General features: G+C 44.7%; 1 protein-coding gene across 1 annotated transcript; it reads left to right on the top strand.

Moving 5' to 3' along the window:
* The first annotated feature begins 4,059 nt into the window (after positions 1-4,059).
* LOC121272524 (elongation factor 1-gamma-A-like) lies at positions 4,060-44,673 on the top strand. The gene is made up of 10 exons (XM_041179139.1): positions 4,060-4,071; positions 4,734-4,892; positions 6,983-7,046; positions 18,389-18,531; positions 25,685-25,828; positions 30,856-30,985; positions 36,110-37,406; positions 41,358-41,527; positions 42,609-42,720; positions 44,320-44,673. Exons 1-10 carry the CDS (start codon positions 4,060-4,062, stop codon positions 44,489-44,491), a joined length of 2,403 nt encoding a protein of 800 aa, XP_041035073.1. The 3' UTR covers positions 44,492-44,673.
* The last annotated feature ends 5,857 nt before the right edge of the window (positions 44,674-50,530 follow it).

Below are 50,530 nucleotides of genomic sequence, written 5' to 3'. Positions count from 1 at the left end.
ATGGTCCATGGACTCCACAAGACCGCAAAAAGGGCACGTGTCCTGAGAGTCCGTGAACCTATGCATCCTCTTATTATAGGGGACTGCTGCATGCAACACCCTCCAACCCAGGTCCCCGATAGAAAGGGGGAGGACACCTCCGTAGAGGGCCTCCCATCGGGGGCCTCCGCCGCCGGACGGCAACAAGGCACGCCAGGGCGTGTCCGGTCGATGGACAAGGGCGAGAAAATGGAAAGTGTGCAGCTGCAGTCCATACAAAAAGCCCCTCTTTGCCGTGCCAAAAGGCATGGAGGGCATGTCCCCGAGGCGGCTCATATTGCGGGGCACCAGCACCCGAGGGAGGGTTCGGGGCTTGGGGCCAATGTGGAATTCCGTCCGAACAGGGGAACGTTCAGACGGAAGACCACCGCGCACCTGGGCCACCTCAAGACCCAAAATAACGTCGGGTCCGAGCAAGACCGTTCTCAGGTCTTGGATGGCATCGGCTGCGACCTGGACACTCACAGACGCGCGTCGCACCAACTCCTGCGGGAGCATCCAGCCCAGTCCTCCGCCACCCAGCACGTCCCCGATCCTGGTCACCCCTGCGGCCACAGCCCTCCTCTCCGCCAACCACTGAAAAGGGCGGAGGGGCAGATTCCTGAGCAGCGGCTCTCTGACGATAGCCGCTACTCCTGACAGGGGAGAGCTGCGTCGCGAGGCGACCACTTTCCAGACTTTGATCAGGTCCTGGTAAAAGACGGGCAACGCCTGCAAGGAGCCACCGAGGCCCAGCTGTTCTATAAACAGGAGCTGCACGTCATAATTCAGGCCGTGCACCTGACGGAAGAAATACGTCGTCAGGGCACACCATCTAGGAGGAGGCTCGACGTAGAGGTATCGCTGCAGGGTCTGAAGGCGGAAAGTCGCCACCTGTGTGCGTAGGCGCACTAGCGCCTGACCACCCTCCCTAAGCGGGAGACTCAGAACCTCGGCAGCGACCCAGTGCAATCTTTTGTCCCAGAAGAAGTCGACTAACAATCTCTGGATTCTTGTGACAAAGTCCGGGGGAGGGGTCAAAGTGACCAGCCGATACCACAACATGGCGGCGATCAGCTGGTTTATGACCAGAACCCGACCTCGGTAAGATAGCACTCGGAGCAGTCCTGTCCAGCGCCGCAGGCGAGCGGTGACTTTCGTCTCCAGTTCCTGCCAGTTTGCCGGCCAGGATTCCTCAGCAGGGCAGAGATGGACCCCCAGGTAGAGGAGGCTGGTCCTGCTCCAGCTGAAAGGCCTGAGCTCCTCGGGTAGGGGATCCATCTGCCACTGACCGATCAGGAGTCCAGAACATTTACCCCAGTTGATCCTGGCAGAAGAAGCGGCAGAGTAGACCTCCTGGCACTCGCGCATCCTCCGCAGGTCAGCCGGGTCACTAAACATAAGGAGCACGTCATTGGCGTAAGCCGAAAAAAATATGTTTCCATCTGTTCCTATTCAGATGAAGTTACATTGTTTGCCATTGAGAGATTTGAACTCTTGATAATCTTTTAAATGAAAACCAAATCAACAAAATTGGGATAAATCAGGCACAGCCCCTAATTCAGGTCAGCTGTAAAACCAAGAACAAAGTTTAAAGGAAACTTACAAACTTTAAATCAAAATGTGATTAAAGGGGTCAACAAAACACCCCAGTCCCCGCGGTGCCCACCGAGTACGGAAGACCTCGAGAATGCCAGCAGACACCGCGTGCTCCTTCTCCAGGGACATCCGGCAGCGAACGTAGCCACGGAAGAGGGACAAACAATCGGGCGGGACTCCCCCATCGATCGCCCGCTACCTGGACCTGTTAATGGCCAACTTGGCCAGGCCTAGGAGCAGGTTCACGAGGAGGTCCTCCTCCTTCCCGAACCCCTTCCGCACCGGGTGCCCATAGATCAGGAGCGTGGGGCTGAAGTGCAAACAAAACATCAATAAAAGGTTTTTCAAATAACTAAAAAGGGAGTGCAGCCTACAACACCCTATGTATACATGGTCCACGGACTCCACAAGACCGCAAAAAGGGCACGTGTCCTGAGAGTCCGTGAACCTATGCATCCTCTTATTATAAGGGACTGCTGCATGCAACACCCTCCAACCCAGGTCCCCGATAGAAAAGGGAGGACACCTCCGTAGAGGGCCTCCCATTGGGGGCCTCCGCCGCCGGACGGCAACAAGGCACGCCAGGGCGTGTCCGGTCGACGGACAAGGGCGAGAAAATGGAAGGTGTGCAGCAGCAGTCCGTACAAAAAGCCCCTCTTTGCCGTGCCAAAAGGCACAGAGGGCATGTCCCCGAGGCGGCTCATATTGCGGGGCACCAGCACCCGAGGGAGGGTTCGGGGCTTGGGGCCAATGTGGAATTCCGTCCGAACAGGGGAACGTTCAGACGGAAGACCACCGCGCACCTGGGCCACCTCAAGACCCAAAATAACGTCGGGTCCGAGCACGACCGTTCTCAGGTCTTGGATGGCATCGGCTGCGACCTGGACACTCACAGACGCGCGTCGCGCCAACTCTTGCGGGAGCATCCAGCCCAGTCCTCTGCCACCCAGCACGTCCCCGATCCTGGTCACCCCTGCGGCCACAGCCCTCCTCTCCGCCAACCACTGAAAAGGACGGAGGGGCAGGATTCCTGAGCAGCGGCTCTCTGACGATAGCCGCTACTCCTGACGGGGGAGAGCTGCGTCGCGAGGCGACCACTTTCCAGACTTTGATCAGGTCCTGGTAAAAGACGGGCAACGCCTGCAAGGAGCCACCGAGGCCCAGCTGTTCTATAAACAGGAGCTGCACGTCATAATTCAGGCCGTGCACCTGACGGAAGAAATACGTCGTCAGGGCACACCATCTAGGAGGAGGCTCGACGTAGAGGTATCGCTGCAGGGTCTGAAGGCGGAAAGTCGCCACCTGTGTGCGTAGGCGCACTAGCGCCTGACCACCCTCCCTAAGCGGGAGACTCAGAACCTCGGCAGCGACCCAGTGCAATCTTTTGTCCCAGAAGAAGTCGACTAACAATCTCTGGATTCTTGTGACAAAGTCTGGGGGAGGGGTCAAAGTGACCAGCCGATACCACAACATGGCGGCGATCAGCTGGTTTATGACCAGAACCCGACCTCGGTAAGATAGCACTCGGAGCAGTCCTGTCCAGCGCCGCAGGCGAGCGGTGACTTTCGTCTCCAGTTCCTGCCAGTTTGCCGGCCAGGATTCCTCAGCAGGGCAGAGATGGACCCCCAGGTAGAGGAGGCTGGTCCTGCTCCAGCTGAAAGGCCTGAGCTCCTCGGGTAGGGGGATCCATCTGCCACTGACCGATCAGGAGTCCAGAACATTTACCCCAGTTGATCCTGGCAGAAGAAGCGGCAGAGTAGACCTCCTGGCACTCGCGCATCCTCCGCAGGTCAGCCGGGTCACTAAACATAAGGAGCACGTCATTGGCGTAAGCCGAAAAAAATATGTTTCCATCTGTTCCTATTCGGATGAAGTTACATTGTTTGCCATTGAGAGATTTGAACTCTTGATTTTGGGGTTACAAACCCAGTACTATGACCACTTGGCTATTTGGGCCAAGCCCTCAGGTGGAGTAGTAGAGTTCCTCTGGCATCTTGGCGAATTAATGTTTGTCACTCAACCAATATGAGTGAACAGAATAACTGGTCATTTATTTCATTGCTGTTTTTGGGTCCTGCTTGTGTGCACACTTCCAAAATGACAACAATAACTATATTTACAAAGTACTTTACAGCACCTAGGTCAAGAAAGCTGTTATTTAAATGCAAATCAGACCAAACAGATTGGAGCTTATGTTGATACTGGGCCCAGTGTGTCTCCCTTGTTGGCTTCCCTGGTAACTTGAGGCACTGTCCCTTTAAATTCTAATAACACTAACTGGGGATATTTAAGTTGCAGTGTGACCCTCACCTGCAGCAAATGATGAGCTTGAGGAAAAGTCAGCTTATTTCTACACACGCACATACCAGAGATCCCAGTTCTGAGGGATTAGTGACTGGCTTCAGTCTGCTCCGATCCGCCCTGCGGGAGCGTGTTTACGCGATGGCGGGAATGGTGAGTGAGGGTCTTGCGCAATCCGGTTAAAATCTCCGCCATCCGCGCGGGCAGGTCTCCGGGAGCTGGCCGGCCCTGTTCGCCGCCGTCCCGGCTGCAAGCCGCTGCCGATATTTGTTGACTTCGAGGTGTCTTTCTACCTGTATTTGCTCCATGCGGGCGGGCGGGCGGGCGGGTGGGTGGGTGTCGGCCTTTTGGTGGTTGCCATGGTTTCTGAGGCCTGCTTCCCTCCTCGGAGCCTGAGCATCCGGTTCTGGGTCTGGCTGGAGTAACAGAAATTGTGTGTGTGTTTGTTAATTAAAGGTCACTTTGCTGGGTGGCACAGGAAAAAAATCATAGTGGGCCATTGAGGATAAAATGTGTGTTTTCACTTTTGAGCAGTTTCATTTATCAATTGTAAAAATGCTAGAGATGGATTTTTCCAGGTGTCTTTGTTCTAGAGATGGGACAATTGTCTATTTGACTGAGGTTGTGAATGGTCAATTCTGTTGACTGTACATGTGTGTACTTCATCGGATAGACATGTTGGGTCACTGGGAGTGTGGGAGCAGTTGGCGGTGAAACTTGCACAATCAGAGTTGGCAGCTTGATTTTTTTTTTTCTTTCTATTTTAAATTTTTTGATTCCTTTGCTCTTGTGTATAAGGACGACTTGTCTTTCAGGTTCTGTACACACCCCGTGATTCCTGGAGGTCCTATCCAGCTCTGATTGCGGCTGAGTACAGCAATGTGTCACTCAGAGTCGTATCCAGGGGTCAAGATTTCTACTCAGAGACTGGCTGTACAAATCCGTACTTCTTGAACAGATTCCGCCAGGGAAAGGTAAGTCAGCTATGTGTAGTTTTGTGTGCTGAAAATTTCTATAAAATGAGTTTAATGGCAGAGATGACTTTTTTTTAAACTACTAAATTAGCAGATATTTAGGAGCGAGGATGGCCATTTTGACCAATTTCAATTGATTTCATTTGGAAATAGTTATCCCTGACTTGTGGCTTCATTTTCTTAAATGACTGCAGGATTTATGCTTCTAGTGCCCTTGTACCACAGAGTTGTTGGGACAACAAACTGATCCTTATGATCTAACCATGTAGAACTGCAGTTCTCCCTTCTGATAACTTTTACAATGTAAGTCATGGCTCAGTTTTAGCACACTCACATCTTGAGTCTTTAGGTTGTGGGTTCAAAGTCCCACTCCAGGATCTTGACCACGCTCTAGATTCACACACCCAGTTCTTTATGAAGGAGTGCTGGAAGGTGCCATCTTTAAGATGAAACATTAAACCACAGCTTCGTCTGTAATCTCAGATGCCCGTAGCAGAGCCCAAGGCACACTTTGAAGAAGTGCATGAGAATTCACTGTGTTCTGTGAATATATATCCATGGCATTAATCTGAAAGGGCTGTTTCTGTGACATAACCAAACTGTGTTGTCAGTGTGAAGAAACTCCCTATTGTCAATGCTAAGTTTGCTTTCCATTGGCTTACCATGTATCCACCCAATGATAGTTTGGAAATAGATTTTATAGTGATCATTTCTCATGGGATGGGGGCAGCCTGGTGGTCTGGTGAAGTAGGAGGGTGACAGGAGTATGACGTTGAGATAGAGGATCAGCTATGAATATATTGAATGGAGGGGCAGGCTTGAAGGGCCGAATGACCACCTCCTTCTAGTTAACAAATGTAATATGGATCCCTTTAGTGAGATGGTGGTGTAGTGCTGATGTCACTGGATTAGTAATACAGAGGCCCAGGCTAATGCTCTGGGGACACTGGTTCAAATTTCAATTTAATAAAAAATTAATTCTGGAATTGAAAACTAGTCTGTTAATTGTCTCTTTTGAGTTATTATAAAAACCCATCTGGTTCACTAATTCCCTTTTAGAGAAGGATATCTGTCTTTACCTGGTCTGGCCTACTTGTGACTCCAGACCCACCACAAAGTGGGTGACTCTTAACTGCCCGCTGAAATGGCTGAGCAAGTGACTCAGTAATGCATGGGCAACAAATGCTGGCCTTGCTAGTGCCCATATTCTATGAAAGAATTAAAAATGTATTGTAACAAGGAAGTGGTATGAATTGAATATCTTTATCCTGCTGTTTATCCTTTTCCAGTAACTGAATACAAGACTGGGCAAAATAAGACTTAGCTAAGATCCCCATGCACTTGGTTAGGTATCTGGTAGGGAGGAAAATGGGTGGTGTTCCAAAAGCCTGACCACTGGTGTTTAACCTCCAGTGGGGTTACCTGGCACTCATGGAGCTTTATCAAACACTGGCAGGAGTTAGGAGGGGTGTTACAGTAATTCATGTAGTTTGTTTTATTTTAACTCTTTTTGGGACTGAGGTGCACTGGTTCTCTTAAGAAACTGTCAATACTGACGTGGTTTAGATGTACCAGTGTGACTCTGCTCCAGGCCTTGGCTGAGGTGCATGCTGGCCGTAAGCCCAGGTGGGTTTTGGGGATATCCCCTATCACTCTACGTGTGCCCAGGTGTGGTCTTGAGGGTGTGAACAAGTAACCATCTGGGTATCTCAATTTATCAAGTGGAAAAGAATAACAGTATTTTTATCATTACAACCTTTATGGAGCTGCTGAACTTAACCCAGTTATAGTGACTAGGGAGAACTACACATGCATTTGGAGTGGTTTGGGATTGGGTGCTACCTTCAATGCCACTACATGCCCACATTTGTTCTGCTGAAGGTACTGTGACCTGTGAGGGTGACTGTCAGCCTCAAGCTAATAGCACTGATGTTAGGTGCTGACAGAAAGTGAGCAGACCAAGAAGGCATTGCTAATTCACTGCCAGCCAGTCAAGGGACCTCTTCCAGTGCTCTTAACAAGTAACAGTTGCATAATATAAGATGTTTAATGTGACTATACGATGCCTAAATGTCCCTGTACCCCTTTAGGTACCAGTGTTGGTGGCTGACAATGGCTTCTCTGTGCAAGAAAGTAATGCAGTTGCTTATTATGGTGAGTAAGTTTCCTTATGTCTCCTTCTCTTTCTCCTCTTTCCTTCTGACGTCCCACTGCTCTATAAAGCTGTAAAGAGCGAGACTTCACTGAGCAGAGCTTAGATTTAAGGAAATAATTTCTTTGCTTTTAACTAAAAGACTATGGCAAGGGAGCTCGGTCCCATGTGTTGTACAGCCTGCAGCGCATGGGAATTCTCAGACACTCCTTGCAGTCTGGATGACCACATGCAGGAAATACCACCGGCTTGACCAACTGGTTTCGGTGCATTTGCGAGGCTGAGGGTTACGTGGATAGCACATTTTTAGATGTGGTCACTCTGCAGCTTAAGTGCAGTCAGAAGAAGGTAGTCAGGAAAGCCCCAGATTGCAACTCACTCAAGAACTGTTCTTCTGTGTTGGAAAACAGTGAGGGTGACGGTTTCTCTGGAGAGTGCAACCAGAGCCAGGTTCACTGTGGGTGGCTCAGCTGCACAAGGGGGTGGAGTAAGAGTGCAAGAGCAATAGTGGTAGGAGGCTCAATAGTGAGGGGTGCAGACAGGTGCTTCTGTGGCCGTAGACGTGATGGTATGTTGCCTCCCTGATGCCAGGGTCAAGGATGTCACAGAACGGCTGCAGGGCATTCTGAAGGGGAGGTGGCGAACAGTCAGAGGTCATGGTTTACATTGGTACCAGTGACATAGATAGAGGGATGAGGTCCTGCAAGAGGAATTTGGGGAGCTAGGTAGCAGTTTAAAAAGCAGGACCTCAAAAGTTGTAATCTCTGGATTACTCCATGTGCCAGGGAGTATAGGAATAGGAGGATAGAGGATGAATGTGTGGCTGAAGAATTAGTGCAGGAGGGAGGGCTTTAGTTTCCTGGATCACTGGGTCTGTTTCTGGCAAAGGTGGCTCCTGTACAAGTCGGACGGGTTGCACCTGAATTGGAACTGGATCAACATCCTTAGGGGGAAGGTTTGCTACTGCTGTTGGGGGTGTGTAAACTAATTTGGCAGGGAGATGGGATACAGAGTGGAGGTACAGTAGGGTGTGATACACAGCCAAATGTAGAAGAGAAACTAAGTCAGTCTGGAAGGCAGTGCAAATATAGACCTGTTAGGGCACAAGGGAATAATGCAAGGCTAGATTGCACCTATTTTAATGCAAGGAGTCTTACAAGTGAGGCAGATGAATTGAGGGGTTGGTTAACACATGGGAATATGATATTGTTGCTATTACAGAGACATGGTTGAGGAAAGGGCAGCTCCATATTCAGGGTATAGAATCTTCAGGTGTGACAGGGTAGGGGGTGGGTGTAAAAGAGAAGATGGCATTGCACTGTTGGTCAAGGAGTCAGTTACTGCAGGATGGTATCTCAGAAGGTTCCTCAAATAAGGCCATATGGGTAGAACTTGAAAACAAAAAGGGGGTAATCACTTTGCTGGGAGTGTACTATAGGCCTCCAAACAGTTGGAGATAGAGGAGCAGCTATGTAGGCAAATCTTAGGTGTAAAAATAATAGGGAATTTCAACTTCCTCAATATTTAACTGGGATAGTCTTAGTGTGAAAGGCTTAGAAGGGGTGGAATTCTTAAAGTGCACCCAGGAGACCTTTCTTGAGGCAGCACATAGAAAGTCAAGAGATGGGGCAGTATTGGGGAATGAAGCCAGGCAAGTGGTAGAAGTGTCAGTGAGGGAGCATTTTGGAGATAGTAACCATAACTCTGTAAGATTTAAGGTAGTTTTGGAAAAGGACAAAGATGGACCAGAAATAAAGGTCCTGAATTGAGGGAAGGCCAATTTCAGTATAAGACTGGATCTGGCCAAAGTGGACTAGGAGCATCTACTTGTAAGGAAGTCTACATCAGACCAGTGGGAGTCCTTCAAAAAGGAAATAGAGTTCAGGGCCAACACTTCCTGTAGAGGTGAAGGGTAGGTTCAACAAGTTCAGGGAACTCTGGACTTGTCAAGGGATATTAAGGACTGGATAAGAAAAAAAGGCTTATGGCAGAAAACAGAAGCCCTAGAGGAGTATAGAAAATGTGTGGGGGTGGGGGGGGGGGTGTTCTTTATTTAAAGAGTAATTTGGAGACCAAAGAGGAGGCATGAAAAAACATTGGTGGGCAAGATAAAGACAAATCCCAAGGCATTTTATAAATATATTAAGAGCAAGAGGATAACCAGGTAAAGAGTTGGGTCCATTAGGGACCAAAGTGGCAACCTGTGTGTGGAGCTGGACGGCGTAGGTAAGGTAATTTCATCTGTCTTCACTATGGAGAAGGATGATGTAGGTGTAGAAATCAGGGAGGGGGACTGTGATATACTTGAACAAATTAGCATTGAAAAGGAGGAGGTTTTAGAGGGTTTAAGTGGATAATTCCCCAGGTCCAGATGAGATGTATCCCAGGCTGCTATGTGAGGCAAGGGAGGAGATTGCAGGGGCTCTGACACTAATTTTCAAATCCTTCCTGGCCACAGGAGAGGTGCCAGAGGACTAGAGGACAGCAAATGTGGTACCATTATTCAAGAAGGGTAGTAGGGATAAACCAGGTAATTACAGGCCAGTAAGTCTAAAATGAGCGGTAGGGAACTATTGGAAAAATTGATGGACGGGATTAATCTCCTCTTGGGAGGCAGGGAATTAATTGTGGATAGTCAGTGTGGCTTTGTCAGGGGGAGATCATGCCTAACAAATTTGATTGAATTTTTCGAGGAGGTAAATAGGTATGTAGATGAGGGTAGTGCAGTTGTAGTCTACATGGACTTCAGTAAGGCTTGTGATAAGGTCCTGCATAGGAGAATGGTCAAGAAGGTAAGAGCCCATTGAATCCAGGGCAAATTGGATCCAAACTTGGTTTAGTGGCAAGAGGCAGAGGGTGATGGTCAAAAGTTGTTTTTGCAATTGGAAGCCTGTGACGTGTGGTGTACTGCAGGGATCGGTTGGGACTCTTACTGTTTGTAGTGTACATTAATGATTTAGATGTGAATATAGGAGGATCAGTAGGTTTGCAGATGACATGAAAATTGGTGTTGTAAATAGTAAGGCGGAAAGCCTTAGATTACAGGACGATATAGATGGGCTGATAAGATGGGCAGAGCAGTGGCAATTAGAATTTAATCCTGATAAGTATGAGGTGATGCATTTTGGGAGGACTAATGCAGCCAGGGAATACACAATGAATGGTCGGATCCTAGGAAGTACAGAGATCAGAGAGACCTTGGTATACATGTCCATAGATCCCTGAAGGCAGCAGTGCAAGTAGATATGGTAGTTAAGACTTATGGGATACTTGCCTTTATTAGCCAAGGCATAGAATATAAGAGCAGGGAGGTTGTGTTGGAGCTATATAATACACTAGTTAGGCTACAGCTAGAGTACTGTGTGCAGTTCTGGTTGCCATACTATAGGAAGGATATGATTGCACTGGAGAGGGTGCAGAGGAGATTCACCAGAATGTTGCCTGGAGTGTTTTAGCTATGAAGAGAGACTGGATAGGCTAGGGTTGTTTTCCTTTGAGCAGAGAAGGCTGAGGGGGGAGCTGATAGAAGTACACTAAAAGGGAATTGGATAGGGAGAAACTTTTTCCCCTTAGCAGAGGTGTCACTGACCAAAGAACCATACCTTTTAAGGTAAGGGGCAGGAGGTTTAACTGAATTTGAAGAACATTTTTTCACCTAGTGGGTGGTTGGAATCTGGAACACTCTACCTGAGGGGGTGGTAGAGGCAATAACCCTCACAATATTTAGATGAGCGTTTGAAACACCATAGCATACAGGGCTATGAGCCAAATGCTGGAAAGTGGGCTTAGAATAGATAGGTTCTTGATGGCTGGCATGGACACAATGGGCCGATGGGCCTGTTTCTCGACTGTATGACTCAGCAGGGAAATGGTCCTTCTGCTCCTCTTCTCATCCTATCAATATGCTCTTCTATTCCTTTCTAGCTTCCCCTTGGATATCTTTGCCTTAATTACTCCTTTTTGGTAAGGAATTTCTGCTGAATTCCTTATTGGGTTTTTGATATACATATATACGTTTACAGCTCCGAGCTTTGTTCTTTGCATCATGATAGAATTACATTTCAGGCCACTAAGCCCAACTAGTCTGTGCTGGTCATTGTGCTTTTTGTTTTGTTCATGGGATCTGGATGTCACTGGCAAGGCCAGCATTTATTGCCCTTGAAATGGTAGCGAGTTGCCATCTTGAATCGCTGCAGTCTGTGTGGTGTAGGTGCAGCCACTGTGCTGTTTGGGAAGGGAATTCCAGGATTTTGACCCAGTTAAGGAAAGGTGATAAAGTTCCAAGTCAGGATGGCATGTGACTTGGAGGGGAGCTTGCAGCTTGTGGTGTTCCCATGCCTCTGTTGCCCTCGTTTATCTGTGTGGTAGAGATTGCAGGTTTGGAAGGTGCTGTCGAAAGAGCCTTGGTGAGTTGCTACAGGTGGTGGATGGAATGCCTGTCAAGTGGGCTGTTTTGTCTTGGATGGTGTTGAGTTTTTTGAGTGTTGTTGAAGCTGCATTCATCAGGCAAGTGGTATTCTATCTCTCAGTCCTGCCTTGTAGATAGTGGACAGGCTTTTTGGGTGGGGTGGGGGGTTTGTTTTAGGTGAGTTACAGAATTCCTAGTCTCTTCACCTCTTGTTGTATGACTAGTCCTGTTCAATGGTAACCCCTTGGATTTTGAGGGGGTAGCCTCTTCAGAACAGGAGATGACAGGTGCAGTGACCAGGGAATGAGGTTTCTAGGAACCCTGAAAATTGGCAGCAGTGCATTATATATCACTTCTTGTTTGAGATGCATGGGAAAGTGTTTTGCAGCTAATTAATGAATATCTTCTGAAATCCAGTCTGTGATATGTAGCAGGGAGACAATGACTAGATCATCTGTTTCTGATGTTTGGCCTGAAAAAGCATAAAAGAATAAAAGATATGAAATGGTGAAATACAAAGTACATAGGGCGGTGTGTGTCTCCTCTTTCCTCCTTACCCCTGTCTCGGGATTGCAGTTTTTCTCTAATCCAATTTGTGTATCCAACTGAATTGGCTCGGACCACAAAAGGATCTGGAGATGGGGTTGAAGGATCTGATGAGATCTGAAGTGGGTGGGTGGGAGATTGGGGTATTGGTTGATTAATTTTAATTGCTCCATTTTTTTTGTATAAAATCCTTGACATCTCTTGAGTACTGGCATGTTTAAGTACAGGAGACCTGATCTGCTTTATACTGGGGGCGTCAGATATTATTAGACATTCTGTGGTAGGGGTGGAAGGAGAAGGAAAAGAGCTGAGCAGTTACTGCTGAACAATAAACTGTGGATGTTCTGAACTTGCTGGTCTTGTCAGTGAACAATACTGCAGTTTGCCCAATGGAGGGCAGCACAGTCTCAGTTTGAAACTTGCCTGAATAATGCTAGAAGCCAATGCTGATTAAACTCCACTACTGAGGAGAGCCTGATGGTTGAGATAAAATTGCTGTTTTCCTGCAAGCTTATTCCAATTCTAGGTTCCTCCTGGGTGGGTTTATGAAAAATGGCCTTCCTCATCTCTAAGCTGATGTGTTAGAACGTAAGAAAATAATAGGAGTAGGCCATTTCTCTTAACCTAGTTTGCCAATCAACAATCTGTCCAACTCTGCCTTGAATGTATTCAGTGACTCAGCCTCCAAGTGCTCTTTGGGAAAGGGAACTCCGAAGATTAACAGCCCTCTGAAGAAATTCCTCCTCATCTCGGTCTTAATTGGAGACCCCAGTTCTTGCAGATGGTTCTGTAATTCAGGCGGGCTTTAATGTTTAACTAAAGCTTGGTGTATCACAGCGGGAACCTTCTGATGAGTAATGATTTAATGTGCCTCTTCCAGTACTACTTCCTCTGGGCAGTGAGATGGTCACCGGCTTAGAGCAGCAAGCTTCTGAAGCATTGGGAGATGCACATTCAATCTTGCATGAACCAGAATCGAGGTGCATGTCAGCTTGATTCTCAGTAAAAGAAAGAGACATGGGCTATAGAAATCACACTGCACCTTTCTGAACCTTGGCTGTTGCTAGGCTTCCAATTCTCAAACTTGCCTCACTATTCCCGTACATTGAATCCATAAACAGCACCTTCCCCTCTGGTATAGTATTTCTGTTGGATTAAATTGCATGTTAATGTTTAATAATTTTGTGGGGGGTGGCTGGGGGAAGAGTTCAGGTCTTGGTAACATGAATTATAATGGAGTTGGTGAGCCTTGATGTTTAATGGAAGGATTTGGAGAAGGGTATGAGGTTGACAGTGGTGAGAGTCTGATGAAATGCTGATTGAATGGATCAGGCAGCCTTAACTGGGATATGACAGCGCTGTGGAAGGTTCCCTTCTCAGGGTACAAAAGAAGGACTTTCGTTCTCTAAAGGTGCTATATAAATGCAAGAAACACGAGCAGGGGTAAGCCATTTGGCCCTTTTGAGCCTCCTCTGCCGTTTAGTAAGATCACCTACCCCAATTCTGCCTTCCCGCACTATCACTTGGTATCTAAAATCTGGCTTGAATGACTTGAAAGTTGACTGACTGAGAATCTACTGCCCTCTGGGGTAGAGTTCCAAAAAAATCTCAAACTTTTGAAGGAATTTCTCCTTATCTGCCTTGAATGACTGACCCCTATTCTGAGACTTTGACCCCCCCCTAGTTCCATACTTCCCAACTGGGGCAAAATCTGCCCTGTCAAACCCCTTAAGAATTTTATAGATTTCAATAAGATCCAAATCTTTGTTTCTTAACTCCAGGCAATATGAGGCTAGTCTACTCAAGTGCTCATAATAGAATGATCCCCTCATTGAATCAATTTATCATTCCAAACAAGAACAAAGTACAGCATAGGAACAGGCCCTTTGGCCCTCCAAGCCTGCGCCGATCATATTGCCTGTCAAACATTTTGCACTTCTGGGGTCCGTATCCCTCTATTCCCATCCTATTCATGTATTTGTCAAGCTGCTTCTTAAACATCTCTATCGTACCTGCTTCCACCACCACCTCTGGCAACGAATTCCAAACATTCACTACCCTCTGCATAAAAAAACTTGCCCCACACATCTCCTCTATAGTTTTCTCCTCTCACCTTTAAATCTATGTCCCCTAGTAATTGACTCTTCCACCCTGGGAAAAAGCTTCTGACTATCTACTCTGTCCATGCCACTCATAATTTTGTAAACTTCTGTCAAGTCGCCCCTCAATCTCCGTCGCTCTAGTGAGAACAATCTGAGTTTCTCCAACCTCTCCTTATATCTAATAATCTCCAGACCAGACAGCATCCTGGTAAACCTCCTCTGCACCCTCTCCAACGTGACCGGAATTGCACGCAATATTCTAAGTGTGGCCTAACAGTGTGGTTCTATACAGCTGCAGCATGACTTCCCAGCTTTTATACTCAATACACCTGCCAATGAAGGCAAGCATGCCATATGCCTTTCTGACTACCTTATCCACCTGTGTTGCTACTTTCAGTGACCTGTGGACCTGTACACCCAGATCCCTCTGCCCGTCGATGCGCTTCAGGGTTCTGCCATTTACTGTATAATTCCTACCTGTATTAGACCTTCCAAAATGCATTACCTCACGTTTGTCCGGATTAAACTCCATCTGTCATTTCTCCGCCCAAGTCTCCAACTGATATCCTGTTCTATCCTTTGACAATTCTCTTCACTATCTGCAACTCCTCCAACCTTAGTGTCGTCTGAAAACTTGCTAATTAGCCCAGTTACATTTTTCCCCCAAATCATTTATGTATACTACAAGCAGCAAAGGTCCCAGCACTGATCCCTGCGGAACACCACTAGTCACAGCTCTCCATTCAGAAAAGCACCCTTCCACTGCTACCCTCTGTCTTCTGTGACCAAGCCAATTCTGTATCCATCTTGCCAGCTCACCTCTGATCCCATGCGACTTTACCTTCGGTACCAGTCTGCCATGAGGGTCCTTGTCAAAGGCCTTACTGAAATCCATGTATGTAACATCCACTGCCCTTCCATCGTCGATCATCTTTATCACTTCCTCGAAAAACTCGATCAAGTTAGTGAGACATGACCTCCCCTTCACAAAACCATGCTGCCTCTTACTAATACACCCATTTGCTTCCAAATGGTAGTAAATCCTGTCACGAAGAATCTTCTCCAATAATTTCCCTACCACTGACGTAAGGCTCACCGGCCTGTAATTTCCTGGATTATCCCTGCTACCCTTCTTAAACAATGGAACAACATTAGCCATTTCCCAGTCCTCTGGGACCTCACCCGTAGCCAGTGAGGATACAAAGATTTCTGTCAAGGCCCAGTAATCTCCTCCCTTAGTACTCTGGGGGCAGATCCCCTCTGGCCCTGGGGACTTATCCACCTTAATATTCTTCAAGATGCCTAACACCTCCTCTCTTTTGATCTCAACATGATCCAGGCTATCTACACACACTTCCCTAGACAAATCAGCTGCTAAATCCTTCTTTTTGGTGAATACTGATGAGAAGTACTCCTTTAGCGTATCTCCCATTTCTTCTGGCTCCACACACAGATTTCCACCTCTGTCCCTGAGGGGGCCTACCCTTTCCCTGGCTACCCTCTTGCTTTTTACATCTGTATAAAAGGCCTTGGGATTTTCCTTAATCCTGGTTGCCAGTGACTTTTCATGACCCCTTTTAGCCCCCCTAACTCCTTGCTTAAGTTTCTTCATATTCTTTAAGAGCTTCTTCACTTCTTTTAATCTCTCCTTTTGGCTCTCCATCCAAGTGTCTTGATGGTGGGGGAGGGTGTGGCAGTCTGTCTACTGCTGATCCAGTAGATTCACTTACTCAGTCTGTGACCAGAACACGCTTGTTCAAGGCCAAAGTGAAAGAAGGGAATGAAAGGTGGGGCTGGTTAACGTGTGCTCATTTGAGCTGGATTTAAAATCCTACTGTAAAGGAATTTCCCTTTTTAAAAAAAAAAGCTGACTCTGGGAGCAGGGCGAGGGCGCCAAACAGTGATGTAAAAAGCGTGCGCCCCAGCGAGTGGAACTCCGCCGTTTGTAGTCTTACGTGATTCCTGCCAGGGTGGAGCTGCAGACGGTCTGTCTTTGCAGAGGAAGCTTCTGTGTGATTAGGACATCCTGTTTATAATGCAAACACTGTGTGTTGGTTCCTGAGCACTCCTCCCAATCTGCCAGGGGGTGAGGCAGGGAGATCTCCCAGCGGCTACTGTAAACGTGCCTCTTGTCTGGTGAGAAGAGGACAGTGAAGTCAAGTTTTATTTGTGGAACAGGGATTGTTGATCTAGTTGAATGTTAACACTGGTGCAGACATTACCCCCTGTTAGTCTGATTTTTCTCCCTGTGGTCTGATGCATTGTGTCAGTTGTGTCTTAGTGGCTAGCATTCTTGCCTCTTGAGTCAAAGTTGTGGGTTCAAGTCCCACTCCAGGACTAGTACAAAAAACAAAGCTGGCACTCTAGTGCAGTACTGAGGTGCCACCTTTTGGGTTAGTCATTAAACCAAGGCATCTTCTGTCTGCTCGGGTGGACTTAAAAGATCCCATGACACTCTTTTTTGGAAGAGGAATAGGAGAGTTATCCCCACTGTATGGGGAGTATTTATCCATTACTCCAAAATGGCAAAAAAAACCATTATCTGATGATCATGTTGCTACATAAGGGAACTTGCTGTGTGCAAATTGGCTGCTGCATTTCCCACATTACAACAATGACTAAAGCTGGCTGGAAAGGTGATATAGAAATGCGAGTCTTTAATGAGTGGATTCCACCTTTTTTAAGGGAGCAAAAAAGTTCATATCCTCTAACCCCCCCTCCCCTTCAGAGAAAGTCAGTTTCTTTAAGTGAAGATCCAACTCACATTTGGAAGAAAATCTCCTGTTGAGGGAAGAATTGGGTCTGCTTTGTGCTCAATTAAAATCCTAATGATCCTTCTGATATATGTATGATATAAATATATTTATATAAATCATTTTATTTAACCCCTCACCAGTCCTGACCCCCTCCGATAACATCAGAAGGCTGCTGTTTTTCTTAAGTGCAATCAGTATTTGGTGGAAAGTGTTTCCATACGCAGGATTCATTCTCTGCCTCTTGCCTTCATGAGACTGCATTGTCAAACCAACATAACATTGGAACTTTGAGTAGCTGATATACAGCTGTTTGCTGCTTATTCCAGGCTTCTGAGAGGAGTTTCCAGCAGATGTTTTGCAGCTGTGTTGTGCTCTTAAACTGTGCTCTGCACAGAGGATGAAGGCTTGCTACCTTAAATAACACTAGCTGTAAGATTTGGATCAAAAGGCTTTTTTATTTAAAGGCCTGAGGCTCTTGTGAACTGGAGGAATGAAGGGGAAATCCCACTGTTTCAATGGGCCAGGAACCATTGCTGCTCTGCTGTAGCAATTCACTGAAATTGGTTTTATTCTTTTCCATCACCAACTGGCATCAGATAACCTTGCAGTCCCTTCCTAACAAAATGTCCACTTCCTTAGCATTTAACTACTTGATTGCTGGCTCTTGTTCACTGGTAGCTCTGTCTAGCCTGTTGCATTGAAGCTTCCCTTCTGATGGCTCTTGAAGGAGTAGTGCTGTTGTTCGTGTGATACACCTGGAATGATAACTGCAAATTTATAGTATGTCACTCAATGGTGTAGTGCTGACCTGCTGTGACCTCTGCAGATGGACCCTTGCTTGCTGGTGGTTGGGTGAGTGAGTCTCCTTTGATGCATCCAGCATTCGGGTTAAGAGTCACATGTAGTTTGAAAAACTGGCTTTTCTAAAGGGCCTTTTCATTGCTTTCAGATGCCTTGAAGTACTTTTTGGCCAATTTGCACACAGCAAGCTCCCACAAACAGCAGTGAAATACTTATTAGATAATTTGTGGAAATGTGTCCTCAATGTTTTGAATGTTTAGTGGTTGTGCGTGATGTAAGTGTTTTGGCATTCTTAATGCATTCTCCATGGCCTTGTCCACCCAAATCTCCAGAACCTACAACCCTCACTCTGCACACCTCCAATCATGGTCTCTTGTGTGCCTCTGATTTTAATTGTGCCAAAATCATGCCAACATTGGCAGCTGGTGCCCAGACCCTCAACTCTAGCATTCTCTCCCTAAACATTGTACATTCTCTTTCATCAACCCCCTACCCCCAGCCTACTTATTTGACTCTATTTTTGGCCACCTGCCATAACTTATAACACAAGTGTCCAATTTTGTCTGATTGCTCCCTGCAAAGTCTCTTGGTATGTTTTACTGCATTAAAGCTCTCGAAATGCAAGTAGTTTCAGTTTGTGCATTCTGTTTTTATAGTAATGTTCTACATTTGGTCCTAAACTGTTTGGAAAAAGCAATATTATGACAGGCCTTTTGTCCTTCTCCTTGCAGTTAGTAGTGATGTGCTGCGAGGTTCTTCCAGACAAGAAGCTGCCCTCATTCAGCAGTGGATTAACTTTGCTGGAAGTGAGCTCATCCCTCCAATTGCAACCTGGATCTTCTCAGCTTTAGGTGCCACGAAGTTCAGCAAACTGGTAAGTTTCCTGGTTAGGAAGTGGCTCTAAAGCTCACACTATTTGGTCAGACTCATTAGCCTGCACTGTTGCACTATACAGAGCTCCTGGTTAGGTGCAGAAGATTGTGGGGGAGACTGATGCTGATAATGAGCTCAGACTGGGAATTCTACAGCGAGTAACTCGCCTCCTGACTCACCAAAGTCTGCCCACCATCTGAAAGGCACAAGCTGGAATGTGATGGAACACTCTCCGTTTGCCTGGATGAGTGCAGCTCCAACAACGCCCAAGAAGCTGAACACCGTCCAGGACAAAGCAGCCTGCATGATTGGTCCCCATCCGCCATCTTAAACATTTTCTGCCAACACAGTGGCAGCAGTGCACACCATCTACGAGGTGCACTGCAGCAACTCGCCAAGGCTCCTTCAACACCCCTTCCAAACCAGTGAATTCTACCACCTAGAAGAACGAGGGCAGCAGACACATGGGAACGCTGCTACCTGGAAGTTCCCTCCCAAGTCACTCACCATCCTGACTTTGAACTATATCAATGTTCCTTCATTGTCACTGGGTCAAAATCCTGGAACTCCCTCCCTAACAGCACTGTGGGTGTACCTACACCACATGGACTGCAGGTGTTCAAGAAGGCGGCTCACCACCACCACCTTGAGGGCAATTGGGGATGGGCAATATGTGCTGGCCCAGACTTTGTCACTCATGTCACATGAACAATTTTAAAAAAAAAAGCTGCCTCCAGTACTATAGCCCAAAGTTGCTGTGTGGAGTCTGCACTTTTTTTTCTTTGAAATCCCAGTGAGAATCTAACTTTGAAACTGGCATTGTTGGGATTCTTGAAGGCATTGGGTGTTTTGCTTGCAACCTTGGTTGCAGTTGCATCTGGTTGGTATGGAAAGTAACTTGACATGCCCTGACTTTCTACCAAATCCTATCCTTCTGCCAAGGATGGGTGGTCAACATGAAGCAGGAACTGAGCTTTCCAAGGAACTCCTGGGTTTAACCATCCCTGTTGAAGTACCTTGACAAACCTGAAACATTCACATTGCCTGCCTTATTTTGCCAGTACTGAATGACCTGCTATGTATTCCATTTTTTTTTTTGTGTTCATGGGATTGTGTTAATACTGTTACTCCCCCTCCTATTCTCTTGCATTGATTTAATCAGTAAACATCATTAAATGATTTACTGCTTGCCCACCAGGACTGGGTGCAGAATACTTCTGGGATTCACTCTCGCTATAAATTGCCTTGATGAAATGCTGACTCTCACAAATGGCAGCCCACCCTTCCTGCTGTCCGTGGGAATATGAAGCTGTCAATGAAATTAATGTTCAAGGGACAGCTCTGACCTTCGGTGAGTTGCAAACAGTTGTTTAAATGACCCTCCTTGCAGTTCAACAGGAAATGTAATTCTTTCAAGTTGAACTCGCCATGAAACTGACTCCTTCCTTTTTGACCACTACAAGTCTTTTTGATTGAAACTAACAGCAAAGAAAAAAGGCTTGCAAACATTTTGGTGAAGTACATTTGATGTGTAATCACTGTAATGTAGGAAACGCAGCCAATCTGCACATCACAAACAAACAGCCCACAAGACCATAGGAGCAGGAGTAGGCCATTTGACCTGTTGAGCCTGCTCAGCCTTTCTAATAAGATCATGGCTGATCTGATTGTGGCCTTATTCTGCTTTCCTGCCTGTCCCCATAAGCCTTGATGCCCTCAGTCAAAAATCTGTAACTTTGCCTTGGATATAGTTGACCCAGCCTCCACTGCTCAGTGAGGGAGAAAATTCCAAAAATCATCAACCCCCCCCTCCCCCTAAGAAATTCCTTCTCATATTCATCTTAATGGGAGAGCCCTTATTTTAAACTGTGCCCCCGAGTTCTAGATTTCTACCCCACTGTCATCTGAGGGGAACATCCTCTCAGCAGCCACCCTTTTAGTCCCTTCAGGATCTTATATTTCAGTAAGATCACTTCTCTTTCTTCTAAACTCTAATAAGTTGACCTGCTCAACCTTTCCTCATAAGCCAGCCCATTCATTCAGAATTAATCTAGTAAATCTTTTCTGAGTTGCTTGCAGTGCGTGTATGTCTGTCCTTAAGGAGACCAAACAGGACTCCAGGTGCACTCTCTCCATTGTTCTGTGCAGTTGTATACAAGGACACCCAGATCCCTCTGCACTATAGTATTCTGCAGTCTCCATTCAAGTAATATTCTGTCCACTTAGCAGGAATAAAAAATGTGAACTCCCATATTCTCCATCTGTCAATTTTTTTTGCCTGCTTGTTTAACCTCTGTATCAACAGCAATGTGATAATGGTCTGAATCTTTTTGGGGGACTGAGGGATAAATATTAGTCAGGACATGGGATAACTCCCCTGCTGTTCTTTGTGCCATGGGATCTTTTGCATTCACCCAAGCAGGCAGATGGGGGCCTTGGTTTAAAGACTTATCTGAAAGACTGCCTCTCCAACAGTGCAGCACACTCTCAGTACTCGCACTGGAGTGTGAAACTTGACTTTTGTGCTGGAGTCTGGTTTGCTAATGTCCTTTTCGGGGAGGAAATCTGCCATGTGGAAACCTTGATGATGAGTGCTACCAACTGAGCCACGGCTGGGGTCATTATGTAATAGTTCATTTCACTTTCTCTCAAACTTTGCTGTTGGGCTGTTTCCACAGCACCCCATGCTGTAGGACTGAGCCTAATAGTGACTCAGTCAACTTGGATCAAGCACAAACCAAGCCTCATCTGACAGCCGCATGCACTTTGCAGCAGAATCAATAACGGGGTGCTGAGGTAAGGAGCCTGGGGAGGCAACAAAGACTATTGAAGCTCATTGTAACTCCTCATTTGTTACAGCTCTAAATTGCAATGATGCTGGGTGTATTAGTCACTGCTCCTAATGCTTTTTTTTCATTCATGCAACCTGGGCGTTGCTGGCAAATTCTAATCCCCAATGGTGGTTGAGAAAGCATTGAGTTAAATACAACTGAGTGGCTTGCTAGGCCTTTTTCCAGAGAGCATTTAAGAGTCAATCACATTGCTGTGGACCTGGAGTTTAGGCCAGACTGGAAAAGGATGGCAGTTTTTTTTTCAATATCCTGGAGGTTACCATTGACCTGAAGCTGAACTGTACTAACCATATAAATACTGTGGCTACAAGAGCAAGTCAGAGGCTGGGCATTCTACAGTGAGTAACTTACCTCCTGACTCCCCAAAACCTGTCCACCATCTACAAGGCACAGGTCGCTTGTTAGACCTCAGCTGGTGTATTGTGTACAGTTCTGGGTGCCACATTATAGGAAGGATGTGAACACATTGGAGAGAGTGCAGAAGAGGTTTATAAGGATGGCTCCAGGGATGAGAAACTTCAGCTATGAGGATAGATCGGAGAGGCTGGGACTGTTCTCCTTGGAGTGAAGGTGGCTAAGACGAGATTTGATAGAGATGCTCAAAATCATGAGGGGGCTGGACAGAGTAGACAAGGAGAAGCTGTTCCTGCTCGTAAAAGGATCAAGAATGAGAGGGCACAGATTTAAAGTGATTTGCAAAAGAAGTCAATGTGATATTAGGAAAAACCTTTCTCGCACAATGAGTGGTTTGGGTCTAGAATGCACTGCCTGGAAGTGTGGTGGAGGCAGGTTCAATCAGGCATTCAAGAGGGCATGATTGTTTCCATTCAAATGTGCTGGTGTACAGGGCAGTGGCACTTGGCCATAATGTTCATTTGGAGAGCTGGTGCAGACATGATGGGCTGAATGACTGCCTCCTGTGCTGTTATAATTCTGAAGTCAAGAGTGTGATGGAATACTCTCCACTTGCCTGGATGAGCGTCGCTTCAACAGCACTTGAAGCTTGACACCATCCAGGACAAAGCAGCCCACTTGATTGGCTGTGCCCCCTAGTTTGAGATTCATCCTCAAAGGGAAACATTGGGCCTTAACCTCCCAGCTCCCCAGTGTCGCATTTGGCGGGGGTGGGGGGATAGCCCAAAGATGCACTGGGGAATCCTCCTGGGAAGTCTCCAGGTAAGGGTTTGTACAGCAATTTCCCAGAAGTGCACACTTCCTCTGAATAATTGTCCTGCACTGGAAATCAACTGGAAAATGCAGTTTAAATCGCAAACTTTGGTTCTGAGGGTTACACCAGTAGTTATTCAGTTAGAATTATAACCCCTTCTAACTTCTGCGTAACTATTGTTAAGACCCAGATAGACCCCACAGGACACCTTTATGGTAGCAAATGCCATAAAAAGGGGACATGGCCTCCTTGAATCTGCCAGAACTGCACTTTGCTGGGACCTGCGAGGAGTCTTTTTTGATGCAGGCCCCAAGCAACTCCATTGAACGGAAGGGTCAGCATCATTTTCAAGACCAGGTAAGTAGGTATTTATCTCCAAATTCCTGTGGGCCAGCACTAGTTGGAAGTTGTGGTCCATTCTCTCGGAATCTTGTTTCAATACGATCACCTCTTGTTCTTCTAAACTTCAGTAGGCTCAACTTTTCCTCAAAGGTAATCCCTTCATCCCTGAAATTGGTTGCGTGAACCTTCTCTACTGCCAGTGCAATTATATCTTCTAGTAGGCAAACCAAAACTGTACACAGTGCTCCCTTCCAATGTTAACAGATCTTTTTAAAAAAAAAAAATAATTCCAGGATCCAGATCTGCATCCTTGCCAAAAAATTAGTTGGTTCTTCCTTGGGCCATCCCCTGTGTACCAAGTTTTGTTGAAATCTGTCGTTTAGCTTTTGAGATACTGCTTGTAGGTGAACAATCAAGGACAAAAAAAACATTACCTCCATCCACCTTCAGTGGCGGAGGTAGTAAGGGGTCTCATTTAAGATGGAATTGAGGAGGGATTTCTTCTGAGGGTTTGAAAAACCTTTGAAATTCAATATCCCAGAGAGCAGTGGAGGCTGGGTCATTGAATATATTTAGGGTTGAGTTAGATTTTTGATCTACGAGGGAGTTGAGGATTATGGAGGCGGTGGAGTGTGTTCAATGGGCTAAATGGCCTTCTCCTATTTCTTAACATCATATGTTCTCACTTCAGAGATGTGGTCTTACTAAGGCTCTGTGCAGCCGCAGCAACTTTGCCCTTTTATACTCTTTTTTTTTTTTTCCCCCTTGCTATAAATGACAACATTCCATTTGCCTTCCCAATTACTTGCTGTACCTGCATACTAAATTCTTGACATCCTCTATCCCCCTCTACCAGATTTCTGCAGTCTCTCCATTTAAATAGCGCAAAGTCCCACAGTTTGTGGGGGTTATGTTCCCAAGAAACAAGGACAGTGAAACCAGCCAAAGTGGTTGCATGAACCAAGGAATACAAAGAACTTATAAAAACACTTGCACTCTGTTTTGTGATTTCAGTCCGTGGCAGAAACCAGTCCAGTTCCCTCTGATTAGTATTCAGAGTCAGCACCTACTACACCAGCTTGTATTATGTTCCAGCGCCTCACTACTCATTTGAGAAAAGACACACTACCTAACATTGTCTATTCCTACTCCCTCTCTCATACTAAATTAACCAATCCCCCACACTTGCTGTGCTCAAAGGGTATACCTGTCAAAGAATCAGTGCAGAGATTAGGACGTTTCAAACACGAGTAAGTGAACATTGCTCATGTGATGCAGTGTTCAAAGTACATGTAAGTGAATGTGAACAAGGAAGTCATGAAAGGTGTGGCTTCACTTGTCCAGTTTAGCAGGAAGAATGGGAGAGTTCACACTTTCCCACATTATAATTCATCTGTTAATTTTTTCCCCCCCTCACTTAACCCATCTATATCCCTTTGCAGACATGCTATCTCCTCTTGACCACTTACTTTCCCATCTTTCTTGATGTCATCAGCAAGTTTAGCAACCATAAATTCAGCCCCTTCATCGAAGTCATTGATTTAGATTGTAAATAGTTGAGGCCTCAGCACTGATCCTTGTGGCACTCTACTAGTAACAGCTTGCCAACCCAAAAAGGACCATTTATCCCTGCTCTCTGCTTCCTATCCATGTGAAACTATTACTCCTAAACCATGAACTCTTAATTTGTGCAGTAACCTTTGATGTGGCACCTTGTCGAGTGCCTCTGGATTTACTAGTTCAGGTAACATAGCCGTTGTATATAAATAATGCTGGAAATGCTTAAACCAGGCAGCATCAACGTTGAGAGAAACATAACCATTATGTTGCCATATGCCTTCAAACAATTAAGGAAAGCTACAATTAACTTTGAGATGTTCTGGAAAAGTCTGACACTTCATTGGAGTGAAATCCAACTCCAATGCTGCAGAACCAAGTGGTACAATTTCTAAATTTCATGGTTGATTTGACCCTTTAAAAATAAGGTCTTTAAAAAAAAAAGTCTCTGGCGTCTGCACAATATATTTACAGTAAAGTAAATATGACTGACTCCAAGCTTCTGGAAGTTTTAGCACTCTAGTGGTAGGCATGTGTGGATCAAAACTTACCACTTGATGTCTATTCTCTTTTTAAAAAAAAAAATCACCTCGAACATGGTTAAGGTCTTCCTCCTGAGGTGCCTGTTCTTTCCTGTCCAACAAAAGTCCCTGTTGCCATGCAGATACAGACCATGTGATGCTAAGGACTTGGCACTCCATTCTGCCAAGGTTGCAATGTTTGAGTTGTTGGACTGGCCTCTGCAGGATTGCAATAATAATACAAGCACAGAATGGTTACATCCCTCCTAAAGTGTGATGCACAGAATCGGACACACTACACCAGTTGAGGATGAACCAGAGTTTTGTAATGTTCATGGTAACTTCCTTGTACTCCCTGCCTCTTCCAAAAAAAAAAATCCAGGCTTCCTGCATGCCTTTAATACCACTTTCTCATCCTGTTTACTCCCTTCAGTGATGGTGAACATACACCCCTGGGCCTCCCTGTTTCTGCATCCCTTTTTAGAATTGTATCTTTTATTTTACATTGACAGGAAGAGCAAGAAGAGGCAATGTTTCACTTCACACTTCTTTTCATGAAATTTCACTGGTCTCTGCCAATTTCATCAGCCTACCTGAAGCCTTGAAGTCTATCATTGTGTCTCCACAGTTCATTGAGTGTCATCTGTAAATGTTATGCCCTGTGCACCCAAGTCTAATTATACATCTATATACATATAATATCCTGTTCTACAGCTGGCGGAGTGTGCCAAAGCAGATGTGAAGAAGATACTGCGGTTGTTGAATGATCACCTCCATGTCCGGACATACCTGGTTGGTGAACACGTCACTCTAGCTGACATCACACTGGTGTGTGCAATGCTGGACCTTTACAAGGAAGTAAGGATTGTTTGGTACCTGCTAACCTAATCATAATTTCCCCCTCTATCTAATTTTTGTAATTGAAGTGCAGGAGACCCTCACTGGCGTGTCTCATATCATCTTCCTCCGTAGCATTGTGCTTCAACCTCTAAATTGGTTAACATTACACTTGTTAATAAATTAACCTGTTATTTTATGTACTCTGTTTTTGAGGTGAATGAGGGAATTGAAAGAGTAGAGGGCTTTCTGAATCTCAGTTATTACAGCACAGGACAATTCTGCCCACTATGTCTGCACCAGCTCTCCGAATGAGCAATTTGCCCAGTGCCATTTTCCCTTCCTCTACCTCTAACCCTATGCATTTTTTTTTTTTTGGATACTGGTTAATTCCCTTTTGAGCATATCAATTGAACCTGCCTCCACCACACTATCGGGCAGTGCGTTCCAGGCCTAAACCATTTGCTGCATGAATTTTTTTTTTCTCATCATTTTTGCTTTGCTGATTTTCCCCTTTTGTTTAAATCTCTGTGCACCTGTTGGAATCCATTTGCTGACTGGATGATGGATCCGTCACTGTATTTCACTATTTAGATGATTTATTTTTAAGCATTTATAGATGGGTGACTGTTCTAACTTTGGGGGTTAGAGTATGTGTTTATCTGCCAGGTTCTCCTCCTGTGTCTAAGGGGACGTGTTTTATTTTGGGCTCCAGACCTGACTACCTTTTAAATTACGGAATGTTAAAGTTTCATCAAGCTGATGACATGAGCATCGACAGCAGCGTGACTGTCCAGAGCTCCTCCGTGGGTCAGCTGAGCTGGAATGTAACTCTCTCACTGGATGTGGTATTTGGTTTGCTTCATTTCATCAGATGCCAGATCCATGGTTGCTGCCTGTCTCCTTTTGATTATGTTTTGGAAGCTGTAGCTGACATTCCAAACTCTTCTCGGAAAACTTTGAATCCTGAATCCTGCTGCTGTCTTGCCTCAGGCTGTGGGTTTATTGGATTCATGGTGGAGATGGCAGGAGAGCTGTGGTCTCTAATAATTCTTTTCCTCCAACCACTTTCCAGCCATTTTGAGTTTGTTGTGCAAGAATCCTACTCTCTCAAGCTGCCTCCCCTTGATATAGTATGGTACATTTTCTATTTTTTTCCCTTTGGCTCCCTGCGGTTGACTCTATTCCAGATATAGGTAAAAGAAGAGTTATCCTTGAGTTTCTTGCCATCCCCACCCCACCCCACTCCAAACCAAACAGAACCAGAACTGCAGCAAGAAAGCTTGATCCTAGAATATTGAAGAGCTCCTGGCTTCTCCCAATGTATCACGAGGCTATTGCAGTTCCTCCTTCCTTGATGCAATCGGACATCAAATATTTCCCCTGCCGCAGGATATGTGCCATGTACAAGTAACTCTGGCATCTCAGGCACTCCTTTACTGGATGATCAGATCTTCAGGAAAGTGCACTGAGCAGTCAGGAATACCACCCCATCTCACTGGAATCTGGGTTCTGATCCTGTAATACAGGCTCAGATTTATTGACTCCTGTTTAGAAATGTTGAAGGCATCCTTAGTCAGATTCCGAGAGTTGAGATTTGGAACTCCAACCCACTGAAGTGTAAGAAGTTCCTGAATACCTTTTTAACATGCCGTGGGCACCCACAGGTACAAATAGAATCCAGATAAAAAAGGATCCTATACTGGTGCATCAAGATGATGTCCAATAGCCATTTGTGCTGAAGCCAATAGATGGAATCATTCAAGAGCAGATGCCATTTTTACTTGAATCCTTTTGTCCAAACTTTGCTTTCAGCTGATTCTGATTTTGAGTAATAAGTTCATTCTTCCTTAAAGCAATAGAGAGGCCCTCTTGCCCTGTGGCATTAGGTGAATTGCTCCTTCAGAGAGCCAGAACAACAGGCTGAATGGCCTGATTGAAACCATTCTGTATACAAGTGGCCCTTTATTTTCCCCATTTCAACCTCCAGGAAAAGCTCTGTACATTCTAGCTAAATGCAAGTTGAATATTTCTTGACATTCTGATCCAGTGTAAGTTTTTTTTTCATTTTTATTTTGTCACATGACCAGCTGGCTCTGGTGTTTGAATATTTATCTATATTCAACTCAGACTTGGATCACCAGAATTGTTTCCTGCAGACTTGCTTAATCCACAATCTGTGGCGAATTGGTGTGTGCGCCTTTTTTTTAAAAAAAAAAATGCTCTATTGCAGTTTGATGTGGATGTGCTAAGGTGAAGCAGCTTAACGTGCTGGTGAATTGCTCGGGGAGAGTACCTGGTTTACTTGGCCTATGCTAAGTTTGCTAATGTGGTTAGATGCTGCAGCTTGATAGTGTTACTGAGCCAGACCATGATTCCTTCTTGAAGTGCTTGGGGATTGGGCTGTGGTGCTCTTTTGGCAGTTGCCCCCATTGGGGGCTGTTACTAGTATAGAGCTGTGTCCACATACGACCAGAGGGAGGAATCCAGCAACTGAATGCTTGACTGATCTAACCACATCACAGAACAATAAGGGCTCTTGGGCTGAGCAACAACTGTACCCAAGAGGGAAGATCTGCTTCCGGTTATTCATTAAATGGCAAGAGGATGTATCTATTGACGACTGTTCCTCGTACTTGGTGCAGCTGGGGATCAGTAACGTGGTGAGAGGATTAAACTTTCACCCTTTTTAATGCTGTGTAACTCATTCCTGTCCCTTCTGCTCAAAATTTGAAGTTTAATATCCATGTAGTGCATTTAGCATTCCAATCAATGTGTAAATGTTAACTTGGAGTGGATTGATTAAGAATTCCTGACTGTGAACCCTGCACTAGCAATGTCTTGTGTAAACAGGAAACCTCTAATCTCTCCTTCTGGTCAGTGAATGACTTGCTGCAATTTATTTTCCAAGGAGGGAGTTACTATTTATTGATAGGTCTATAATATGAAGAACTAGAGCTTCAGCTTGTCCACTTTGCAGTGCCCTTGCACACTGGTCTACAGATGCTATTGATAACTATTTCCAATTGCCACTCCTGGTGTTTTCTATTGAATATGCGCAGAATGCATAGAAAGTGTTTACTGGGTTTGAGTTGAATTGAAATCACGTATTATGTGCTGCCCCATACTATTTACACAAGCTTCAGGTGTCTCTACTTTTTGGGGGCGTGGGGAAGATCCCTTCTCTCGTCTCCATGTGAGAGACCAGATGGCACTCCTGCACAGGGATGCCATGACTTGTGCTGCACCAGTGCCTCCCATCCCATGTGGCATTGGGCCCCAGGTGCATTTATATTCCCTAGATGCGTTTTGTGTAATTCACATATTCATGGCTTCAAGTTGTGCAAACTCTAGGCTTTTAGTGTGAGGGACGAGTACATGAAACATTGTCACCTTCCATGAATTATATAAACAACTCTGGGAATGCTGGCTAAAATCTTAGTGTAGGTACAGCTGGATCGTTGAAATGAGGACTCAGAAAATGGGGTAAAATTTGAAACTCTAATTTTAAACAACTAGAGTTGCTTTAGTACTCTGAAACTACCAAATAAATCAAGGCATTTCATTGTAATGTACCAGTTGGTGTTCCCTTTTTAAATGGAGCCAGGAAAAGCTATCTGAAATTGATATATTTTTGTTGGACGGTTGAGTATTATCTAGTGTTGCAGACCAGCCTTGCCCTCTAATAGTAAAGCCAGGTTTTTGTGATCTGTGCCACGCTACTGTTGTTACCTGATGTCTAGTTGACTAAGACTTGCTAGCTCCTGTGTCTAGAGATGCAGGAGACAGACAAAGCACTCCATTCTCTCCTATGCACAGCCAGTATCCTTGTTGCTCTAGTGTCTGACCAGCTGGAGATCTCCACTGACAGCCTGGCACCACTTCATTATGGGTCATCCTCCTCTTCTACATCCAGTAGGATCCCAGTGGGATGGCAGAAGTTGTGACATGGCCAAGACATTTGTCTTTTGCAGATAATGGATGAAACTGGAGACTCTTCTGAGCGTTTTCTTTTCAATTTGGGGTATAAAATACCACCAGTATATGCCTGGAATCCTTCTAAGACATCTGGTATTAAGGCATCCAGTTTCCTTGGCAGGTTTTCAGGTTCCGAGCTTCACGACCTTAAGTTTTAAGGAGAGTGGAAAGCATGTTGGGACTACAGAACCTAAACTTTGTTTTCATGGAAAGCTTTTTACTGTTCCAAATCCTTTTCAGTTGGCTTGAGAACTGATGATGCTTTACCTATTTTCACATTGAGCTCTTTGTCTGTCTCCCCAGAGATTACTAAAACTGCCCAGGTAGACTGAATCTTCTATGATGTCAACTTTTGTTTTGATTGACCCAAACATCTGTTGGGTTCCCATAATTTTTTTTGTGATCTTTATGGTGAGTCCTATTGCCTAAACTGAATATTTCACTTCTCCAAATGCAGATAATTACAGGGGGGTTGGCAGAGAGAGGAAAGTTCCCTAGGTGTTTGGGAAGGGTTGATGGAATTATCCAGGACTCTTGCTTCATATTGCAATCCCAGGATCTCTGCTGGGAAGTACACTGCTCAGATGTTGGGTGAGGAAAGATCAAACTCCATTGCGATGACCTCTAATTGCCTATCAACATGGCTGTGTCCCATTAACGAAGGTGCAGAAAGGCTGCAGATATCTATGGAGCTGTCATTTTCTCCCTGTTAAGAGCATGGGGTATTGCAAATATAATGCTAATTTGCCTGATTTTTACCTTGATTAGAACAAGGGCTCTAAAATGCTCTGAAGTGTCATATGGACTCATCTTTCTCTCCACGGATGCTGCCAGACCTGAGTTTTTCCAGCATTATGTTTTTAATCTCTCAGATGGTTATTCAATGATGTGTTCTCCTGTTTTGCAGCTTGACCATTCTAGATGGAGCTGCTTAGTGATGGGTTGATAACTTGATTATAAAATGCACAAATAACCATTGGCAGTTACTATAACTTTCAAAGGCAATAAACTTGGATGTTTGCAGCTAACTAGTGAATTAGTCTTTTCCAAGGACTCTTTTCTCTCTCTAGGTCTTGGAGCCCTCTCTGAGGAAAAGGTACACTGACTTAGACCGCTGGTTCACTACATGTGTTAATCAGCCTCCATTCCAGAAAGTACTAGGAGAGATGACATTTTACGAGCCAGCTGTCCAGTGTCCAGGTAAGGAACAATGGGTAGGGGCAACCAGGTGCTGCTGTTGATGTACTGGGGAACTGATGCACACCCTCGTGTTGCTGTTTGATTATGGGTTAGTACCCTCCCAAAAACACATTTTGCTCCGGTTGCATAGGTAGGAGTCCTGACTTGCATCTCTCTTTTTGAAGAGGAGATTTGTTCAATACCACCTACTTTCATACGCAGTCTACTTTTTAATTAATTTTATTCAATTAAATTCTCACTCTGCCTGATAGGTTGAATAAGCAATTGCAAAATCTGGTGTACTGGACTAGGGTAGATGCTCTCTATAAGAGGAGTTACCTTTTAATTTGATGTGCTGAATGGCTGGCTGCCTGTACTGCTTGTAACACTTTTTTCCTATGTGTATCATGAATTTGGCCAAACTCCATACTTAAACTTCTCATTTTCCCTATATTCTACTCGTCCTTCCCACGTTCTTTGCATACCATTGTGCCAATCTCCTGTAGCTCTTAGTTTCAATGGGACATATGCACAAAATTGTTAGTGCAGGAGGAGGCCATTTGGCCCATTATGTCTGCACCAGCTCTTCAAATGAGCAAATTCACTTTGTGGCATTCTCCTACCTTCTCCTGTAATTTATTGTTTTGAAAACCTTACCCACCCACTGATAAATTAACTGGCCTATAGCTGCTGACATTGTCCTGGCACCTTTTCTTGAATAAGGGTGCCACATTTCCCACTCTCCAGTCCCCTGTCTTTAGGGAGGATTAGAAGATTATGGTAAACCCTTCCACTATCTCCACTCCCACTTCCTTTAGCAACATGGGATGCAAGCCATCTGGACTGGACCAGGTGACTTAACCAAGAATAACCAGCCTTTTCCAGTACCACCTCCCTCTCAATGTGCACCCCATTCATTTGTCTCTACTGATTTATTTTGTTAGCTTCCACTTTCTTAGTCAACATGTTGCAAAGTGCTCACTAAGTACTTTTTGCCTCTAAACATCTTTCCCTAATAGGATCAACTCCACATCCTACTAACATGTAAGTAGGTAGTAAATAATTTTTGGGTTTCCTCTTATGTTGGCTGCCATTCTATTCTCATACTCTTTGCCTGTCTTAGTTTCTTCTTCATACCAACCCCGCGCCCCACCCCACAACCTATTTTATTTAACCTGCTGCTTGAAGAATTTGCCTGATGTGCATCATAGACTTTGTTTCATCATATTCTTTTTCTTTCTTCACATTCCCTATCTCCCCTATATCCAAGAAGCCCTGGCGTTGGTCCACTTGCCTTTTGCCTTGTTGCAATGTACCTAGCCTGCATCTGAAATGTCTTTCAAGATCACCCTTTGTGTTTCCCATCAGTCTTCGTTTCCATTTTGCCCTTCTGATCACATTGAGCTCGACTCTCTTCCGATTTTGGATGCTTTGCTTTAACAAAAGCAAGCAACAATCTATAGAGTCAGAGGTTTACAGCACAGAAAAAAGCCCTTCAGCCCATCGAGTCTGCGCTGGTCAGACAAGTACCTAACTATATTCTAATCCCATTTTCCAGCATTAGGCCCATAGCCTTGTATGCCATGGCATCGCAAGTGCACATCCAAATAGTCAAATATTATGAGGGCTTCTGCCTCTACCACCTGTTCAAGCAGTGAGTTCCAGATCCCACCACCCTCTGGGTGAAAAAAATCTTCCTCACTCTCTCCTCTAAACCTCCTGCCCCTTACCTTAAATCTATGCCCCCTGGTTATTGATCCCTCCACCAAGGGGAAAAGTTCCTTCCTGAGCACCCTATCTATGTCCCTCATTATTTTATACACCTCAATCATGTATGCCCCCCCGCCCCCCCATAATCTCCTCTGCTCTAGGGAAAGTAACCCCAGTCTATCCAATCTCTCCCCATAACTAAAACTCTCCAGCCCAGGCAACATCTTGGTAAATCTCCTCTGTGCACACTCTAGTGCAATCAGATCCTTCCTATAATGCGGATTCCAGAGCTGCACGCAAAACTCTAGCTGTGGCCTAACCAGCGCTTTATACAGTTTCAGCATAACCTCCCTGCTCTTATATTCTATGCCTTGGCTAATAAAGGCAAGTATCCCATATGCCGTCTTAACCACCTTACCTATCTGTCCTCAAGGGACCGGTGGACATGCACACCAAGATCCCTCTGAGCCTTGGTACTTCCCAGAGTCCTACCATTCATCGTGTATTCCCATGCCTTTTTGTCCTGCCCCAGTGCATCATCTCACATTTATACAGATTAAATTCCATTTTTCATGGATCAGCCCATCTGATCAGCCCGTCTATATCCTCCTGTAATCTAAGGCTATCCTCCTCACTATTTACCAATTTACCTGTCATCCGCGAACTTACTGATCAACCCTCCTACATTCAAGTCTTAATCACTTATTAACCGGAATCAGCAAGGGACCCAACACCGATCCCTGTGGAACCCCACTGGACACAGGCATCCAGTCACCAAAAACACCCCTCGACCATCAACCTCTACTTCCCGCCGCTCTGCCAATTCTGGATCCAAATTGCCTTGGATTATGACATGGTTTGAGAGAACATCTGAAATTCTTGTCCCCTTCCCACCTGTCTGCAATCGATGGGCTTTTGAGAGGAAGATGTGTTTTTAAAAACCAGTGTGTGGACAATTTAAATCAGCAGCAAGGTTTTGTCGGTTTAAATAAAGAGGATTGTTTATTTACATGCTCACCCTGATATCTAATGCTCTGGCACCCTCAGTCAGTCAAACATTTGAGGTAAGTACAGTTGTGGAGAATAGTACACTTTTTTTTACAGTTTAAAATTAATAGCTCATAATTCACATGTCTGGAAAGTACACATTGCAGGCCTGATGAAGATATCCTCACTCCTTTAGGGTAGTTTAGGTGAATTCTACAGCTGAAGTTGTACGCTAGTCATTCCAGGATTCTCTTGGAGATTTGCTTTCTGCAGGTCAAGAAGCTAGTTGCTTGTAGTCTTGGTAGCAGGAGATTAGTCTTTTTTTTTGCTTAATCTTTGTATCCATTCCCTCCATGAAAATCTTTAGGCAGAAGATTATATTGATGGACTCATAGGAACTCTGTAATGTTACAGCCTCTGGTTCTTAAAGTATAGGTGTCATCAGCCTATCTGCTGCTGCTGTCCCTAACTTTCTGCAGTCAGCATTTTAAAGATTACAAAACAGACAAACATGGCTGTCTTACCACGTGATTGGACACAATCACTTCTGTTTCCAAATACAATGATGGTCTTGGGTCGATTAGCCACATCCTGGTTTATTGTTTCAGGGAGTTTACCCTGAGGGTGCTAGGTTAATCACCTCTGTTTCAAAAAGACCCATTCAATTCAGGAATGTCTTCTGGTGGACTCTAGGATATGTGCAATTAACACCCAGAATCCCAACTGGTCTTTAGGGTGTAGCCAGAGCAAGTGTCAGTTCTTGAGCACATTGTTTTCTACTTTAAAAGAAAAGTTGGTTCCCAAAGATTCCATGCTGAGAAAAATTTATATTTTAAGTTTGACCATGACATGCCTTAACTGGGCATGACACTCACTCCATTACCAATCTAAACCTAGTGATATTTGTGTAAGAGTGATCATTATATGTCCCCCACAGACACTTGGTCCAATGAATTCCCAGCACCAGATCCAGCAGCGTCTCCTTTTCTGTTGGACTGAGGACATACTGGTTAAGGTTATCATTTAAAATCATGAGGGGTCTGAACTGAATAGATAGGGAGAAACTGTTCCCATGTGTGAAAGGATGGAGTAGAAGAGGGCAGCAATTTAAAATAATTGGCAAAAGTGACATGAGGAAAAACTTTCATGCAGCAGGTGGTAGAGGTCTGGAATGCACTACCCTGTGTGTGGTGGAGGCAGGTTCACTTGCATTCAAAAGGAATTATAACATTGTTTGAAAAGGAAGAAAGTGCAGGGTTACAGGGAGAACACAGGAGAAGGTGAATTGATCTTTTCAAGCTAGATACGATGGGTCGAATGGCCACCTGTTCTGTAGCAATTCTGTGAAAGTTATCCACATTTCAAATTCCTTTACTCAGATATCAATTGGCATTAGTGTTAGAGTAATTAAAGTCCTAAAATATTACCACAACATCTGTGATTTCCCTGTAGATTTGCCCCTCTATCTGTTTGGAAGCCTATCGAATACCTCCAGTGTGATCGTACCCTTTTTCTCCAAACAAATGGATTCTGCCTTTGTTCCCTCAAGGATACCTCCACTTGCCAATGACAGTTGCTTCCCTAATCAGTATAACCAGCCCATCTTTATTGTTCCCTATCTTTTCTGAACACTTCTTTTTATATATCCTTGAATATTAAGTACTCTAGCCCCCACCATTTTTAGGCCACATTTCCATTATTGCCACTACATCATATTCTCATGTCTATTTGTGCTTGAAGCTCACCAACCTTATTCACCACATCTTAACTTCATGCAAAGTAAACCTGCCTTTGCATTCCTTGTTCTTGGTCCACTGCTATCTCGAGGCCTCAAGGAGCAAAAACCAAGGTGTGGGAATATAACTAGCTGAGGTCCTAATCCTGCTCAATCCTGAATTGTACTGAAGCCAGATGTTTAATATCAATAATGACTAGGTTTTTAAAACCTATTTTGTGTGATGTACTTTCAAATCAGTACATTAACACCTTGTTCTGAAATAAATCCTGTGCAAACATTGAGGTTTCTTCAAGATTAAATACCTCACACATTTAGTTATAGCTGTTTTGGTTTTTTAAGTCTGAACGGAATGAAATGATATTGCCCTGGGTAAAGAGCAGCATTTAATCTTCCAGTGGAGCTTTTATCTGTAAGAACCTGCTTAGGGGTTGGTATATTAATCTAGCTAAAATGTATGTTTAATATTTAAATTTGGTTTATTTGAGTCTCAAGCTCTTGATCCAGCAGGTGAATTAGTTCATCTGGATTTCTATAAGCTGGTAATATTTGCGATGTGTGCAGCTAATATTTAGCTTTGGTTCAAGAGTCCTGTGGAAATTTGAGGCATTGGGTTCAGTAGGAAAATGACAGGTAGGTAGCTGGCTGGAGGGGAGGGGCAGTGATGTCACTTTCTACAGCAAAAGATTCATCCTGTATTTATTTCCATACAGCCACAAAACTGCTGGAAGCACGAGATGTCACCAAAAAAGCTTCTAGGGTGGAGACTTGCTTAGCCTCAACTCCCAAAGGTAATGGATCCAATGAAGAGGAAGTTGGTAGAGTCAAAACTGGATTGGATAAAGAAATGTCTGCAGTGGAGGTCCACCCTGTAGGATCTTCAGCTGAGGGTGGACCAGTTGGTGTTGTAGATCCTCCTCTGAAGCACAGACCAGCCAAAGTTGAGAATTTAATAGATGCATCAGAAGAAGAGCTCTCTGCAGTCTGTGCCTCAATGGAGGGTAGAACAGAAGTGAGGTCAGTAGCTGCCTCTACAGAGGCTAGAACCACAAAAAAGGAAGGTGAGGATAAGGGGAGTAAAGAGAAAACTATATCTGACATCCTGGTAGACCTTTCTGAAGAGGTAGTCTACGTGACTGGTAAATTCCAAGAGCAGGGAGCAGCTAAAGAGGCTGTAGTGGGAGTCCAAGAGGAAGGAATTTCTGGAGAGACAGAATCAGTTGAAATCGTTAAGCTTGAACCTGCAGTGGATGGTTCTGCAGAGAGCACTACAGCAGGAGTCACTTTAGCACCCTCTTTGAGGGAGGATAGATTGGGTAACATTGTGACTTTGGTAGACAAATCGAAAGCGGTACCTTTGACTGAAATCTGTACAGCAGGAGGTTCTGAGGAGCAGAACCCAATTGAAGTAAGCCAGCCTGATGTGCCGAAATGTTACGGAGGAGCTGGAGAGGTAGCCGCTGAGGCCAGGATGGTGAGTGCTTCTGGAAAGGGCAGTTCCATTGACCTGAAGATGAATGATTCTAAACCAGATGGGCCATCCAAAGAGCAAGTCACCATAATGGGTTCATCTGAAGATGGACTGGCTCAAGAGGAGGCTGTAGCTGAGGTTTGCCTGGCAGGATCATTGAAAGAGGCCAGAGCAGTTTCACTGAACACACCAGATCCTTCTGAGACAGATTTAGCATGTAAACAGGAAGCTATTGGTGCAATATGTGCTTCTAAGGGTGATATGCCCACAACTGTTGATGTGACCCTGCTAGAAACTTTGAAAGAGCAAGTCTACATGATTGATCCATCTCTGGAGCATGGATCAGTTACAGCAAGTGTGGCTAATGCACCCAAAGATGATGGAACGGCAAAAAGTGGTACAGTGGATAAATTGCAAGGAGGCAGACTGGCAAGAGAGGAACCCATGAGGACTCCCAGAGCACATGGTGATGGATGGGACTCCACCAAATCGGCTGACCAGTTAAAAGCCGAAGATCCTTTTGCACACTTGCCGAAAAGGTAAGCTAGTGTGTTGTGTGGAGTCAGTCTCATAGTCTGGTTTATATTTGGTCAGTTTTTAAACAAAGCTTTAATATTTATACCATGTCTATAGGCACATCTCCTCCTCCTCCTCCTCCTCCTCCTCCACCTCTAACTTGCATAGCAAATGTAACTGCAAGTTGCTGTCCAGTGTTCATCATCACTGTCTTATGGTAGGTTAAGTTGACAGCCTTTCAAATTGCTTATTATCCATGCATTGGCCAATATAACTGTCTCTGGTTCATTGCGCCTTTAGCATGGAATAAACCAGCATTATGCCTGTGCCAGCTCTGAAATCCCAAACTACTCTACTCCTGAGCGCTCATCCTTTTTGAAATTTAATCTAACCTTACCATGTAACTTCCTCTTCCCAGCTGCACCTTACGGCAAAACATTCCACGTTATATTCGCTACATAACTTTTCTCCTAATCTCTCATTTGGTTTAACGCTACTCTGCCCCAGCTATTTACTTGTATAAATGTATTTGAACCTCTTCCAGTATAAATGTAATTCTCTTTAGCTCTGAAGATGGGTCATAATGACTCAAAACATTAATTCGTTTTTCTCTCTCCAATGTCTGACACCTTTGTGGCCATCAACCAACTTTTTATCCATACTCTTAATTTCCTCATACAATGGACTGAATCTGTAATCTGACATCCTTGCCAACTTGCTTCTGAAAATTGGTGCATTGTGTATTGAGGGAGGTTGTACACAGACATTGGTGTTGTGGTAGTGTCACTGGACTAGTAATCCAGAGACCCAGGTTAATGCTCTGGCAACAGAAAATTTGTGACTAGTCCAGTTCGATTTGAATTAGCTCCTGACCTTTTTACAGCCTTGGTTCAAACATGGATAAGAGAGCTGAACCCCCAAGGTGAGTGACTGACATAAAGGCAGCATTTGAGTGAGTGTAGCATCAAGGAGTTAATGGGAATTGGGAGGAAAACTCTCTGGTTGGAGTCATACTGAGCACCAGGAAGATAGTTGTGGTTGTTGGTCAGTCATCTCAGCCGCAGGAGTTCCGCAGGATAGTGTCCTCCAACCATCTTCAGCTGCTTCATCAATGCCGCACCCCCCCCCCCTCAATCATGAAGTCAGTAGTGGGGAAGTTCGTGGATGTTTGCTGATTGTGCAGCCAGCAAACATCCAACGTTCAGCACCATTCACAACTCCTCAGATACTGAAGCAGTCCATGTCCAAATGCAGCAAGACCTGAACAATATCCAGGCTTGGGCTGACAAGTGGCAAGTAACAACATTTGCACCACACAAATCATCAGGCATTGACCATCTCCAACAAAAAAAAGTCCAACCATCGTCCCTTGACATTCAATGGCATTACCATCATTGAATTCCCCCACTATCAACACCCTGGGGGTTGCCATTGACCAGAAACTGAACTGGACTAGCCATATAAAAATTGTGGCTACAAGGGCAGGTCAGAGGCCAGGAACTCTGTGGTGAGTAACTCCCCTCCTGACTCCCCAAAACCTGTCCACCATCTACAAGGCACAAGTCAGGAGTGTGATGGAATACTTCCCACAACACTCAAGAAGCTTGACACCATCCAAGACAAAGTAGCCTGCTTGATTGGTACCACATTCATGCCTTCCACCACCAACACACTGTAGTAGCAGCGTGTACCATCTACAAGATGCGCTGCAGGAATTCACCAAGGCTCCTTTGACTGCACCTTCCAAACTCACGACCATCTAGAAGGACGAGCAGCAGACACCACCTGGAAGTTCCCATCCAAGTCACTCACCATTCTGACTTGAAAACCTATTGCTGTTCCTTCAATGTCACTGGGTCAAAATCCTGGAACTCCCTCCCTAACAGCACTGAGTGTACTGACACCACATGGACTGCAGCAGCTCACCACCACCCTTCTCGAGGGCAACTAGGGATGGGCAATAAATGCTGGCCCAGCCAGTGAAGTCCACATCCCGTGAATGGATTTTTAAAAACAAAGTGAAAATCTCATCACTGCTGATGGAATTTAAATTCAGTTGATAAAATCTGGAATTAAAATCTTGTCTTGGTGGTGATGAGCATGAAACTGTTGTTGTTTGCCTTTAAACCCATCTGGTTTGCTAATCTCCTTGAGGGAAGGAAATCATCATCCTTGCCCAGTCTGGCCTACATGTGACTCCAGGCCCACAGCAATGTGGTTGACAGCTGCCCTCTGAAATAGCCTAGCAAGCCACTCAGTTCAAGGGTAATTAGGGATGGGCAACTAATGCTGGTCTAGCCTGCGACACCCACATCCAGTGGGGCTCCTTGGGATCTGTACTGGGGGCATGGCCTCTGATATATTTATAATTGCCTTTTTTCTTTTGGAGGGAAAGCTGTATATCTAGGTTTACTGACCCACTAAGTTAGGTGGCACAGTAATGAAAAGGAGCATCACTAGATTTAAATGAGTTGTCAAAACTCTGGCAGGTAGGTTTGAGGTCGTATAGGTTGGGCCTTCATAGGGTATTTCTAAACAGTGTCGATAGGAACTGAGGAGCTAAGAGATTTTAGATCCATATACAGAAATCACTTAACAGTGGACGGTTTTTTTTTTAAACAAGACCAACATTCTATTGTTTGCAAGCCTTTGGAGATGAAGCTAATGTCAGTTACATAAAACTCTGGTCAGACCCCATTTAGATGACATTCATTTCTTTTGCTGTGCATCATGAACCATATATTGGCCTTGGAGGGGGTGCAGTGCAGATTCACCAGAATGACCCCAGGGCTAAAAGGAAACATTGAGGAGAGGCTGCAAAGGTTAGGCTTTTATTCCCTTGTGTGTAGAAGATTTAAGGGGTGGTTTAACTGGTGGGGAAGGGTTATGATGAGCAGATAGTTCCTTTTGGGGGAGTCCAGAATAAAGGGGGATGTAATTTTTTAAATTGGACGTTCATGGGCTGAAGGTGGGAGGCGGTTTGAGTAGTGGCAATCTGTTGTAGCTGGGGGTTGATTTTGAAAATTTCAAAACTTGTGCTGAGCAAGGGAACTGGGGGGTTACAGAACCAAGTTGGTAAATGGAGATAAGATGCATGATCTGCTCGATGGTAATAGGCCTAAGGAGCTGACTAGCTCTCACCTGTTCCTATCTATTGTATTCCTCTATACCATCAGTCACATCTTTAAAAGTAAATTAATAACTCTATGCTGGCTGTCCTTGATTCTCTCAATTCTTACTAATTTACTTGTATGAACATACAAATTAGGAGCAAGAGTAGGTCACTCAGCCCCTTGTGTGCTCCACCATTTGATAAGATCATGGCAGATCTGATGGTAACCTTAACTCCACATTCTCACCTACCCCTGATAAGCAGGGGGTGAAAGGTTATCAAGAATGTCTAGCTCTGCCTTAAATATTCAGATGCTGCTTCCACTGTCCCTTTGAAGAGTTGCTCTACCCTCTGAATTTCTCCTCATCTGTCTTATGTGGGTGGTTTTAAACAGTGACCCCTAGTTCTAGATGCTCCCACAAGAGGAAACATCCTCTCTACATCCACTCTTTCATGACCCCTCAGTATGTTTCAATCAAGTCACCTCTTACTCTTCTAAGCTCCAGTGGATACAAGCCTAGTCTGTCTAACCTTTCCTCATAAGGCAGTCCTCCATTCCAGGTATTAATTGTTTATAGATTTTAGAAGTTTGCCCATTACTAACATTGGACAGACTGGAATATAGTTACCTAGTTTGACCCTGCTTAAGCAAAATGCCACTTGAGGATTTTGATCATGTTTCTGGACTACAACCAGATTCTGGAAATGAAGGGCCTTGTTTTAACACTCACTGGGAATTAGGTGATTCAGTATTAATCCTGTTCTGTCTGAATGATGTGTGGACTGTCTGTCCAGTGTGTACACAGGTTGTTCAATATTGAATGTATTTAATTGCATGATAACCTTACTTCTCTTGTTTTAGTGCCTTTGTTCTGGATGAGTTTAAACAGAAATACTCAAATGAGAACATCAGTTCTGTGGCACTTCCCTATTTGTGGGACCATTTTGACAAGGAAGGCTGGTCAGTTTGGTACATGGAGTACAAGTACCCTGGAGAACTCAACTTGGACATGAGCTCAAATCTAATAGCTGGTTAGTAAATAACTGGGGAGCAGTACTGAAACTAGACAGGGGAGGTGTAATCTGATGTCAGTTTGCTTTGAGAATGTGGTGCTGTCATATATATGACTGCATGTCAGTTGCCAACTATCCAGGACAAAACCTGGAGTTTCCAGGAATGAGTAATCTCTTATGCAGCCCTGGAGAAAGATCACAGGTATGTTAATAAAGTTGTTCTTTGGTAGTATTTTTATAATTAACAAATGTTCAGAGCCCTGCAAAACATTTGCAGTGAAATTAAGATATTTATTGCAAAAGTGCTCCCTGTCAGTCCAAAGGCTCAGGAGGAGTGGTGTGGGCCAGACTCTGCCCACAAATCAAACCATTAACCAGACAAACTCTAATATAGATTACAGGTGGAAAGCAAATCTTGGATCATCCATGAATTACCCAATTTGCTAATGAAGAGTCTGTTTGTTTGAGAAGGCAGGGCATCATGAGAATTGAAGTTGGGTGACCAATAGCAAAAGTAGAGATGTGCCTGAAGCATGTGGTGAAATCTGTGCGACCAACCAGAGTTGCCTATTCATTGGTGTTTCACTGCCTGTTTAGCTACCGAAGATAATCTTGGATATACCTGTCCCATTTTTAATGGGGAACAGAGGTTCTAATAATTCTACATTTTAAAACGTTTAAATGTGGCAGAGCAAGTATTTTTTTTTTTAAGATCTGGTTGCAAACTTGCCCACAAGCATTCTATTGAATAAACAAGCTAGTAGCCTGTTCTAATCAGTGTTGGACAAGACTTGGTAGAGGTGCTGGACTACATCTTCTGTGATTAAAAGTATAGGTATTTGGCATTGCCATAAGAACCTGGAAATTCAAAGCACAAGCTGAGTTGAAAACTGCTGATGGCTTCCTCGAGCATTCCTTGTAGAAATTCGTTGACCTTTGCTAACCTTGGTTTCTGACTTGTCAAGGTTAATTACCTAGACTAAAATGTGGCTTAATCAATGAATTAAGATGGAGGAAGAGTACTTGTTGCTGACAGGGTAGCATCCTGTACTGTGAAGAATTCTTGATTTACTGTTTAATTTCTTGCAATCTGACATAGGGCTGTTCCAGTGTTTGGATGGGCTACGGAAACACAGCTTTGCTAGCATAATCCTCTTTGGCACTGACTGTGACAGCTCAATATCTGGAATTTGGATTCTGCGAGGGAAGCAGTTTATTTCTGAAGTAAGAGCTTGACCAGTTCAAGGTTTTTTGATTTTTTAAAAAATCCAGGATGTCACTGAAAAGGGGAAAGTGATAAATTGGAAGTGTTTTTCTTTTCCAAAAGTTACCCCTGTCCTGAAGGTGCTGACTTGTGAGAAGGATATGATTCTTGTGTCAACTGCCCTTCTTGCTCTATCAATTGTTCTTCATCTAAACATGAGTATGTTGGCAGCGTATTTAACCTTGAAAGATTCAGTCACTTGCAACATTATTTCTACGACAACTTACTTTTATATAGCACGTTTTAAGGTATTCACAAGATCATTATAAAACAAAGTATGACGCTGAGCTGCTTGAGATAACAGACCAGGTGACGAAAAGCTTGATCAAAGGAGATTATAACAAGCATCGTAAAAGGAGGAAAACTGGTGGAAGGAGGACATTCCAGAGCTTGAGGCCTAGGCAACTGAAGGTGTGGCCCCCATTGGCAGAGTGACTTAAAATCTGTGCAAAAGGCCAGAATAAGATCAGGGCAGATGAGGGTTGTGGAGTTGGAGGAGATTGGAAGGGGTAAGACCATGGAGTTTGAACAAGGATGAGAATTTTAAAATAAGACTTTGTTTGAGCAGGAGCTGGTGTATGTCAGCAAGCTCAGGAGTGATAGGGGAACTGAACTTGGTGCAAATTAAGACATGGGTAGCAGAGCTTTGGATGATCTAAGTCCTAATTTCTGAAAATCTGCGAGACCAGCCAGAGGTGTGTTGGAATAGTTGAGTCTGGGGGTAACGAAGGTATCAGTGAAGGTTTCAGCAGTGCATGAACTGAAATGGGGGTGAAGTCCAGGTGCTGGTAGCCTAACGGCTTCAGGTAAAAGTGAGTGGAAAGCAGTTGGGAGAAGGCACCTCCATGCTCTTCTCCCCCATTCCTTCTTGCCCCAAGACACTGAAGCCCACTTGTGTTCCAGCTGAATAGAGAACCACCTTTATCAGTAAATGTCGAAGCTGAGACCTTTCTAGTTAGGCTCGCTCTCCTGGGTCAGTGCCTTTTAACCTTTTTTAATAAGCCACCGAGTGCAGACATTTGTGGAAATGTCTCAGAATGAAATGGGTGTGTCAGTCCTTCCTTCTTCTGAGGTCCTCCAATCCATCTTTTTTACTTTTGTCACTCTTCAATATGCTGTGTGCTTAATTTTAAGCTGTGTTCCCTTGTATTCACCAAAGTGATCTGAATGGACTTTAATTCCCTGTGGTGTGAACATTGCAGGTGAGGGGAGAAATCAGGAAGCTGCAATGAAAGTTTCCCTCTGATAGATTGACTTTAGTTACTGTTATTCTGCAACTCTAAAGTACCTTTTATTGACAATATCCCATCACATGGTTCCATTCACCATCTTGATTCCTGTCTCTACTGTCTTGCTGTATTTGTGCCACTTGGCTTCTCCAAGGCATGGGTGTGGCTCATAATCCTGCATGTTGTCTAACTGCAGTCCTGAGTTCCTGTCTGTGTGGTTATCTTGTGCACTTTGCCATACAGAATTCATACACTTCCTCCATAAACTGTCCAAGGGCTACTGGTCTGAGGCTGCCATTCACCAGCTCTAATTATAGTTTTTCCCTCCAGTTAAGTGAAGACTGGCAAGTGATCTGTGAGCCGTATTCCTGGAAGAAGTTGGATGTGGACACTGATGAATGCAAGGCTATGATTAATGAGTACTTCATGATGAAAGAAGCATTCCAACATATGGGAAAACCCTTCAGTCAGGGAAATATTTTTAAGTGAAATGACTTGGGATGACTACACACAAGTTGCTGCCCTTTGTGAACCCTTGGTCTTTTGCACTACTCGACACTACCTCACTGGTTATTGTACCGGCACTGTATAAACCCAGGGCTGACCTGCAGCATTTGAAGAAATTTATAAATCCTAATAGCGGAACAAATAATAAAGCATTTGAAAACTGACCTGTAGTTCATTCCTTTATCTCACTGACGATCAAAGATTAACCAAGATATGAAATCCTCCTCTTGCACATTGAGGGACAAATGTCTTCATGTTGCTTCTCTGGTGAAGAGAGAAGGGAATGAATGGTGTCACTTAAACACAAAGCTGTGCTCTGATCAGCAGAAAGGAGACATGAGCCTGACTACAAGGGACTTTAAATCTGCACAATGTGCATATACAAGTGATAGATTTGGGCCTGGGAAGGACTGAAATTGAAAGAATCTGGATTTAATCTCTAACCAGAGCAGCCCTGCTCTGTTCCTTGTTAGAAAAATGTTGTAGATTGCCAAGCAAATAAGTTTCCAATTAAATTATTTTTGGTAACGGAAGGGAGCCTGTTGCATATCCCTCTCTGGTACAATTCTCTAATTCAGGAATTAGAGACAGTGAATTGCAGCCAGAAAACTGTACTTTTTATAGATTATTTCTCTTGTGCCTTTCTTTCAAAGGAAGTACATGAGTTGTGGAGATGGCAGGATGTTTGGGAGGAGCTCCTTGCCCTTTAACCTGCTGGGAGCTTGACAATGGGGGGTGGGGGGGGGAAAAGAGTGTGGGGAGGATAGAACTGACCAAAGATGCTAGCTGGAGCATTTCAGTAGGACTTGGAGGCCTTTTTTTGCAGGACTTGTAAGGGCTGGCTTAACTTGTGGCTGATGCCTTGTCATTATATTTTCCTTCACACCATACACACGTGTACCAGGACTTAAAGGAACTTGATTAATTTTTCATCCATTCTTGATGCGGCTGTTAAGAGGACAGTCAACGTTTGGTACCACTTTGAGTTTCCCTCAAGTGCTAATGGACTACTCTTTGAATCATTGCTGTTGAAGGTATACTCTCAATATTGTTTAGGCAGCTGTATGATTCTGACGCAGTGGCAAGGAATGGCAATCATATCACCAAGTGAGCGTCAACTCGCAGACACTTCCTCTTGCCTCCCCCGGACCATGACCCCACCACTGAACATCAAGCCATTGTTTCCAGGACTGTTACTGACCTCATCGTCTCCTCTGGAATTTTTCCTTCCACAGCTTCCAATCTGAGTCTCCCAACCTCGGACGGCCCGCTTCTACCTCCTACCCAAAATCCACAAACAGGGATGTCCCGGCAGACCGATTGTGTCAGCCTGTTCCTGCCCCACGGAACTCATTTCTTGCTATCTTGACTCTTCTCTCTCCCCTTGTCCAGTCCCTTCCCACCTACATCTGTGATTCCTCTGACATTCTACATATCAACAATTTCCAGTTTCCTGGCCCCATCCGCTTCCTCTTCACCATGGACATCCAATCCCTCTACATCTCCATCCCCCACCGGGATGGTCTGAGGGCTCTCTGCTTCTTCCTCAAACAGAGGCCCAAACAATCCCCATCCACCACTACTCTCCTCCGTCTGGCTGAACTTGTTCTCACACTGTACAATTTCTCCTTTAACTCCTCTCACTTCCTCCAAATAAAAGATGTGGCTATGGGTACCCACATGGGCCCCAGCTATGCCTGTCTCTTTATGGGGTATGTGGAACATTCCTTGTTTCAGTCCTACTCCGGCCCCCTCCCACAACTCTTTCTCCGGTATATCGACGGTTACTTGGCTGCTGCTTCATGTTCTCGTCTGGACCTGGAAAAATGTATTAATTTTGCTTCCAATTTCCACCCCTCCATCATTTTCACATGGTTCATCTGACACTTCCCTTCCTTGACCTCTGCAATTTCTGGTGATAGACTGTCCACCAATATCCATTACAAGCTTACTGACTCCCATAGCTACCTTGACTACAGCTCCTAACACCCCACTTCCTGTAAGGACTCCATCCCATTCTTTCAGTTCCTTCGCCTCCGTCGCATCTGTTCTGATGATGCCACTTTCAAAAACAGTTCCTCTGACATGTCTTCCTCCTTCCTTGTCTGAGGTTTTCCACCCACGGTGGTTGGCAGGGCCCTTTAACCATGTCCGGCTTATTTCCTGCGCATCCGCCCTCACACCTTCCTCTCCCTCCCTGAAACATGATAGGGTCCCCCCTGTCCTCACTTATCACCCCACCAGCCTCCGCATTCAAAGGATCATCCTCTGCCAATTCCAGCCTGATGCCACCACCAAACACATCTTCCCTTCACCCCCCACCCGGCGGCATTCCGCAGGGATTGTTCCCTCGGATACCCTGGTCCACTCCTCCATCACCGCCTACACCTCAACCCCCCTCCCAAGGCACCTTCTCATGCAACCGCAAAAGGTGCAACACCTGTCCCTTTACTTCCCCTGTCCTCACCGTCCAAGGGCCCAAACACTCCTTTCAAGTAAAGCAGCGTTTCACTTGCACTTCCCTCAATTTAGTCTACTGCATTCGTTACTCCCAATGCAGTTTTCTCTACATTGGAGAGACCAAACGCAGACTGGGTGGTCTGTCCACAAGCATTACCCAGACCTCCCTGTCGCTTGCCATTTCAACACTCCACCCTGCTCTCATGCCCACATGTCCGTCCTTGGCCTGCTGCAATGTTCCAGTGAAGCTCAACGCAAACTGGAGAAACAGCACCTCATCTTCCAACTAGGCACTTTACAGCCGTCTGGACTGAATATTGCGTTCAATTTTAGATCATGAACTCTCTCCTCCATCCCCACCCCCTTTCCGATTCTCTCTCTTTTCCCCCCCCCCCCCCCACTTTTATTCCCAATAACTTATATAGATTTTTCTTTCCCCATCTATTTCCCTTATTTTTAAATGTACTTCCATCCATTGTTTTATCTCTACTGTTTAGCCTTTTTCGATTCCTTCACCCCACCCCACCCCCACTAGGGCTATCTGTACCTTGCTTGTCCTGCTTTCTACCCTTAATTAGCACATTCTTTAGATAATATCACCACCTTTTTGTCCTTTTTGTCTGTGACGTCTTTTGATTATCTCCACCTATCACTGGCCCTCTATCCAGCTCTACTTGTCCCCCCCCCCCCCCCCTCTCAAACCAGCTTATATTTCACCTCTCTTCTATTTTTACTTAGTCCTGTTGAAGGGTCATTTGGACTCGAAATGTTAACTGTGTTCCTCTCCGCAGATGCTGCCAGACATGAGTTTTTCCAGATATTTTTGTTTTTGTTTTGGATTTCCAGCATCCGCAGTTTTTTTGCTTATCACCAAGTGATGATGCTGTATGACTTGGAGAGCTTTGGTCCCATCCATTTTGCCATTGCTGTTGGTCAGTGCTCAACACGCTTATTTTCCTGACTTGTCTTTTTTATTTTTGACATTTAAAAAAAAAAAAATAAATAAGGGAGCTACAAGGTGAAAATTTCGCATTTCTTCTAAACCGATTACTTGGCAAACTACCACGTTTTTTGGTAGAAATGTATAACTTTAACATACATATCAATAAAATAATATAGATCTAATTTTGCATTTTTTTTGACTTATTAAAATTCAGTAAAGCCACTTTAAAAAAAAAACCTTAATTCTATGCATATTTATAGTCAAGAGGCCTACAGCATAGAAAAAGGCCCATCAAGTCTGCACCAGTCAAACAAGTACCTAACAATTCTAATCCCATTTTCCAGCACGAGGCCCATAGACTTGTATGACATGGCAGCGCAAGTGCACATCCAAATACTACTTAAATGTTATGAGGGTTTCTGCCTCTACCACCCTTTCAGGTAGTGAGTTCCAGATTAATTCTTCCTCTCATCCCCTCTAAACTTCCTGCCCCTTACCTTAAATCTCTGCCCCCTGGTTATTGAGTCCTCCACCAAGGGCAAAAGTCCCTTCCTGTCTACCCTATCAATGCCTCTCAACTTTATACACCTTAAGCATATCTCCTCCTCTCCACCCCCCCCCCCCCCCACTCCTGCTCCAGGAAAAATAACCCCTCATAACTAGCTCTTGCGCAATCACATCCTTTCTATAATGCAGATTCCAGAACTGCACACAATACTGTAGCTGTGGCTTAAACAGAGTTTTATAAAGTTCTAGCATAACCTCCCTGCTCTTATATTCTATACCTAGGTTACTAAAGGCAAGTATCTCATGCGTCCTTAACCACCATATCTACCTGTCCCACTACCTTGGTGGTTATGCACACCAAGGTCCCTCTGACCTTCAATGCTTCCCAGGTCCTACCATTCATCGTGTATTCCCGTGCCTTGTTGGTCCTGCTCAAGTGCATCACCTCTCACTTATCTGGATTAAATTCCATTTCCCACTGATCAGCCCGTCTATATCCTCCTCACTATTTACCACCCCACCAGTTTTCATGTCATCTGTGCACTCCAACGTTCCAAGTCTAAATCATTTATATATACCACAAACAGCAAGGGACCCAACGCTGATCCCTGTGGAACCCCAGTGGACACGAACATCCAGTCACAAAAACACCCCTCGATCATCACCCTCTGCTTCCTCCCACTCAGCCAATTCTGGATCCAAATTGCCTTGGATCCCATGGGCTCTTACCTTCGTTATCAGTCTCCCATGCAGGACCTTATCAAAAGCCTTGCTGAAATCCAAGTAGACTATGTCAAAGGCATTGCCCTCATCTACACATTTGGTCATCTCTTTGAAAAATTCAATCAAATTGGTCAGACATGACCACCCGTTAACAAAACCATGCTGACTGTCCTTGATTAACCCCTGCCTCTCCAAGTATAGATTAATTCTGCCCTTCAGAATTGTTTCCAATAGCTTCCCCACCACTGAGGTTAGATTGACTGGCCTGTAGTTCTCTGGTTTATCCCTTCCTCCCTTCTTGAATAACGGTACCACATTGGCTGTCCACCAGTCCTCTGACACCTCTCCTTTGGCCAGAGAGGTATTGAAAATTATTGCCAGCGCCCCTGCTATCTCTTCGCTTGCCTCACTCAACAGCCTGGGATACACTTCATCCAGGCCTGGAGATTTATCTACTTTTAAGCCTGCCAGACCACTTAGAGCCTCCACCCTTTCTATGCTAAATTCCTTAATTATATCACAGTCCTTCTGCCTGATTTCCATACCCACATTGTCCCTCGCATGTGTGAACATTGACACACACTATTCATTTGGAACCCTACCTACTTCTGTCTCCACACACACATTACCACTATGGGCCCTACTCTTGTTTTCCTAGTTATCCTCTTACTCTTAACGTACATGTAAAATAACTTTGGCGGGTAAAATAAAGGAAAATCCAATGTTTTTTCATGACCCTTTTTTCGCTTTCCTAATTTCCTTTTAAGTTCCCCCTACACATTCTATACTCCCTTAGGTCTTCCGCTGTTTTGATCCCTCGGTATCTGCCATAAGCCTCCCTTTTTCTTTTTATTCAATCCTGTATATCCCTCGACATCCAGGGTTCCCTGGATTTGTTGGTCCCACCCTTAATCTTTACTGGAATATGTTGGCCCTGTGCTCTCCTTGAATGAATCCCACTGCTTTGATGCAGACTTACCGAAAGTAGCTGCTCCCAGTCCACTCTGACCAAATCATATCCAATCTTATTAAAATCGGCCTTCCTCCAATTTAGAACTCTGATTTCTGGCCCGTCCTTGTCCTTTTCCATAATAACCTTGAATCTAACTGAGTTATGATCACTATCTGCAAAATACTCCCCCACTGATAACTCTACCACTTGCCTGACTTCATTCCCTAAAGTTAAGTCCAGGACTGCCCCCTCTCTTGTAGGACCTTCTATGTACTGGCTTAAAAAGCTCTCCTGGATGCATTTTGAGAATTCCGCTCCCTCTAAACCTATCACACTATGACCAACCCTGTTAACGTTGGGGAAGTTGAAATCCCCCACTATTACTACTCTATTATTTTTACACTTCTGAAATTTGCCTACATATCTGCTCTTCTAT

This window comes from Carcharodon carcharias, chromosome 34, assembly GCF_017639515.1.
Source record: "Carcharodon carcharias isolate sCarCar2 chromosome 34, sCarCar2.pri, whole genome shotgun sequence".
NCBI lineage: Eukaryota > Metazoa > Chordata > Chondrichthyes > Lamniformes > Lamnidae > Carcharodon > Carcharodon carcharias.
The sequence above is the reverse complement of the archived record's forward strand: the minus strand, read 5'-3'. Positions and strand labels throughout refer to the sequence as shown.

Coding starts and splice junctions, on each gene's coding strand:
- LOC121272524 (XM_041179139.1), top strand. Junction 25,829..30,855: donor TGCTGGACCTTTACAAGGAA/GTAAGGATTGTT, acceptor TTCTCTCTCTAG/GTCTTGGAGCCCTCTCTGAG. Junction 41,528..42,608: donor GAGCTCAAATCTAATAGCTG/GTTAGTAAATAA, acceptor AATCTGACATAG/GGCTGTTCCAGTGTTTGGAT.